This window comes from Tenebrio molitor, chromosome 7 (assembly GCF_963966145.1).
Source record: "Tenebrio molitor chromosome 7, icTenMoli1.1, whole genome shotgun sequence".
NCBI lineage: Eukaryota > Metazoa > Arthropoda > Insecta > Coleoptera > Tenebrionidae > Tenebrio > Tenebrio molitor.
The window spans coordinates 10,720,474-10,772,369 of NC_091052.1; the positions used below are offsets into that span (position 1 = coordinate 10,720,474).

The 51,896-nt window shown below is 38.3% G+C and overlaps 6 protein-coding genes and 1 long non-coding RNA gene across 9 annotated transcripts in view; 4 read left to right on the plus strand and 3 right to left on the minus strand.

The window, feature by feature from the left end:
- Positions 1 to 571: 571 nt before the first annotated feature.
- Positions 572 to 13,030, plus strand: bif (bifocal). The gene is made up of 4 exons (XM_069052528.1): positions 572 to 3,037; positions 7,125 to 7,307; positions 12,255 to 12,384; positions 12,438 to 13,030. Exons 1-4 carry the CDS (start codon positions 920 to 922, stop codon positions 12,614 to 12,616), a joined length of 2,610 nt encoding a protein of 869 aa, XP_068908629.1. The 5' UTR covers positions 572 to 919; the 3' UTR covers positions 12,617 to 13,030.
- Positions 13,024 to 14,728, minus strand: LOC138134343 (recQ-mediated genome instability protein 1-like). 2 transcript variants are annotated; one of them, XM_069052533.1, is made up of 4 exons: positions 14,459 to 14,728; positions 13,960 to 14,389; positions 13,238 to 13,908; positions 13,024 to 13,186 (listed from the first exon to the last, which is right to left on the minus strand). In XM_069052533.1, the coding sequence occupies exons 1-4, from the start codon at positions 14,639 to 14,641 to the stop codon at positions 13,088 to 13,090; spliced, it is 1,383 nt and encodes a 460-aa protein (XP_068908634.1). In that variant the 5' UTR covers positions 14,642 to 14,728; the 3' UTR covers positions 13,024 to 13,087. The 2 variants fall into 2 exon arrangements, with proteins under 2 accessions (XP_068908634.1, XP_068908633.1); XM_069052532.1 differs by having other exon boundaries at positions 13,960 to 14,728.
- Positions 14,729 to 14,767: 39 nt separating this feature from the next.
- LOC138134341 (polynucleotide 5'-hydroxyl-kinase NOL9) lies at positions 14,768 to 17,151 on the minus strand. Its single transcript, XM_069052529.1, has 3 exons — positions 15,695 to 17,151; positions 15,076 to 15,647; positions 14,768 to 15,019 (listed from the first exon to the last, which is right to left on the minus strand). The coding sequence occupies exons 1-3, from the start codon at positions 17,029 to 17,031 to the stop codon at positions 14,793 to 14,795; spliced, it is 2,136 nt and encodes a 711-aa protein (XP_068908630.1). The 5' UTR covers positions 17,032 to 17,151; the 3' UTR covers positions 14,768 to 14,792.
- Positions 17,152 to 17,334: 183 nt separating this feature from the next.
- Positions 17,335 to 19,228, plus strand: fzy (cell division cycle 20 protein fzy). Its single transcript, XM_069052530.1, has 2 exons — positions 17,335 to 18,219; positions 18,273 to 19,228. Exons 1-2 carry the CDS (start codon positions 17,511 to 17,513, stop codon positions 19,136 to 19,138), a joined length of 1,575 nt encoding a protein of 524 aa, XP_068908631.1. The 5' UTR covers positions 17,335 to 17,510; the 3' UTR covers positions 19,139 to 19,228.
- Positions 19,229 to 23,490: 4,262 nt separating this feature from the next.
- On the plus strand, positions 23,491 to 34,302 carry LOC138136117 (uncharacterized). Its single transcript, XR_011161170.1, has 2 exons — positions 23,491 to 23,676; positions 29,156 to 34,302. It is a non-coding gene; the product is annotated as an uncharacterized lncRNA (long non-coding RNA).
- Positions 34,303 to 37,906: 3,604 nt separating this feature from the next.
- On the plus strand, positions 37,907 to 39,465 carry LOC138136116 (uncharacterized). The gene is made up of 4 exons (XM_069055214.1): positions 37,907 to 38,260; positions 38,313 to 38,585; positions 38,635 to 39,035; positions 39,090 to 39,465. The coding sequence occupies exons 1-4, from the start codon at positions 37,971 to 37,973 to the stop codon at positions 39,323 to 39,325; spliced, it is 1,200 nt and encodes a 399-aa protein (XP_068911315.1). The 5' UTR covers positions 37,907 to 37,970; the 3' UTR covers positions 39,326 to 39,465.
- A 46-nt stretch (positions 39,466 to 39,511) lies between these two features.
- Positions 39,512 to 51,896, minus strand: part of sev (sevenless) — a 16,465-nt gene continuing 4,080 nt past the window's right edge. Inside the window, exons 2-21 of one of the 2 annotated variants that reach the window (XM_069055212.1) lie at positions 50,889 to 50,948; positions 48,307 to 48,366; positions 47,936 to 48,256; positions 47,642 to 47,887; positions 47,145 to 47,286; positions 46,670 to 47,093; positions 46,426 to 46,632; positions 45,563 to 46,376; positions 45,323 to 45,512; positions 44,958 to 45,275; positions 44,737 to 44,909; positions 44,292 to 44,684; positions 41,923 to 44,245; positions 41,699 to 41,870; positions 41,538 to 41,649; positions 41,295 to 41,489; positions 40,516 to 40,946; positions 40,314 to 40,468; positions 40,165 to 40,218; positions 39,512 to 40,089 (exon numbers count right to left, since the gene is read on the minus strand). In XM_069055212.1, the coding sequence (XP_068911313.1) occupies positions 39,788 to 40,089; positions 40,165 to 40,218; positions 40,314 to 40,468; positions 40,516 to 40,946; positions 41,295 to 41,489; positions 41,538 to 41,649; positions 41,699 to 41,870; positions 41,923 to 44,245; positions 44,292 to 44,684; positions 44,737 to 44,909; positions 44,958 to 45,275; positions 45,323 to 45,512; positions 45,563 to 46,376; positions 46,426 to 46,632; positions 46,670 to 47,093; positions 47,145 to 47,286; positions 47,642 to 47,887; positions 47,936 to 48,256; positions 48,307 to 48,366; positions 50,889 to 50,948 (7,092 nt within the window). In that variant the 3' untranslated portion in view covers positions 39,512 to 39,787. Of the gene's footprint in view, positions 40,090 to 40,164; positions 40,219 to 40,313; positions 40,469 to 40,515; positions 40,947 to 41,294; positions 41,490 to 41,537; positions 41,650 to 41,698; positions 41,871 to 41,922; positions 44,246 to 44,291; positions 44,685 to 44,736; positions 44,910 to 44,957; positions 45,276 to 45,322; positions 45,513 to 45,562; positions 46,377 to 46,425; positions 46,633 to 46,669; positions 47,094 to 47,144; positions 47,287 to 47,641; positions 47,888 to 47,935; positions 48,257 to 48,306; positions 48,367 to 50,888; positions 50,949 to 51,896 lie in introns of those variants that run through there. The other variant, XM_069055213.1, reaches the window with a different exon arrangement.

A 51,896-nucleotide genomic window follows, 5' to 3' on the forward strand; every position in this document is an offset into this window, starting at 1 on the left:
CAAAATAGTTCACACATACATAACAAAAATTGAAACATTAAAGTACCTAAATATATTTAATAGATTTAAGACAGGAAATTGGGATGAATTGATCATGACAGATTGAGATGATAATCAAATTTCACAATTACTAATTATTAGGAATGGTTCATAAACGCACGTTTTCAAGTTCTGACACTTGTAATTGTTCCAAAATTATTTTTATAGACAAAATCTTCAATTTTCTGAATTAACACTTTTAGCCATTTAAAAAAGTTGCATCAAAGTGGGCCGGTGCCACCTGGTTTGACAGGAATGCGTTAAATGTTAACCGTTGAAATTATAGGAATCTGTAGCATAAATATTTTATGGAGGTCAACGTTAGTAGATACCGATATTTATTAAAATATATGTATTTATTAAATACACGATGATTCATTTTTTCTGATGATATTAATATTTGATCAGTTGGAACATTACAATTTTAAATAAATGTATAAATAGAAGATTTCTTTGCATAGTAAGATAGATCGTGTTTTTTGGGTAGATGTCGCTGAGGCGGTAACATGCGCCGATTGACATTTTCATTACGTCATTTGATATTTATCACACACTTCTTTTTAGCATTTTTATATCTACCTAGCAGTGCGGTATTGTATAATAGAAAGTAGAATATATACTAAAGTGACAAGGTGTAGAGTCTAGTCGTGCGAAAACGCGTCGTAAACGTATCGTGTTCTGTGATAATTAGTGTAAATTCGTGTCAATTAGTGCCCCAACTGCCGGTCTGTGAACATGTCTTATGTGTAAAAATCTAGAAAAAAAAAGTGAAAACGATCGATTCGCGACACCTTCGCCTTGTGACCATATGCTGGCTAATTTAATTTATTAGCGCCGCGTGGTTGCTAGATAATGTCAGGTAGATAAGCATCCGAAAAAAATGTCCTCGTCCAATATCGATAACGACATTCCCCAATGGAAAAAGGATTTGATAGCGCGACTCCGCAGCCAAAACAAACGTACCGCGACCGCGGCTGAGAGGCAGCAGCAGCAGCAACAGCAGCTGTGCAGTCAACGGCCATCGGCACAACTGGTCCGTTCAGTGCAACAACCTAACCTCAGCGAAGCGGTCGCGTCTCGCGAGACATGTAACAACGCGTCCCCGAAAGCGAAAATGGTGCAAGAAAGGGCCTGGGATTGGGACGGCGAGCCCCGCCAAAACGGCTCCTGCGAATCCTCCGAAGAGGATCTCCATTACGGGCCGGGCATCGTCAACAAGCTCAAAGAGAGGTACCTGAGTCTGGCCCAACGCGAGAACACCAAGGTGCGCCCCTCGATCCTGCGGAAGGCCGCCTCTCTGGAGAACATTTTGGACGATGCTCCGAATAACGCTCCCGAGACGAACCGCTTGTTCCAAACGAGGCTGAACGGAAGCAACGACACCAAGAATGCGCCGAACCGGTATCGAAATAAACTGGGGTCCGAGCTGAAGAGAGCGCGCTCAGTCGAGGCCATCTCCAGCACTGCCGACAGAGAAATAGAGGAGACCAGGGCGAAGCGGGAATCTCTGCACGAGGAAATGCTTATCACGGAAGGAAGTGACAAACCCAAGTTTATTCCCGATAAAATGGTGGAAAACACGGAGAACAAGTCGTACAGTCAGAGAATAAACAGACCCAAACGAATCCAGCCAGTGATGAACGAGAAAGAGAAGCCTCCTGTGGACGTGGTCAAACAGGCCAAGATGATCTTCGAGAGGCGTCCGGAACAGAGGACCAGACCACCACAGCAGACCGGGGAAGTTGCCGCCAAAGTTGCCACCTACAAGAGTATAATTGTGCAAACTAAAGCCGCGAAGAAACCCTTAATCAAAGTGAAACCCACCCTCAGTGACAAACCCAAAACCAACGGATTAAGGTCCAAGAGTAAAGAAGTCGAAACGACACGTCCGAAATCGATCGAAAAGGCTTCTTCGTTGGAACTAGCACGTCCGAGATCGATCGAAAAGTCTTTGTCGGTCGAACTACCACGCCCGAGATCGATCGAAAAGGCCCCTTCGGTCGAACTACCACGCCCGAGATCGATCGAAAAGACTCCTTCGGTCGAACCACCACGCCCGAGATCGATCGAAAAGATTCCTTCGGTCGAACCACCACGCCCGAGATCGATCGAAAAGACTCCTTCGGTCGAACCATCCCGCCCGAGATCGTTCGAAAAGACGCCCTCCGTTGAACTACCAAGTCCCAAACTGGCCGAAAAGTTGCCCACTCTGGAAGTATCCACTGAGAAACCGCCCTCGTTTGACATTCCGCCTTCGAAATCTCCAGAATCTTTGCCCAGCCCCATCCCGGACATATCCAGGGTCGATTTCAAAACGAGCGACGAACCCGGATCGAAAAGTACTAGTCTGACGGAGACGCCGGATCTTATAATCACATCTAGTCCCCTGCAAGCGGTAAATTCGCCATCTTTCAGGATATCAGCCACCGAGAACTTCATCAAGGAGGAGATCCGGCTGTCGCTGAACGAACGAAGCCCCACGAAACAGCCAGATAGTAAAGAACCAAATTCCCAAAATGGCACCACCAATTCCATGACCTTCAACTTTGCCAAATCAAACAAGAGCCAAAATCAGCAGCTCCCGCCGAACAAGAACGTCTTGAATACTCAAACGCCTCCGACGCAACCGCTCAAATTGGAAATCAACGGCATCGGCAACGTCGAAGGGAAGAAGTCGCCGCAGAAATTGTCGCAAGACAACGAAATCAAGTCACCGACAAAAGCGAGTCAAATTTTGGGCATATCGAAACCGAGCCTGACGATTCTCGAAATCGAAAAGAATTTGATAAACGCGGCGAAAACTCTAGAACAGCCGAAAGGCAGTGTTACGATAAAGTGTGTCGAAGAAGTGACTAAGATTAAAGTGCCAAAAGTGAAAAAACCGCCACGCGAACTTGAAAATACATCGATCGTGTTCAAGTTTACTGATCGAAAGGATGTTCCCGATTATGTGCACAATGATGGAATAAAACGTGTAACGAAACTTGAAAAGCCCAAGGTAATTTGGTATTATTTAGGAGGTTTTTTGACCGGTTTTTATTCGATTATCATCGCATTTGTTTACTGTTGTACAAAATGTTATGAATAAGATGTTTAGCAAGATATAAGGAGAAAATCCTTCGAATCTTTTATTGTGGCAGTGTTTGGTTGTTACAGAAATGCAAATTTTGTTTTGACAAAATAATTTTGATTTAAAAAAAATCAAATCTTGATATTTTCTTGGTGCACCTTGCGAGGAATTTTTGTATTGATACATTACTCAGACATTACTTTTCCGAAAAATATTTGCAATACACACCTTTATTTAGATATTAGTTTCCGAGTTCACCGACAAAAATGACTAATTCTACGTCCCGGTAATAATCATAACAATTCAAACTTTTTGGAACTGTTTCCGTTCGAAACTCTAATTAAACACGAATGCCATTTTTGTCACGGTTCAGCTATTTTTTCATTGCGAAGTGTAACAAAACATGTACATGAAAATGTATCTTTTCACCGAAAGACATGTGACACTTGACGAAAAGTTTTCCCAGCTGTTAAAAAGCCATTAAGATTTGTGTCCCGTGTAACGTATTGTTCAGTTTTTTCCTCGACATTATCCGCACGATACTTTTCCTTTTTAATTGTGCAAGTTTCTTTGACTTTTTTTCCTAGAACAATTCTACAAGTCGAGTTGAATAAAGACCGCAATAAAATTAATTCAAGTCGTACAATTGGAAATCAAATGAAAACAAAACAAATCCCATGGCGTATTGCACAAACACCCATGGGAAATAAAAGTTCAAGATCAAGAGTACCACAGTGTTGGTTGAGTGTTTTGTAGAATCAATAATAGTATCGTATGCTAGATAACCACCCACTGATAATTTAGAATTTATCCAGCAAAATTTGAGTGGTTAAGGTCACAGGTACAATAAAAAAAAATCGATGTTCGAATAATCGATTCCTGGAGTATTGACTACGTAGTTACCAAATACGTAATAATCTTATCATTTGTCGACCATATTAGGTAAAAACAAAAACGTGACAAATCAATTATCTTTCAACAGTTTTAACGATGTCGAGTCAATTTTCAAAAACAATTTGGTTCTCGATATTATTCTCACTTGTTACTATACTATTCGCGGTTTACCTAAACCTACCATAATTGTACATGAATAATTAGAAAGTTAATGTTTTCCACTTCATTAAAATTATGTTTTCCACTTCATTTAACTAAATAAAGACCAATTCGAGGTCCCAAAATAATAGAAATATAATAGAAATAATAACACATTCCCAGAATTTGTATTAGTATTGACTCATAGAAAAACAAGGACTTAGACACTTTTTATTATTGGCAAACCGCACATTACTTTATCGGAGAATTTTTTGTGATCAATCATCTACTAAATGACTCCGTCGTGATAAAAATGTAACCATTATCTTTTTTCGAAAATTCACAAACTCGTGACCTTGTTTAATGGGACCAAATGCCTCCAACAAACGTACAGAATCGAACAATTTCAAGTTGAGTGTGCAAAGCAACAACTTTCATTTCTAAAATGCAGTATCTACGCTTGTCGTTTGCTTTTTGCCTGTGCAAGTGAAATCATTGATATCGCTTTAGATACGTTGTTAAATGCACCATGTCAACTGCATTAATCTCCTGTAGAAAACGCCCCGTAAAACGTTTCCAGATGCGTAATTCATGACGGAAGTGATAGTCTCACTTTGAAGTGATAAGAAATCGACATTTCCACACCACACTTTTTTTAAACAACCTGGGAAAAAAACAAATCCGACCTTGATGGAAAATTTGGAACCGAAACGAATTCGGACATAATGGTCGTTTAAATGGCGCGTAATTGCATTATTTTGTCCTGAATGCTTCGCCTTGAATAGAGGAAAAAGGATGTTTGTGTGTACGCACCATTACCGTGTACCCGTGTAATGTAAGAAATTGCGTTCTTGAAAAATTTCTAAGTGGAAATAGCGGCACAAATGATAAACTACTTTTTTTTTTTGTAAAGTGTAAACAGCAATGGCACGCTGAACTCGTGATGACGAGTTCGTGTTGAATTTAATTCGAGTTCATCTTGTGCTTGTGATAATTAGTTCCGTATGAAGATACCGCTAAGTCACATTTCTTCGCTAATGACAGAAACGGCAATCTCAGCGACCACTCTAAACACATCGACCATCCAAAAGTACAGTAAATGGAGAGCAATTAATGAAATTGTTACCAGAGAGAAATGGTACCTTCTGTAGTGGTCATTTTTATGAATAAAATGTCCGGTTTGATAGTCACGAGTGATGGAAACGCTACAGGTGGTAGCTCTTCTAGTAATTAATAACATTGTCTTCAGAGAGAAATGGTACTCTCCGTGTGTGCTTTTTACGAGTAAATCGTTTGGTTGGAGATAAAATCAGGAGTGATCAAAACGCCACAGGTGGTACCTCTTCCTCTTTGTCTCGACTCAAATCGAAGGTGAAAAAGTTCAGTGACTGCGTCAGTCTCCTCAGTCGTACTTTGGACTCCGAAGGAGGTCGAGAATGCGGTGGTAGCTCTTGTTTTAAGAAGAATCCCTTGACTCAGCCTGACTCGTGACTCCAGAAGTCACCGATCGAGAGGAAAAAATGCAGACGGATATCTCCGTGCACTTAATAAGGTTATCAGTCCGGTTTCACGACTTTTAAATTTCACGGCCGAATAAATCGAGAAAAGTACTTTCCTCACGAGTCGATTTGTAAACGGAATCATCACTCGGACCCGGTGTACGTGTTCGATTTATTAGCATGTAATTACGCTTGTGTAACATCCTGTATAATCTTTATGGCGTGTGCCTCAAAACAAAAACGGATTGTGTTACATTTTGACCCCGCATTCCACCATTCAGTTATGCGGATGTGTAATATCGATATTGTTTTTGTTGATACGTGCTACTACCACATCGTGCAAGAAGTAGGTTAATCGCGTAGTACAACTAGGCACTAGGGTACTAATCCCCGTCATTAACGATTATCGACGATGCAGGATGCTAAAAAAAATTGGCAAAAAAAAAAGAAAACTGAAAGCGATAGTGGGGAATTAAGAGATTTTTGGATTATAAACAAGATACACGTGGTGGAAAAATGTTGACAAGCTAAATAGTTACGTGTCATTGATTTTTTTTATCTCTTTAGTTATTGAAAGTGTAATTTGTTTATTTGGAAGATTGCCGCGTTAAGCGAATATTTATTTGGTACAACGCAGTGTCATGACAGTCATTATGGTACCCATTAAGAAAACAAAAGAGTTTAATTAAAAAAGTAATCAAGTTAAGCTGCTTCGTGAGTGGGATTATATCACACCACAGACAATTCACTGCAAGTAAATGTTGATAGCAACATTGCTGGCATTTCTTCATTAACACATACATTTTTTACTGTTAAGTAAATAGTTTATGTGGTAGACATCACAGCGGAAAGAATATGTAATTACTTGGACATTTTGTTATGCACCGCATTGGAATGCCGCAAATTTCCCATTGCCAATAATATTTAGTTTCTTTTAAATATTTTTTAGAATTGCAGCCAACTGTGATTTAAATAATTGATGAAACAAGAGTCCACAATTGGGAAAATGTTTCCAAAAATTTGCATAGATATTTCCAAATCAGAATTTGCTTTCACTATCTCCTCCGCCAAAAGTCTGACCTTTCGCAGTTTCTGTAACAATACGTTGTCATGGTAACATCGTTACGGTGGTGCCCCCATGAAATAGACCGCAGCATCCATTATTATTGGATAATAAAATTATTTGCATTTCTATTTTGGTCGTTAACTTTCTACTTTACCGAGATTCTGTTGAAATTCCGACCAACACCTCGTTGACAATGTAGACTTAATTCCGACACCCAACAAATGCAACTCGTTGAAATGGTAGACACGTGTGAACGTTCCTTGGCATCTGTTTGAGAGTCAAATGACAGCGGGATCGTGTTTATGACATATTGTGACAGTGACATTCCTGTCATTGTTGGCCGCCAGAGGGCATGCCGCTCACGTACTACGATCGCGAACATTTCCAAAAATAGAGAATGATTTTGATTTTTTTGCAGGTTGGCGAAGGAGGGATTATATTGCTTCCTGGGGCGTCGGTAGGCGAATCGTTCACGGACGACGACGACGAAATCTTGCGTTCGCTGGAGGGTCCGCCCAGTCCCTGTGATGTTACATTTATTAACGACAACATACTCATCGATGGAAAATCTAGTCTTAGTCAGAAAACGAAAAAAGCGAAGGTAAACCCATCTAATCTAGACTGGACAATGAAGGTGTCACGTTCATTGAAGCTTTTACAAAAATCGAGGACAACCCGAGCCATTGTTCCCTTTGTTTATCTTTCGCCACTTCTTTTCATTGTTGAAGAAAGAAAGCAACTCAAAGTTCGTTTTTTGCGATGATTTGATGATAAGTTTACTCGCCAAACAAGTTATTTTTAGAACTGAATAGATGAAATGGACGATAAAGCGTGTGCACAATTGTTTGCTTTATTGTTAATGTTTTTTTTTATCGATTAAGATGTTTCATAAACTCAAATCCGAGCAAGTAAAACAAGTAATCAGTCAAGGTGGTCGATTGTTATTAAGCAATGCAGATTTGGAATTCGCGAAATAGTATTTATGCAAGCCATTAATTTTTTTTTTTCTAGAAGAACTGGTACTTAATAGTGACCCAATTGGCATTGACATTTGTGAAATATCAGACTGATAAAAGATATTAATGCATTTATAATAGAATGGTGGTTTATAAATGTGCACTAATGACACTTGACAGATTTTTCTCTGTTGTGAGTCACCATTTTGCATTGAATGTAAATGAAAACGTCACAATACTTTATAAAAGCAAGTATTACAGGAAGTTTTACGTTTCTTGAAAAGGAGAAACGTGAAAATATTAATTTCCAAATTGCAAACGCATTTATCTGTGTTGGGTGCGGTCTTTCCGCATTTGTTTCTCAGAATTTGTACGTGAAAAAATACGAAACTTGTGGAGGAAGTTTATGTTGCGGCACAACTCGTTTGGGGTTGTTGAAGGTTTGAAATTACTGTCTGGGTAAAAATGTCGATGGTCTACCTGTCTGAAACACCTGCTCGGTTTCACGGTCGTGGCAGCCGTGGTCGTGCTTTATCCAGCGTTCGATTATGGAATGTTGCAAGTCTAAAACGGATTTCTACAAAAATAGAATTTTTACCTGTCATTTCTATATATAAATTAAAAATTTCATAACGAACCTGTAGTTAACCCTTAAAAATTCTATTTAACGTTACGAAGTCATGGGAGTTTTATTGAAACTGATTCAAGTTTCGACACAAATTCGGTTTTTACAAAATTGAGACACCTGATCGAATTTTAGCCAGAAAAACCAGTCGCCACATCCTTACAGCTAATTGCAGTGCAACGCAACGAGTTCCGTTTAATTCGCAATTAATTTGGGGCGAAATTTACGACGACATGTCAAGGTTTAGATTAAAAAACGCGTTATCATTTTCAGAAAAACTAGATTGGTTTTTTTTTTTTTGTTGTATTTTTTTGGACACGGTGTTGACCACAGAACTGTATTAATTATCAGTATCTGGGTTAAGTTTCAACTAGGCCAATTTTCGCCCTTAAGCCTTCACTTAAGTCAATTATGGGCTTTGTTTTTCACCTGAGCGAAAATCCTCAACGTAAGTGGGTCGACGCGATTCAGAAACAAATTGGTTAGCAGTCGATTGTCCAACTGGCGTCACTTAAATATTTAAACAATGGAAAGTGGAAGAAAATGTTTGTTGTTAAAAATGTCCAACCGAACGGAACGCGAACCGTATTTAATGATCGGGGTCGATAGTATCGTGGTTCTGGTTGAATTTTTATCACGGAGAAAAACTAGACAGACGCGTTGTCTCTTCGTAGAAAAAGCATAGTTAATTGTTCGAAAAAGGAACACGACGGCCATATAAGTAGTCGTTTTAACGGATTTGGCGGTGTAGTACCGCCCCCGACTCGAGGAGGCCTCAACAGTCTACTGATAATAATTAGTAGCGGCACAGTTGGCACACTTTCCAAAAGTAAAAATAATTGACTCGATACTTATCCGTACGTCAGTCGTATCTACTAATTTAAAAAATCGATCATTATTTTCTAAAATCGATACAATTAACGGACTTGTCCTTGTAACAGCGAATTCGAATTTTGAGAGGCAGATAGTATTAATTAGACTGAATTGGAAAAGTGTTTACGATCACGATTAATCTGCTGTTGCAATCAGTCCTCAAGCTCGAATGAAAAGTGATTTCTCCTACGCGGGACCCACGTCTGACGATTGTGTTCGAGCTTGTAATACATGTGTCCCATAGATCAAGTTCATTTACTGCTTCAAAATGTGACATTTAAAACATATTTTATGATCAGTGAATGCCCCATTGTTAGTGGAATTGTACGAAAGACAGCAATTTTATTTCGCTTACCTAATTGGGAAAACATTGAGATTTAGGGGCCACCAATATTTCGAAATTGCCCGCGAACGTTAAAACCAAAACAAATAATTGTCGCATTTAATTCCCAAATGCGTCAGTAACATAAGCTGAAACCACACAATTATTTTGCCAGATAAGATTGCGTCATTTCAATAATTGATAGAATGAAGAGTGCATTTGATCTGATAAAATTTTAGTCAGAGTTAAAAGTTAAAAATCGAGTGTATCGTCATCGATACTTCGTAAAATCATATTAACAAATCTTCTCTCGTCCATCTTGGTTGGAAGATTTGAATTTTGTCCTTTCTAGATCACGCACTTCTGCACAAGTTTACGACCTCGCTCACAGATGCGAATCCATTGGAAATATTTAACAGTATCTTTCCTAAGTTGTACGGTGAGATCAATAAAGAACCTGATCGCAGCCAGCCTGTGGAATTTTTTTCGCACGTCTTTGATTTGAAAAATATTTGACAAGTTGGACGAAGCAAACGTGCACAAAACAAGACCATCCCTCCGCTTTCTAGGTAGTTTCATGCCATTTTGGAAATATGATTCTCGAAGGAATCAAACTCGTGTCAAATGTTTTTCAAAGACGTGCGGAAAAAAATTGATCGGCTGCTGCGGTCAGGTTCTTTAATTGGCCTTTCCGCATTAAAACATAACGGGAGTTGTAGATTTTAGGTTGTACTGCGGCGCTCCGAAATTTCACACAACCTGGCAATTTCTCCGTTTTTGTGTTGAATTGTAAAGTGATTATTATGTTCGTTTTGTTGCAAAATAATGCAAGAATAAGGAACGTTGTTTTCTCTTCCTGAATTGAAAATGTGTACAATCATATGCCGAGAAACGAATGAGATTTGCGATTGTGTTCGGCTTCATTTCCGAATTCGTCATTTGTACTCGATTAATCTGTTTATGGACGTTGAAGTTATTTTCTGAACAGCGCGGTCTGTTTAAATACACCATGTGGGCCAATCTAGACGTGTTTATTGGAATAATCGGTGCAATCAACGGTTTCGTTATAAAACATGGAACTTATCTTTATTGCAACTGTTGGCGCTGTTAAATAAAAACGATCTGGAATGTGTACCGAATTTTTTAAGTAAATGTAACAATCGAAGATTTTTTTTTTGAGATGAATTGTTTGCGACATACTGCATTGATTTTTTTTGAAACGGCGGTTTTATCTATTCAATTAGTTGTTGAAATAAGTCGTGAGTTATCGAAAAGATGGGTATCTTAAATGTACAAAGAATAATTATTAAAACTACGAGCATTGTGTACTAGAGATATTTTCATTTTTGATGGCGGAAACAAAAGACTGAGAAATGTCACAAATTTTTATTGTCAGTGTCAAATTTCTCAAAGACGTTCGTCATTTCAACATAAATGCAGCAAATTGGCAATAAGAAAGTTATTCATCGTCGAATTAGAGACAAAATTTGTAATCCGTTTGATTATACGAGAATAACTTTTCCTTTTGAACCACTGACAAAAATTGGTTTCCTTGGAATTTATTTTTTCAATCAATTTAGCGAAAGTTTAAATTTACCTAGACATTCCTTTTTACGGCGTTTATGACAAATTTGACACTGACAATACATTTTTGTGACATTTCTCAGTCTTTTGTTTCCGCCACCAAATATGAAAATACCTCTACGTGATATTGAACGCAGTGCGCTAAATAAAATTTCTTTACTTATGTAATTACATACGTAAATTTAGAGCAGTGTAACGGTATAGCCCTACACTTTAAAAGGGAATGTATGACAATTAAATTTCTAACGTTACGTTACGTGATTTACTTAATTAACAGTGAGAAAAGAAGTGATAAAACAAATAAATAATTAGCAGGAAAATAACAGATAGATACGACAACAAATTGTCCCGAGCTATTCATGTCATTATTTAAATACGAGCTTGTTCAAATTCATTAATTTTACTGTGGAAGTTGTAAATTAGACGCATGCGTCTAAAATATTAAAACTAATTTACAAGCATTTAATTATCGAAAAAATAAAATGGCTTAGTTCTGCTTTAATCATCTTGAGACCGTAACCGTTACCACATACGATCTAATTTGTCGAAATAGCGTATATGTATTTATTTATTCATTGTTCCGTTGTATAACGTTATTTTTTTAATAAATAGTTTCGAGCAATAGTAGGTTACTGTACTAAATATTTCTCTCCACGTAAGGCATAAATTATCACTAGTTTATATAAAAGGCAGACGAATACATTATCGTTAGTAAGACATTCATTATTTATTACGAACGATTAATGAAATTAATTCTTGGTAGGAAATGAGACGGAGCTGACGTGCACGTAGGCGCACTTATTCATAGTAATAGTTACGCTTTTCTTTTCATCGCGGTACAATTCAGATTTTTTTTTCTTACTAATGATTGTTGTTTGAATACGACGTTGGCAAATTATTAAATCGGCAGCTACAGCTGGCGCTTATAAAATTGCAAAATTTGGGTAAACACATTAGATAAGTTGTTGACATTGCTCTTGATTAATTTGAGTCGGCTCACGGTAGTGTCTGATTGTTTAAAAACAGTTGAAGCCGCGTTTATCTAAAGTTATTTATGTGATAATAGAAGTAAAAGTTGATAGTGATGTAAATTTGTTGATTAAACATACTTTACGGTTTAAAGCTTGCATTGAGGTTTATTGTTGTTCCATTTTATCGGCGAGGTTTAAATGTTTTTTTCTTTTACAGTTGAAAATATCATTTGTTGATGAAGGGCCTGAAATATACGAGTACCCCTCAGAGTCTTCACTTTTGGTGGAAGACGTGTCGATCGCCCCTCCAGCCGCACAAATACGTAATTCAGTTCCTTCTCTCTCTGGTAAAGCGTTAAGAAATATTGGATGTGTCGTTTGTAAAATGTAATCTTGACAGGGTCGTCGTTGGCTAATTACACGCCGAAAAGTACAGAAGACTTCCAGCCGGGTGTGACTCGCAGCGTACAAAACCTGCCGACAAAAACAGAAAGTCCGGAAAGCAGCGAGCTCATACTTCAAGAAATCGAAAAGCCGATACTGTTCAGTGCCGGGGCCAATTCGGATATACTGTTTTAGGATAAGCGAAACGTCAACATTCCAATATTGGAACCAATTTTCACATTTTATAAATATTTAAATAAGTAATCATTTTGAACTGCTTTTACATTTTAAAATTAATTTTAGTTTAAGTTAATAACCTATCGTAAGGCATACACTGTGGTACTAGTATAATTTTTCATTCCAATTTGATTGGCGCCCAGTTGCAAATTTGATTCTGCATTTCGCAATTTTATTCCGGCGTGTAACACCAGTATAACTGTCAAGTGTAAATTTCTGTGATTGAAAATTTGCAGATTTTATTAATATTCATTGTCATTGTACATTATGTTGTGACTGCTTTTGAATTTTTGTTTTGTAAAATATTTAAAATTGTATTGTCAAGTGTATTACTGTTTTTTTTTTTTTCTAAAATAAATTCAGTATTGAGTATTTTATAACGCTTTATTGAAAAACGTGAAATATAAAAATATACAAATACAAGCTTAGTTACATGATTTTTATGACTACTGGAATTTTATTTTTTACTACTTGCACTGAGACTACATCATCAAGCTTAACCAGTTTGTCTTTGACCTTCTCAATCGCCTAAAAAAAAATTGTTAGACAATGATTACATAAACTAGATAAATTTATTACTTTCATCACTTTATCAGCAGCTGTTTCATCTTTGTTTAAAATGTCGCTCTTTAAACACATAATATCAGTTGGAGAATACCCAGCCAAATCTGATATTACATCACTGTGTAAACTCACTACTATATCCCCTGTAGAATCTTCTACTTTTATCACTAACTTGTAACCCTCATCACTAATTGTTAATTTTTCAATAACACATTTGAATTTTGCTTTAATTTTGAACACACCTTTACTAACGTTTTCCTTGATTTCTAAAAGTTTTGCAACTGTGATTGTATTTGGTTTCATACTTGACTTCCTGCCAACAATTTCTCTATCAACCTGATCTAAATGAGCATCTATATCTACATCATTAAAAATGTCATCATCTATATCACCACAACCAGGTAACTCTTCTTGTATTGAAGAATGAGCATGGTGTACTTGTGTAGAAGTGCTAGCCCCATCAATATTATTAAAGTCTCTAGTAAACAATTCTGTATTTTCAAGTAGATCTGGAGTTCTACTATCATTTAGTTCTTCTGGTGGTGAACCAAATTCAGCTTCCAACATGAAATCTATTTCTTTATCTATTAACATTTCTTCTTCTTCAGTTATCACACTGTTTGTGTTAACAATTCTGGCAACTGGTGGAGGCTGTGGATTTCTTATGGTTGCATTGGTCACATAGCCTTCAAGAAAAAAAAATTAATAAATCACTAACAACAAATTGTTGTGAAAACCTTCATCCTTATCCTCATGTTCCACTGTGATAAGTTTCTCTTCAATACCAACAGGGTGAACATTTTCTGGGAGATTTAAGGCTCTAGCCAGTATATTCTCTGCTGCATGAGTAACTAGCAACTCATCAACTTCACCTCCTAACACCTTCACATTTTGTTGTTCTAACATCAAACGCCCCCTTCTGATCACAACAGGCCCCATAATTCTAATTTTAGCCCCTGGTGCTATATTGAGATTCAAACTGGAGATTGGTTGATACTCCATACCTTGCACTTCTTGCATCCCATCAGTTAAAGTCAATAGCAACATCCTCTTTCCTGTACCCGCTACATCAGCGTCTTGTTGCGTACCCCGCGTCAGAGAATTACTATTTCTTATTTTTTGTAGTTGCCACAGCTTTGGCTTAGAAATGTCGACAACTTGCATCATCTGCAAGCAAAAATTACCGTTTAGAACGAAATGTTGCTTTGTTGACAATTCTGGGGGTAAAGTGCGCACTTCTATGTCTCGCAAATCGAGGAGCAACCATTGCTCATATACTTTTGACTGGAGCTCTTTCAAAGTGTAGTTGGGGTTCAAGACCTCGTTTTTGCACCAGTTTACGCAACTCTCGAGCCAAATATCAGAAAAATGCACTTGAATGGAATTGAAAAATGTTTTTATATTGAGAATCTCGCTCATTTTTATCGTGTAATTAGTTCCATTCCTTAAATTTAAAATTTTTTAGGTTAGGAACATGTTTTGTTTGAGTAATCGCTTACAGCGCCACCACAAAAAACTCTGGCGGAAATAAATGAAACAATAATACAAAAAGTACAAATATATTTTTCCTTTATTTTGCTGCTATTCGCGATCGCTTAGGTATTTGCCCAAATGACATTAGAACTCCTTCTATGACATAGGGCATCTGTCCGACCACGTCATCTGGGGTCATATACACTGAGGGTGGTAAAGTAGCACCACCTGCCACTAAATGAGAAACTTCTTCCAGAACCTCCACTTTTGCAGAAGTTAACAGTACCAATTGACCAGAAGCCACATCGACTCCTCTAACAATCCCTAAAATTTGATTTTGTAAAATTTATTTGCAAAAATAAAATATATTCTGAATTTACCCCAACCAAGACATTTGAAAATATTTAACAGCTCATCCTCCACAGTACATAACGCCACCAAACACGCATTTACGGCAGCTGGATGTATAAAATCTCCTCTCAAATCTGTGATATTTACGTGTTTTAAATTAATTTTATACAGTGGTGATTTAGTTTTAAAAAGTGAATTTGAATCTGTCATGTTACTAACATGAGACAAAATGCACATTTCCCTCAACTGTCTTGACTCAGCAGTCCAACCCTCATTTTGGTCACACATTGACTCAATTTGATGCAAATTGTAGTCAAGAGTTGAAGAAGTGGAGTGAAACAATTTGGCATTCTCTCTGACCACTTCTGCACTCAAAAGAAACTTGTAATTTTTTTTAGCATCTTGACTAGAAATTTGTAAAATGTCAGTAGGGTGTACACATGCAATCACAGCAGACAAAATATTAATTCCAATCCCATGAGTGTACCCCATGTAATTAATTAATGTTGGTGCTTCGGTACAAGTGGCATGGAGCAACTGCTTCACACTAGCTATGTACTTGTCTGGCTCATAGGCTATATTAATATTTGACAATATTGACCTAAAACAAATTAAAATAATTATTGGCGTAACAGTTTTTCTTATTACCTTTCTGATGCCTGCAAATGAGTGTAATTAGGACCAAACACAGGTTTCTCCACTTTTACAATTGAAATGCAGCCAGGTACAGTAAATTCTGATTGGCCAGGGTCTAGATCAACTATCCTAACTGCATTAAATCTCATCAAGAGTCTGTTAATTGCATAACGCAAAAAAGTAGTCTTTCCTACACCTTTCCCTCCACAAATCATCATTTTTGTTGATTTGGTTATACCATCAATTATGTAATCCCACTGTGGATTGATTTTAAGAAAATTCCAATTTCCCTCCTTTGGTTGGAAAACTACGCGCGGTAATTTGAAATTGTCGTCTTTAGGAAGAATCTGTTGTGTCATGTGTTTTTCAACAAACAAAATATTTGGGTCATGCAATTTTTTGCACATGATTATTGCACATTTTTTTGTCAACCTGATTTTGTTTGAAAGTTTTGAATCAAGCAAATAATTTCCAACAGGAATATCTGTTTCAGTGATGTTTTTTAAAAAAAGCAGTGAAGTGCCTCTCGGTGAATACATATTCATTTCTGGGCAATTCTTTGTGATTTTGTAGCCTAAAACCTCAATCTCACCTTGAAGCACTGAGATTTTGCATAAACCATTAAAATAAATGGTATTATCATTATCTAGAATGACAATAGTTCCTTCCTCTGTAAAATAAAATTGTGGATCTTGCCCAACTGATTTACTAGTAACAATGATGTTACCACTTTCTGACAAATCTTCAGTTTTATTCTTATTTTTCTTTATCTCATCATAAAGCTCTACTTCTTCCAATACTCTCTCAGTTGAAGAATCATTAGTTACTGATTTTATTTTACTTTTCTTAATTTTTAATTTTTTTTTCTGAAGTATCAAAGAACTGTCAATTCTTTCTTTATTGTATTTCATTCCTTTTGATTCATTTTTTAGAGGTGATATAATTTCTGTGTCATCTCCACAGTTCTCATCTATAAATTCATCAATTATGCTGCTATATGAGTAGGAGCAAGAATCGTTTTCATCACTGGAAATTTCAAAACTGTTTTCTGTTACAGTACTAGAAATATTATTAACTTCAAAATCAGACACCACAATCTCAGCACTTTCACTTTCTGACTTCGATGGTGTTAGTTTCAAAGGTTCAAAACGTTCGACACGAAAATCTGTTTCTCGATATGATTTAACACCACTAATATTCTTACTTTCGTCACTATCTGAATCAAAACTAGCTTCTTGAAAAATTCTACTCGTGGGAAGCTTTGAACGTTTCCACAATTTTTTCTCTTTAAGGCGTTTTTTGGCTTTTCTTTTTCGACTGACCTTGCTAGCAGAGCTATTATTCTCCATTATTTTTAAAAACTGAGCAATTAGCAGGAATGCGGAATAATATTGTTATTCTAACCTCAAATGTCCCACATGTTTTTGACAACGGCAACACGGCAACATTCAAGCTCACCAACCTGACAAGAAATTTTTTTCTGATCAACAATATCGACATTAAAATAATTCAATTTTTGTATTTACAAACTGGTTAAATTTAGATTGTTACAACAAAGAACCTAAATTTAGATTAACATTCTTTGATTATAGTCAATATTCGTCATCATTAATAATTTAAAATGATGAAACTAGATTGGTGACTTTTCCTTTCTCGGGTTGGCAGAACGCCAAGGGATTTTAAATTTGATTTGACTATTCGCGAAATGTAACGGCTTTTCCACAGTCTGTGATTTTTGTGTTTTTGTAGTCATTTTTTAGTGAGCGTTTTAGTTGCACGAGTTAACTAAATTTAGAATTGTCTGTTATATTATTTGACGTGATTTACTATGTCCCAGTTTAAGTTTGTGGCTGAAATGAATAATTTACTGACAGTTGAAGGCCCTTTAACCAAAGGGCCTCCCCCCCGATGGCAGCGAAAAGGTCAAGAAAATTATCAGTCGACGAGTAATTTAAGTCTGAATTCTTCCAAACAAAAGTCATTCTCGACATCTGTAACAAAAACACCACCGACAAAAGCAGGTGGGAGCGACATTGTGAGAAGCAAAAAAACTCCATCCAAAACGCCATCAGGCAAAAACAAATCCGGCGGTTCTACAACTCCGACCCCGAACAAGGGCGCCAAAACCCCGGTTGCGGATCGTTTCATCCCCGTCAGGAGCACGAGCAATTTCGATTTGGCCCACTACAAGCTAAATCAGGATGAAAACACTTCGAGCAGCCCCACACGCAAAGAATTGCAAAGAGTGATGTGTGAGAATTTACACGGGGGCGACATCGACTCTCAAAAGATACTCTCGTACAGGAACAAGCCACCCTCTGCCCCAGAGGGTTTCATGAATCCAATGCGTGTCATTTACACACAAACCAAAACGCCGGCGTCAGTGAAAAGTAACAGCAGGTACATTCCACACGCCCCGGATCGGATCCTCGACGCGCCCGATATCGTCGACGATTATTATCTGAATCTGATGGACTGGAATTCTGGTAACTTGTTAGCCGTCGCCCTAGGAGCGCATGTCTACTTATGGAACGCGGGTTAATAATTTTTAATTAATCACTATGATTTTTGATTAATTTTTAAAATTCAGGTACTGGCAACATTGAGGACCTCCTCGAACTGCAGGGCAACGACTACGTCTGTTCCTTGTCGTGGATCCAAGACGGCGACCATTTAGCGGTGGGCACCACCAACGGAACGGTGGAACTATGGGACTGCACCCGGGTCAAGCGTCTAAGAATCATGGACGGTCATTCCGCCCGCGTGGGGTCGCTCTCTTGGAACTCGTACGTCCTGACAAGCGGCTGTCGGAGTGGCCAAATCATCCACCACGACGTCCGCCAACGCGAACACGTGGTCACCACCCTTTCTGGACACACTCAAGAAGTCTGTGGCTTGAAATGGTCGCCGGACGGCAGATACTTGGCAAGCGGAGGCAATGACAACGTTCTCAATATCTGGCAGAGCGTGTCGGGAGGGCATCACTCCCAAAACCAACCCCTTCATGTTTTCACAGCGCATCAAGCTGCTGTGAAGGCGCTAGCGTGGTGTCCTTGGCAAAGTCACGTTCTAGCCAGTGGCGGGGGTACCGCCGACAGACACATCAGATTTTGGAATTGTAACGCAGGGTCTTGTATCAACTCTGTGGATACCAAGTCGCAAGTTTGCGCATTGTTGTGGAGTACCAATTACAAAGAGATTATTTCTGGTCACGGATTTGCTAATAATGAACTGATCATTTGGAAGTATCCCGCGATGACCAAAGTTGCTGAGCTGACTGGACACACTGCACGGGTTTTACATCTGGCGATGTCTCCAGATGGCACTACTGTACTTTCTGCAGGAGCAGATGAAACGTTAAGGCTGTGGAAATGTTTCGTTAAAAATCCGATCAAAACCAAGACTGGAGTACAAGCTCATGATAAGCCAAGTATTCTTAAACAGTGCATTAGATAAGTTTAGACTATTTATGTGTTCGTTCGTTTGATTTATTTAATGTTTTAATTCTGCATATGTATTGACTTTGATAATAAAGATTAATCAATAGTTATTTGTACAACTAGTTATGAAAGTCATACTTTTTTTTTTTTAATTTGTAGCTAATGGAAATGAGTGAAAAAAAGAAACTTTCATAACGTGCTGTACACGTTTTTTTTTTGCATATCGTAATTTGAGAAATTTGGCCTAAAAGAATTTATGAAAAATTAAAAAAAAAAGTAGGTATGCTTTGACAATCATCTCCAAGGAGATGGATTAAAATGATGCAAAAAAGTGCTACTTTCATTACTATTTTTCGTTTAAAAAAGTGCTACTTTCATTACAAATGCAAAAAAAATGTTTGACGTTTTTTTTTAAGCGAAACAACATAAACGTGAAGAGAAGCTCTTAACGGTATAATTTAGGTTTGCGCAATAAAAGACACATTTTTAATAGAAATATTTATTTCCGCATTGAGTTAATGCGAAAAAAAGATAATTGTGAACTACATACTGACGTAACATATACACTCACCGGCAAAAAAGCGGAACATAAGACCTATTTTGATGTATTTTGAACAGGAGGCGATGATAGCAAAAATAGCCTTGAGCATAAGCATAGGTTATTTTCGCATAAAAATATTCTTTTCTTAAATTTACCTGGTTAGATTCTATAGCTTTTGTAATTTTTTATTGTTGTTAAAGTCTAAGGGCTCCCACGCACTAGCAACTTTTGTTACAGGCAACTAAATGGTTTAGTCACCGAAAAGAACGAGCACCGCTCACTGGCAACTTAATAGTTGCTGGTACAGATCAGTTTTAACACAGGGATTTTGTAGAAAAAGCAACTAAATAATCGACGGGTCCGCAGCGCTACGTTAGAACAAACCTGATTCATTTACCGCCAACAGTTTCCTTGTAAAATAGGACAAGTTTTTAGTTGATTCGATTTAAAAATCGCCCGTGCGCGAGGTTACATTTAGTTAAATGTGTTCTATTTCTGTGACTAGATACTAAGGGCCCGATTTCAAGTCATAGTCGCAAATAGGTGGTGCAGCGCAAATGTGTAGCTATCTTTGTCCTACACATTAATTACCAATATGCGTCATCTTTCTCGCTTGCGACGTTACTATGACAACAACAAGTGCGACCGTCGCAAGTCAACTTGAAATCAGGCCCTAAGTAAGTAAGTAGTAAGTTGCGTCGCAAAAGTTGCTAGTACGCGGAACCTCTAATACTTCGTCCAGCGAGAGATTGGGAGATTTTAAATTATAGTTTGTTTTTTAATTAAAGAACCACGACGTGTTGATTTAGGTTTGCAAATATAAAATTTTACTAAAGTTAGGGAATTTAATGATATCTATTGACTATTCCAGTCAATGCCTGTGATTTTTAAATGTCTTTGAAAGTACGCAAACTCGCAATTAAAATTTGAACGTGTTATTAAAAAATGCCTCGCAAAGTAAGACATTTATTAAACTCTCAAATTAGTTGTTATTAACTTTATTAACATGCCACGCTACTAATATCTCTAATAACCTCAATTTTTATATGATGAGATTTTTCACCCTATGTCAAAAGTGTACAATGTTGTCAGCTCTATTTTGGGTGTAAATTGCGGCGTTGTGGTTCTTTGATTAAAAAATAGACAGACTTGTAACCCAACACTACAAAATGCACTAGGATACATTAATTAGAACATTATTTCAGGGCAAAAAAATGTTACTGCTTGAAGGTAAATAAATAAATAATTTACGCTAGGTAGTACTTTCTCTGCGTAGAATTTATGATGTTTTATGTCAACCAATCTCTCGCTGGACAAACTATATAAATACATATTGCCCGAGCATTAGCTTTCGTTGAAGTCGGTCGTAGCATTCGTTGTGCAGCTAATTCTATTGGGGCTCCTCTTACTACTGTTCGCAGAGCTGATAGAAGGTTTCAAGAGCCTGGTCAGTACACAAGAAGACCTGGATCTGGTCGAAAAAGAGCCGGTGCTTGTGGGTGTACTTCAATGGAACTAATTCACCAGGTACAGTTACGGCCACGGAATTTCGTCAGTTATTTTACTGTCAGTTCAAAAAAACTTGTGTAGCCTAAGCTTTATTGTCATTATGACTGACATTCAAAATTTTTGTGACAGAAATTCTGTCACGTACAATAAAAATCAAAATGGCACCAGTAAAATTTTTGACATCCATGTCAAAACTTCCATTGTGGGGTTAGAAATACGTATATAAAACCCGATTTACAGCTAATGTCAATTGAATGACAACGACTGACGAAATTCTGTGGCCGTGACTGTACGAACCCAACGCACAGCTTTACAGGGAAGGGTCGACCAAGCTGAAAAGCACATTTTCCTAGAACGTTCCAAGAAGTCCAAAAAGTGTTCAGTTTCTTGAGACCAAGCTACTTGATAAATCGTCTGCCCGAAGAACCACCGATGTACCTAATTCGTTACGACTTACGCAATGTTACCTAGTTACTTATTATTATCATTATCATTATTTTGTCAATAAGTTTTATTTGTTAAACCAAGCACGTGGCTTTCGTTTCTTCGGCACTGGTGACCTGCACAATTGCCACAGACCCTTAAACTATTTCGTCAAATAAATGTGCAGTAACCGGGTGTTATGGAAGTACACGTAGTAAATTTAATCACCAATAGAACTCTTTCAAATATTTTTCTAACACCTAATTTAACACTTCGCCCATACGATAATCATCAATTAAAACGAAAGAGTGAGTGAAAATGTTTTTGTGGGATACCTAAAAACTTTATAGTTTTTTTTTGAAGAAAGAACGATCGCTGTTGTAATACTAACAGTTTTTACTATTTTTCATTTGAGTATTTTATCGAGTATTTTTTTTTCGTGCTTCATTATTAATGGATATGTAAACACATGAACGGATATGCATTTTAGGGTTTAGATTATATTGAAAATTTTGTGGGAAAATTGATAAGTAAAAAATATGTTTATTTTAACGAATCTCATTGGTGGTTAAATTTATTCTTCCGTAACACCCGGTATACTACACCGGAACACTAATTAGTCAACAACAAATTTATTCCCATCATACCTATTTTGATGTATTTTGACCAGGAGGCGATGATAGCAAACATAACCTTGAGCATTAGCATAGGCTATTTTATTAGCAATTTCGCATTAATTGTAATTTTTTATTGTTGTTAACGTCGAATTTAAGTGCAGAACGTAAAAAAATGCCTCTAACTGGTGTAAATATTGCCAGAGCAGTAGCTTTGGTTGAAGACTGTTGATGTTTCCATTATGCAGCTAATGCTATTGAGGCTCCTCTTTCTAGTGGTCACAGAGCTACAAGAAGACCTGAATCTGGTCGAAAAAGAGCAACCACACACCGGGACGATAGATTTTTAAATAATAATGGTGTTCCGCTTTTTCTGCCGGTGAGTGTATACAGCCTGTAACCAAAATACAGGGAAATATTTAAACACGTAAGTACTGAATACTCCCGCATCAATGGAAAAATATGCGTTTTTTGAAAAACGTAAGGATAGAAGGATACGTGAACAAATGGTATGGAAATTTAGACAATAAATTGTGGACGCGCCACTGTCTTGGTTTTATAGTCGAAATCGTAAAAGCAATAGTAAAGAAAAAGCGAACTCTCGCTTTTTACACGCTTCATACAATCATGTATGACAAAAAGGATCCTTTTATTGGAGGTTGGGTCCATCCAAGAACGGAAGATCGTGGCAGCGGATGGTTGAACCAAAAGTACCGCCAAGGCCAAGATCTCCGGATTTAAATCCTTCTGAACTTGTGATTTTTTTATGGGGGCAACTGGTCTATAGCCAGTCGATAAATTCGGTAGAAGAACTAACTGGACGTGTCGTGGGAGCTATATTGCTCAAATTCGGGAAGATCGTAAACTTTTTTAAAGGGTCCGTGCTTCAAGAGGGCGGAGGACACAGGACACAGACCTGTATCACGCATCAAGGACATTTTCAGCATTTACTGTGAATAAGGTACGCTGAAAGTAAATGTGTTTTGTCCGTTTTTCCGACACAATTCAGGGTCAGTGTCAAATTTCTTGCGTGGTAATCGTTTTCGTTGTGGCTATTTTTACTATTTCACTTTCATTAGCGTCGACGACGGGCCGGAATGAGGTGAATTTTGAATTTTTGAATTCGCAATTTCAGCCAGTGCAAATTGTCTTCAAATGTGTAGAATTAGAATACATTATTCACTCATTATTCCCATTTCCCGGGCCCGGGAAGTGAATTAGTTTGATTCGCCACAGCACGGCGTCACGCTCTGCGGTGACACGACAGGCTCATTCGAGTCAGTTCGGAGGAGCCGAGTTAGAGTTTAGCCCAGCGATCGAGAAACAATCAGCTGTGCGAGTGTGTGTCACTACCAAATTATTGTTGTGTTTTTATTGCGTTCCTTGAGTTGTTAAGTTTAAGCGACCTCAGTGCAGAGCTGCAGGAGTAGCCATATAAATAAAAACGATAAAGACACGACAAACATTGTAAGTTCACAGATGGATGTTGTATTTAGTAATTCGCAATTATATGGCTTCAACAAATTATCTATTGAAAGAAAAATGTGAAGCGGAACATGGACAAATTTTCATAATACGGGGTTATTATAAATGTTTTTAACATCTAGTTGGTGTAGCAGCGCACCTAAAGCATAGTGCACAGCCACCTATGGTGTTAGAAACATTTATAATAACCCTGTATAGGGTTATTATAAGATAAGACTCGCCGCACATTACAGACTTTTGATCGGCCGACACTTTTTCTTAAATAAAGAATAAAATATTTAAGGGTCCTCATCTCGAAATCGTAGCCCTATACTAAAGCAATGTAAACGCAAATTACTCCTAAAAACTTCAAATTTGAAGTTGAAAAGTTGCTCGACGGTTCTATCGATTTCTTTTGACATAATCAATTGCAGAGAAATCTTGATTTTTCGATTAAGGCAATAAATTGGTCGTTACGATTAAACAATTGTAATTTTAAAATTACTCCTAGCGGTCTCATTTTTAACTTGTTTGAGTTCTAAAGTAGCTCATTGTAATCATGAATGTATAATCTAATGCAGAGAAATCTTAGTTTTTCTTGAAATCGGTTAAATTCTGACTTACGAGGCAAAATAAAAAATGAAACTCATTGCACGAAAGTGTGATGATGGCAACCAACAATATCAGCAGCCCATGATTTACAGCACCAATTAGTTGAGCTGGGACTAGGACCAAGGGGCCGGCCGACTTCTCTCTGCCCCGAGCTGATTTCCATTTTACTACCTGATGGTATTACTTCGAATACAAGTTATACTTTTAGCCAAATACCTCTTTATTCTTTGTTATTTATTCTTTTCCACACCACCACAGAGGTAGAATAAAAGGCGCGTTTTTTTAACGTGGTTTCCCCGATAGGTATACCTAATCCACAATGCTGTAAAAAAAATGTTGAACTTTATACACGACGATAAAATTTAATTATCGTCTGTCAAAAAATATACCGGGTGTATTATGAAAAATCTTTGGTGTTGTAACTTCCTTATTTTTCAAACGATTTTGATAAATGATGTGTCCAACAAAATCGTTTTAAATGGGCTACAATTTGAATTGTGTTCCAATATTTGTTCTTGAGTTCTGTTTTTGACAGATGATAGTCAACTTTTTTTTCCAAATTGCACTATTAACTTTTTTTTGCTCAGTTTTATAGAGATTTTTATTTTGAATATGAAAATCTAAACAACCATGCTCATGCATAGAAACAAAAAGAAGAAAATAAAATTTTTTGTAAATTCTAATTTTTTTTATTAAAAACAAATTTTTGATTTTTGATTTTAATGTTTGTGTATTCAGAAGATAAACATCTATCAGAATAAAAATAAAAAAATATACCGTGCAACTTAAAAAAACAAAGTTAGCTGCGGTCTGTCAAAGAATATAGGTAATGTCAAAAAAAAATCATACCATGTCGGGCTATAGTGTTTCTAAAGCGATTTTGTTTGACGTATCATTTATTAAAATCGGATAAAAAATAAGGTTATAGCACCAAAGATTTTTCATAATACACCCGGTATAAAATATAAAATACTAAAAATTACAGAGGTTTTAGGGCCAGTAACAGAACACGTGATCAGATTCAACCAATCGAAGTCTCGGTTTCATGGGTTAATTGCGCATTAAAATTTAATTCGAATTAAATATTTAATTCTTTTTCTATAAACTGGCCTTTAATTTAATTAATGCTGAATACGCGTAATTTAGTAATAGTTGCATGTTATTAATCATTGCTATTATAGGTCTTTTTTAATATGCATCTAACAGGCCTATTTTTGGTACGCCTGGAATCAATTATTATTTCAGGTAACAAAGCGCCCAGATAAAAAATTTCTAATTGTTGTACCATATATTTGCTCCAAAGTCATCATCTTTTTAGACTATCCCATTCTTCAAATCTTTTTGTGTAGACGACAAAATAACACTGTTTCCGCTTTGTAATATGTAACTGGCCTTCCACTTGATACATATAAAGATGATTGTGTAGATTTCAATATATGTAATTCTTTTATCACTCTCGCCTGCATATTCAGTGGGATCGATTGTACAATAGCCAATCTTTTTCGCTTTGACAGCTTCTTCAATTGTTTGATCACTTGCTGGAAACGGATATTTTACTACGATTTTTTAAACATAAAAAACTAAAAATATCAAGCTTTTCAACGGTATAGGGTTTGTATGGTCGAATGTAAAAATCTAGGGTGCTATCCTAAAATCACTAAATTGAGAGCAAATTTTCCGCTAAAGACAAGCTTGTTAAAAAAGCTTTCGACCAATGCAATAATAAATACGGGGTGCCATTTGAAAAAAATGAGTTTTTGACATTTTTAGTTTGTAATGTTTAAAACTGCTGTTGAGTAACACTCAACAGATGTGGCAAACATTCAGGAATCAAATAGCGATTCAGGAATCAAATAGCGTCAATCATTTTAATTTATGTGCAATGATTTGGAAGGTACAAATTTTCAAACGGACCCCTGCAATAGGGCAAAATGTATAGAGGCAAAATGATTAAAAAATCAAAGTGTTCTGAAGAGGCCTTACTAGTAGTATCGATATTGTTGAGATATCGATATTCGCATTTCACCGATACGATATTTACATACATCGATTTAATTTTTTTCGTTATAATCGGTGAGAATCGATACTTTTTAACGATACTTTATGCGATATTTTTTTCCGCATTTGTCAGCAAAGTGAATTCTTTCACACAGAGAAAGGCCACATATTTTATTTGCTTTTGTTTTTTATGGCAGACGCAATGTCAGCTTTTTTAATCCACTTCGATTATTTTATGATTATTCTCGCGGTTTTCTTTTTCTTTTAATTTTATAGAAACATATTTTTTGTGATTATTATCAAATTACAGTAGAGTCTCGATATAGTGAACTAATTAATGAACGGCTTTGTCACTTCATCGGGGTTGTTCACTATTCAGAGGTTAGGTAAAAATACTCAACATTGTGTTTATTACATTAAAACAATTTAATATTTCAAGCTATAAAGTATGTACAGTAATTATAGAATAAAAGGTTATTTTTAGTTTAGCAGAAAACCGTCACTTTTACGAAAATTATAACAAACACTCTCTTCAGAATCTTTGCTGAAGCTGAACTGTGGATACTGTGAAATTAACACTTAAGTACGCATGATGTCATTACACAATGTGCGAGTCCCTTAGAATTTTTGCTGAATTCTGAATTGTGGATATTATGAAATAAATACTCAATGCAATCATGATGTCATTGCATTACGCATTGGGTGAAGTCCCTGTGTACGTTTTATGCAATTCACTCTAGCGAGGCACAATTTGTTCACTATTTAGAGGTTAATGTTAATATTTTTGTGTTCATTGCAGTGGATAGTTCACTATATGGTATGTTCACTATATCGAGACTCTACTGTATGTATTTGTAACTGTTGTTACGCGATTGAATAAACATTAATTTTCACTTTTTTCATTAATTACTTTTTTTTTTTTAGAAACACCGATGTTTAAAAAAATCGATATTTTCTGGTCGGTATATTTAGCACATCGATGTTTTAAATTCGATGTATCGATTGATGACATTATCGATGTTTCAAAAATTTTGCGCATCCCTATTGTAGTCGGCCGACAGATCGACCGAAAAATATGTAGTTGGATGGGCTTCTCGATTCCTAAAGTTGGCCAACTATCGACCAAAACTTTAGTCTGTAGTGTGTGGCGGTCGTAAATGTTTCGATAACATCGTAGTTGGCGTAGAAAACCACATAAACTTTGGATGTGCCGCAGCCTCGAAACATGAGACAGACTAGTATCGCAGATAGGTGACGGTACTGGCGGTATTATAATTTGTACCGCCAGAAATCTGTCAACTCAACTGTCATGTAGGAATGTAGGTATTCAGGGTGAAATTGAAATGCATCATAATATGTAAACCATAATATCTTCAATAAGTGACTAAACCTAAAATGTGGTTAAACATTTTAAATTCAAAGTCCAATTTAATAAAATTCCATCCCGAACGAGACGGTTCTAAATCCTCTAATAAATCTAAATATGAATAGCCGTAAAAACGTTTTAAAAACAAAAGTGACACAACCTAACTATGAATGAAATAACCCAAAAACACTTTAAATACACAGAGCCGCAAAAACGTGTAAGATAACTAAGGGTGAAAACCAAGAGAAAGGAAAAGCAAAGCAAAAACCATAAGAATTGTTCAAAATGTCGGCTGTGATTTCTAATACACGGCTGGGCCCTTCGATGTAGATTGTCCCGAACCTGAATATGGGTGTTGTGGATATTAAAAACTCCGTTACGTTTAAAACCCGCTTCATCGGTAAACAAATCTGTTCGCAAAAAATCAGGTTGATCAGTTGATCAGTTTTGAATGGCCGACTGACAAAACTGTTGCCAGAGAATGTAATCGTTTGGTTGCAATGTTTGCACCCGACGAACATCATAGGGGTGCAACCTTTGCTGAGTGCGACATACCACAAACTGAGAAAACTAAAATTCACGAGCAACTGCCGTGTATTTGTTGACGGGTTTTCTTCCACAGTCTCTAAAATTTGGGGGTTCGAAGTCTAACATCCGTGGCGTACGCTCTTGGCACCTGTCGGTCGAAAAATACCATTTTCCCGTAAACGCTGTATGTACAGCTATAAAAATGTTTGCGAATGCGGAACAGGACGCGCCGAAAACGTTTCGCGATATAAAGCTTGTGCCTTTAAGGCAACACCATCGGCACATCTAAAATTAATCGCCCAGTCAACTACGATGTTAGAAACATTTATAATAACCCTGTAGTTGCTATTTTTTATGAATAGCAATTATACAGGTGTCCCAAAAGTATCGCATTTCCTTAAAGAAAGGTGCGTCATCTAGAAGTGTCAGGAATGTTGAAAATTATTTAAGAAATCAATGTCTTATTTTTGAAGAAACAGGACTCTAAAGACTCCACAATCAAGGTCAAAATTTAGAACTAAATCGAACTTAGTTCACAACAAAAAATTTATATTGTACAACTTTTCGCTTTGAAGAGTTCGAGAGTAAAAAAAATGAAAGAAGTATTCTCAATGCGGGTTTCAAATCATTAATTAAATCTTCGAGATACAAATGATTGAAAATTTGGTCAAAATTGCTAGTATATATGCTACTGAGTTAAAGGTGATTAATAAATTATCCTGGTAGTTTAGCAAAAATAATAATCAAAGGTAAAAGGTGCCCGTCAGTCACAAACGTGACATCATTTCCCCAGAAACATTTACAAAGCGGTGTGCTTACACCTACGACTTTATTGTGGAGTTGATGTTAACAATGGTTGCTAATGAAGAATTTGGAGTAATTTCCATCGTTTTGATTTCACCCCCAAAAGTAATTTACGCAGAATTATTTTGTGTCAAAAAGTATAAAGTATAAATATTTGGCTATTGCCTTTTTCAGATTGCAAAATTGACGATGGATCAAAATTACCAGATCGATGGTGATTTGAAACGCATTAGCTAATGCCTGCTTGAAGAGACCCCGTAAAAAAGCGAGAAGAAAAAAGCAATAGAATTTAGTCTCACAGAATGAACCTAATGAACAAAATAATCAACAAATTCATCAAAATAAAATAGAACGGCAGAGAAAACGACTTTCCAGTATAACTAGTATTAAAACTTTTGAACATACGATTCATGATACACAAATTCCCGGGCCATCAAACGGTAATCCAGCACTTGTAATTAAGAATCGAAGAAAAACGATTCATAATTCACAGATCTCCGGAACATCCACAGATATGAACATTCCTATTGTAATAAACGATTATTCAATAAAAAAAGAACCTGATGAAGAAAGTAGTCAACAAATTCAAGAAAATAAATTAGAACAACAGAGAAAATTAGGAAGGGAGCACTCTAAAGAATGTCGTGGTAGAAAACGACTTTCTAGCATAAAAACTTTTGAACATGCGATTCATGATACGCAAATTCCCGGGCCATCCAACGGTAATCCACCACACGGAATTAAGAAAGAACCTGATGAAGAAAGTAGTCAACAAATTCAACAAAATAAATTAGAACGGCAGAGAAAATTAGCGAGGGAGCGCTCTAAAAAGTATCGTGATAGAAAACGACTTTCTAGTATAACTAGTATAAAAACTTTTGAACATGCCATTCATGATAAGCAAATGCCCGGGCCATCAAACGGTGATTCACCACTCGTAATTAAGAATCGGAGAATAACGATACATAACTCACAGATCCCCCGAACATCCACAGATATGAACATTCCTATTGTAATAAATGATTATTCAGGAAAGAGTGTACCTAATGAACAAAGTAATCGACAAATTCAACAAAATAAATTAGAACGGCAGAGAAAATTAGCGGCAGAGCGCTGCAAAAAATATCGTGATAGAAAACGGCTTTCTCGTATAACAAGTGTAAAAACTGTTGAACATGCGATTCATGATACTCAAATTCCCGGGCCATCAAACGCAAATCCACCACTCGTAATTAAGAAAGAACCTGATGAAGAAAGTAGTCATAACTCACAGATCCCCGGAACATCCGCAGATATGAACATCCCTATTGGAATAAATGATTATTCAGTAAAGAAAGAACCTGATGAAGAAAGTAGTGAACAAATTCAATCTAGTGTAATTAGTATAATAACTGTTGAACATGCGATTCATGATACGCAAATTCCCGGGCCATCAAACAACAATCCACCACTCGTAATTAAGAAAGAACCTGATGAAGAAAGTAGCCATAAATCACAGATCTCCGGAACATCCACAGATATGAACATCCCTATTGTCGATTATTCAGTAAAGAAAGAACCTGATGAAGAACAAAATAAGGTAGAACGGCAGAGAAAATTAGCGAGGGAGCGCTCTAAAAAATATCGTGATAGAAAACGACTTTCTAAACAAAGTAATCAACAAATTCAGCAAAATAAATTAGAACGGCGTAGAAAATTAGCGAGGGAGCGCTCTCAAAAATATCGTGATGGAAAACGACTTTCTAAACAAAGTAATCAACAAACTCAACAAAATAAATTAGAACGGCGTAGAAAATTAGCGAAAGAGCGCTCTCAAAAATATCGTGATAGAAAACGACTTTCTAATATAACTAGTATAAAAACTTTTGAACATGCGATTTGTGATACGCAAGTTCCCGGACCATCAAACGGTAATCCACCACTCGTAATTAAGAAAGAACCTGATGAAAGTAGTCATAACTCACAGATTCCCGGAACATCCAGAGATATGAACATCCCTATTGCAATAAACGATTATTCAGGAAATGTCCATGATTCTAAGAATAATTGTGCAGGACCTTCACGGGAAGGAAATCTTGTAATACAAGCAAACCAGGAAAACTATTTATTCCCACCAGACGAAGAAAACCGACAAATAATCATCGATGACAATTTAGCACCATTAGAGGATCAAGCACATGCTTCCTCCATTCCCAACTCACAATCCTACAAATCATCAACGACTTACAGTTCTTATACGAGACACAGTAGTGCCCATATAGAATTTCATAAACAGTTTACGCATAATAGTTTCGGACACGCTTGCAAAATTTGTGATAGATTATGGTTCAAGAACGATTTGAAAAATTTAAATGATGAAAATATCAAGTTCGTAATGACATTTCTCCCAAACATCGACAAACAGTCCATTGCAGTTTGTTTAACCTGTCGAACTAGTATCCAGAAAAAATCGATTCCTCAAATGGCTGTATACAACGGTTTTGAATATCCTATAATTCCAAATAATTTACTAAATTATCCATTGGATTTAGTGTCTGAAAGACTTATTTCTCCCAGAATTCCTTTTATGCAAATAAGGAGACTTCGAAATGTCCATGGTCAATACGGAATTTATGGACAAATTATTAATGTTCCCGTAGAAGTCAACACGATGGTCAATTCCTTGCCGAGAAATATCAATGATGATCATTGCATCTATGTACACATCAAACGGAAAAAAATCCACAAATCAAGTTTGTTACATCGTTTGGTTAATAAAAGAACTGTTAAAGAATGGCTGCATTATTTGGTTAATACTCCACTTTATAGAACATATGATATTACAATAGATGAACAACTCTTCAATAATTTATATGGGGATGGAGTTGATGCTGAAAATCATACCGAAAATGATAGCGATAAACGTGATGAAAATTATAGGAACGAACTTACTGAGGATATACCTATTGAAGAGAGTTTATTAGCTCAGCAACAAACAGTAATGTGTAATGATGACCTGTTTTTAAGAATAGCTCCAGGAGAAAATAACGTACCCATAAGTTTATTATTTGATGAACACGCTGAAGAATTATCATTTCCTTCAATTTATTTAGGCCAATTCCGTCAGTTTCGGGAAGGAGTGACAGTTACTCCGTTCATGATGGTAACCAGTGAATTGAGGCGATCCGATAGACGAGGAGTAACGCCTCATCATTTATTATACATGGCAATGAAAATCATGAGAATAAGAGTAAAGGATTCTGTCAAAGTTACTTCTAAGCATGTAGGAAAACATTCAAATTTTACTAAACAGCAATTAGAATCCAAGGACTATATTCATAATTGCATCGAAGGTAATCTTGCTTTTTTGCGTTCAATACCTAATTCTACTTGGTATTGGTCTGAAAGAAAAAAAGATTTATTTGCCATGATCAGGCAATTAGGTAAACCGACTGTATTTTTCACAATAAGTGCTAACGAAATCGGGTGGCCCGATTTACTACAACTATTGTACAAATTAAATAAACACGATTGTATCACGAAAGAGGCAGTTGCAAAATTACACTTTATGGTAAAAAGTACTCTCATCACCGAAGACTCTGTTACTTGCGCTATATATTTTAACAAATTAGTCAATGTCATAATGAATATTCTTCAATCAAAGAAATGTAGTCCTTTTCGTAAGTTCAGAGTTCTTCACTATTTTAAGCGCATTGAATTTCACCATCAGGGCAGTCCTCAGGCGCACATTTTAGCTTGGCTTGATAATGCTCCGAAAGATGCTCTTAATGAAGATTATGATAAAGCCATTGAACTCATAGATGCCTTAACATCGGTTTCAGCATCGGAAGCATCGGGAAATATTAAACTTCAAACACATAAGCATACTTTCACCTGCTATAAAAAAATTACTTCAAATAAAGCACAAAAATGCAGATTTGAAGCTCCGTTTATGCCATCCAAAAAAACTATGATTTTAAATCGAATGAAAGATACAGAGGAAGGATTTGTCAATTATCGGAAACGCTATACACAAATAAGAGCACGATTGGAAAATGAAGATTTTGTGGACATGGACGATTTTTACAGCTGTAACCATATAAATTCGGATGAAGAATATTGCAATATTATCAGAGCAGGAATAACTAGAGCAAAAGTTTTCGTAAAACGAGAACCGTTCGAAAAATGGCATAATCCCTTCAATCCATTCATACTTAATATTGTTAAATCCAATACCGACTTTCAATTCATCACAGAAGAGTATTCATGTGCAGCTTATGTAGTAGAATACGTTAATAAAACAAATAAAGGAGTAAGTCACTTACAAAGAAAAATAATCGAAACAATGAATGAACATCCGGAATTTGATATCGTTGAGATAACTAAAAACATCAGTGCGAATATACTAAATCATACAGAGATAACAAGTCAAGAAGCTGCTTGGTATTTACTACGAGAGACTATCTCAAAAACTTCGGTAGGCATCGTATATATTCCAACAGTAAGGCCAATTGAACGTCAGCGAATAAGAAAAACTATAGAAGAGTTAAGTAAAGTAGAGGATGATTGTAGTGATGTTTGGAAAGAGAACTGGTTTGATAAGTACGAGAAAAGACCAGAATACTTAGAGGATATTACTTTAGCGCAATTCGTGTCTAAATACATGAAAAATAGAAACGGAGAATTCATTGAAAGGAAAGAGCCGAGGATCATTCGGTATCGAAACTACGATATGGCCAGTGATTTTAATGAATATAAGCGAGAAATGGTGACACTACACTTACCATTCCGAAGTGAAGAAGAGGAAATATTAGCGGACATGAAATTCATTTCCATTTACGATGATAATGAGGATATAATCCTGCAAAGGAGGAAGGAATTCGAGTCAAATATAGACATTGATAGAATTATTCAAATTTGTAGACAATTATGCCAGGAGGAAACTCCTTTAGATGAGAATGAAACATGAGATCTTGCCAACAACAGAGGTCCGGAACCAAACCCATTTGAACAATTGTATAATAATCCAAATTCAGAAATAAATAGAGATCTTCGATTAGCTACTCTAAAGTTAAGTTCCAAAATCCCATGCTCTGAGTTTAGATACTTCACTTCGTTCCAAAATAAAGAGTACTGAACTCTACAGAATACTGTCCTGACTGTCCATTACTATGGCAAATCTGTACACTCCGTTTCATTATCGCACATTTTATTTGTTAAAAAATTGAGCAAATGTCAATTTTGTGTGACTTTTGTGAACTAAAATTTACCTAATAAAATCCCAATCGTTCAGCGCACTAATTAATATGTATTTTGCCGAAATAAACGACAATATTATGGAAGTTGGTTTTTATTTATTTTTTCACTACTAGTCTGAGAAGGCGTTATTATTTACTCTCGAACCGAACCCAGAAGTAGAATTTCTCCCAAGGTTAATAGTCCCTTATAGCCTTCGCGCCTTACATCCCTCGGCGAGCCTCGGGATCTAATCTTGGCGCTCTGGCTATAATCATGGACTTCTCCACCTTGGTGTGTAATATACTACATATTATCCACAATCACATTGTTAAACGACGACTTTTCCTCTTATGAACAGTATTAACTAGCATTTTATTCACTAGTGGAATAAATTACTAGATAAGTGAAAATGGAAGATTAATAATTAATACAAGTCGTTTGAAATTAATGAAATTTATTGAATAATTACTTATTTCTTTTGTGAAATTTCGTTGTAGTCTAGCATAGAACACTTGCTCCACATTGATGAAGCTGTGTACTTTTTCTTGATATTCAAAAAATATGAGAGCATGACTTCCTCATTGATTACTTGGCGTTGTTCTCTCCGCTTGTTGAATTCAGCAAATTCTTTTTCGTAATGTTCTTTAGACTTTTCTGGTAATAAACGCTGAGTTGCTTCGTGGGCTTCTTCAAAGATTTCTTGAGGACTAGACTTAACTTCTTCCATTTTCGACACTTTTTCGAGTAAAACGAAAATATAAACAACAAATAACCTTAGCAACCAGCACCTCACGTTCTGAGTTTCACCGAGTTTCAGAAGGGACATTCTTTGTGATATTTTAAATAATAATTTGGCCTTGTGATAGTGGATATTAATATTGCATTTGCATTCGTCATTCCTGTTTTAGTCGCATTTTATCCATTTCAGAATATTAAACGGTCGTGCGTTCACACTCGCGTTTAAACATTCTTGCATGGATAAAATGCTATCTAAAACACTTATATGTACAATAAATAACTATTTTTATTATCATAATGTTGCTTGTTTTATTAAATGATTGAATGTGAATAAAAATAACACAGGTCTATACTGATTTCGTTGTTTGCATAAAATTGACAGTTTTTGAACAATTTCGACCCCCTGATTACGAAAATGATTTTGGTTTTGCGCTATCACGTCCAGTTTTTTCACAATTCGTTTTTTCTTAAAATTGGAATGTTCACCTAGAAATCCTAGAATAAATGAATTAATTCAAAATTTAGATACTGTAATATTGTATGAATGTTGTTGAAAGGAATGCCTGGAAGGCATTTAAGAACGTCATAGAAAAATTTGCTTGGAAATCACAAAGATGAAGACTACAAAAATATTGTAAGAATTATGTTGGAAAATTTTCACATCTTGGGATGTAATATGAGTTTTTCCTAAAAATCTTGGTGCTATTAGCGAGGAATAAGGGGAACGTTTTCACTAACATATAAAAGAAATGGACAGGTGATATCAAGGAATATGGAGCGTATCAATGATGGCAGAGTTTTGCTGGATGTTACAGCACTTTGTACTATGGCGGACAATAAATTTAGGCCGGCCTGTCATTGGGTTGACATCAAAATGTGAAGCTGGCATTATGTTCAACTAACCCCATTTTCGATTTTTGTCGTTCTTGTCATCGTAACAGCAATAATCAAAATTAAAATTGGGAAAAGAAGCGTGCACCAGAGAGAAGTGCTACTACAGATCAGTTATGCTAGTGGGTCATGATCTGTAAGTTACGAAAAGGGCGAAGGAAACGCCAAACAGCTTGAAAAACTTCAATTTGACAAACTGACACATCAGTCATAATGACAATAAATGGTCGCTTGCATTGACTTTTTTTGAATTGTCAGAAATTTGCCGGCCTAAATTTATTGTCCGCCATAGTACTATGGCGGACAAAAAATTTTGAACGATCAAATTTTGGCATATCAAAAAATGTCAATGTAAGCTGCCCTTTACTGTAATTATGACGTTTATAAATTAAATCGAAAAATTGACGGTTTGAAGTAAACGTCTATCAAGTTTATAAGTTTATTTAGTGATACAATGGCAGCTGTATCTGAATTTACTAAAGCCAAAATAGTAACCCTTCACCAGAGGGGTATGTCGTATGGGCAAATTTCGACGAATTTAGGGTTATCGAAGGGCACTATCCATTCCATTATGCGGAAGTGGGAACACACTGGGACGGTGGTTCGGCGTCCAGGTTCTGGAAGAAGGCGGGTGTCTTCCGTGGAACAGAACGAGGCACCCCCGAACTATCACCGAAATCTGTGCCTGTCCATGAGGAATAGATTGCTCTTGGTTGTACAACAAAATGGAGGAATGATCAAATATTGACTTATTCAGTTTTAGTTGTAAAGTTTTTTTTTAAATTTTAAACTTTTAATTTTAAGTTTAATAAATAAATGTTATAATTTGTTAGTATTGTGGATTGATCTGTACTTTGAATTTTTTGATATTTGCGTACCAAAATACAACCTGTTGGGTAGTTCTGTCTTGACGTAAATAGAACTAAATTTGGTTTCATCTATGATGAAGACATTCCTGATTTTGTGTTGATGCTAAACTTCTAAGAACTAGATAGGTACGTATCTAAATTCTAGACCACTCGATAGCCTAGGGGCTGCAGCGACTTTCGCAATTTCGACGGCAAAGACGAAACGATTAAGATTCATCCACGTTCACCATTCGTGAGCCGACATAGGCACACCAAAATGTTTGTGTTAATCTATGATTGACTAATCTGTCACTGGTGACATGACAAGAAAGGCAAACATAAAAAATGAGGTTAGTCAACCATAAAGCCAGTTTTACATTTATATGTCAAAGGAATAACAAGTCGTTCAAAATTTTTTGTCCGCCATAGTACCAAAAAAAAACATACAGCAGACAATTAATTAAAAGAAGTTTCCTCACAAAGCGTCAAAAATGCCATTCTCATAAGGTATAAAAAATTTGGTTTGATTTTAAACCAAGAATTATTATAAACATGTTATTTTCCTAAATAAATTGCTTAATTATTTTTTTGTTAATCAAGGTTACAATATTATACAAAATCAGTTATCAAAATCAAAACAACGATTGAAAAGTTTTGTTTTGTAGGCCTGTGTAATTTATTCATTCTTTCATAATGTACTAATAAACTTAATTCCATTTCAATGTAGTTGTTTTATTAGATATTAATAAGTACTCTAATTAATTTCCCCATATGATCCAATGTATAAACTCAAAAAGTTGCCCACAGTCTCGTGGTACTAGTTAAACCCTCTTTGTTAAACTTGTTATTCATCCATATGCTCCTTCTCACTCTTATGGTTGCAATCGCTTCATCGCATTGACGGCGCGGCGCATCCAGTATAAATTTAAATTGTAAGATTATTGGTTTCATCCGTCACGGTGTCACCACAAATGACCCAAAAGAAAATACAACAAAAATTGGAACTACAATAGACGGAGTTTTTTTAGATATTAAATAGATTTGAATCCAAAGTAGATATTTATGTCGTATTTTAGCTATCATAAGCCCATTGTTTCTTTTGTAGATTGTGAAAATTAAAATAAATGATTCATTACGAACGTCATAAATAGAAGTTTTCACTTTTATCGTGCGGTCTTAAGCACGCACTCTTTTTTTTTAATTCTGTTTACAAACAGTGGCATACAGGTTTCTGTATAAGTTTACGTTACCTAACCTCAACGTTCGTTTTCGTTGGTTTGTGGAACATTAGTAAAATGGGTTCCAAAAAAAAGAAGCAAGTATCCGAGAGTTCAAGTTCTTCGTCGGAATCGGGCAGTGATAGTTCGGATTCATCACCAGAGAAACACTCAAAGCGTAAAAGTAAGAAACAAGCAGATTCCAGTTCAGAAGCAGAAAACAGCAAAGCGTCGCCAAAGAAGACCAAATCTAAATCAAAAACCAAGAAACGGGAGAGTTCGCCATTGGAAAACGACGCCGGTGAGGGTCGAAAAAGAAAAATCGAGAAAAAAGTTGTTGCTGATGATAATGAGACTGCCAAACATGGGTAGACTATTTTGTGTAGATTGAGGTAACTGCTAATGTTGTGTTAAATTTAGGAAACGTAGACGTAGTCAGTCACCTGAAACTAAGGATAGAAAAAATAGAGAAGATAAGAGGGTGAGAGAAGATCGGAGTAGACATGATGACAGGAGAAATCGACAAAATGACTACAACCGCTCCCATGACGACAGGTTTAGGAATAGGCGACCAGACTACAGAAATAATCAAAATAGGCGAGACGACAGAGGTCGTGATTACAGAAATCGGAGGGACGACGGTAGAAACTATTCAAATCGAGACAGAGACCGGGACAGAGACAGAAACAACAGGTAAATGTGAAAATATGCAATAATGATTTGGTGTAATCTGTGATTTCAGTCACCAACGACGACGCAGTAATTCGTTCGACCACGGAAACGCCAAGTGGGGCAAAGAGGATGGAGAAAACAAAAAAGCTGACAAGAAAGACACAAAAGAAAAAGAAAAACCGAATTTCGCCCTATCAGGCAAGCTCACTGAAGAAACCAACACCTACCGCGGCGTCGTCATCAAATACAGCGAGCCCCCGGAAGCCCGCAAACCGAAACGTCGGTGGCGTCTGTACCCGTTCAAAGGCGAAAAAGCCTTACAAACGCTGTACATTCACAGAGAAAGCGCGTATCTCATTGGGCGCGACCGCAAAGTGGTTGATTTGCCGGTAGACCACCCGTCATGCTCAAAGCAACATGCGGCGCTCCAGTATCGTCTAGTTCCGTTCACGCGAGATGATGGCACCGCTGGTGAGTTAGTCGGTGACGTGACGTATTCGCGATCGTTAATTGTTTTGTTTGCAGGGAAGCGCGTCAGGCCGTACCTGATCGATTTGAACTCGGCGAACGGGACGTACATCAACAACAAGAAGATCGAATCGAGCAAATACGTCGAGTTGTTGGAAAAGGATGTCATTAAATTCGGTTACAGCTCGAGGGAGTATGTGCTGTTGCACGAGAACAGCAAAGATGAGGCTCAAGATGACGACGTCAAGCAGGAGGACGAGGTGGTGGTGGTGGTGAAGAATGAGGACAATTAGATGGACTTGTTATTATCTGTAATTATTTTTTTATTGTAAATAAGTTACATTCAATATAACGCTGCACATAAGCCTATATTGAGTAAACATTTTAGCCATCTTCGTAGATTTTTTTGTGAATTAAAGGTTTGTAAATGAAACTTGGAACTGTCTTTGAATCTTTTTTTTTATTAAAAGTCATCACAATTTCGTAACATTATTGTGTACTCAAAATTGCTAATTACATATTTACATGTGGAGTAAATTCTTAATTACTATAAAAACAGTACAATAGTCTTGGTGTTCATAACAGTTCAATAAAAATTCAAATATCTTAAAATACTGTTGTCAGGCACTTGATTATTCTACATTTACAATTTGAAATACTGCTAATTGAGCCTTTTATTTACATCAACAAACGCAAAATTGGAACATAAATAATTCTAAAACAATAAATATATTATATACACTCTAAGGTACAACTTATTGTTCAGTACAGTTTTGTTTGTTGACCGATCCGTTCAACTTAACCTTCAATGACTTATCTAGTTCTGGCACATTTTTACTCCCATTACACTGGGCTCTGCTTTCGTTGGGTATGGACACAATAGAGGAACTACGTCTGATATTCTCCACTGGTAACATCTGATTAGGTATTTCGTAACCGTCGTTGGGCGGAGGCGTCTCAGGTTCGTACAACAACTCGAGATATTTCGGTATGGAAGACGACGCTTCCGTTGGCAAAAACGGAGTTTTTTCCTTGTTGGCCTCGTCTTCTACATCACCTGTTCAATCAGTTTGTTAAATCCCAGCTACGCGGATCAGAAATCATGATAGTTAAGCTCATGCAATGCAATTACCTGAATTGTAATTTTCATCGCGAAAATATGCTTCGTTGGATATACCTTCAAAATCTGTAAAGCATGGCATTCAATTTTTATTAGTAAAATCATGCAAATGACGAGTTATGTGCGTGCATCACTGTAGCGTGACCTGATCGACGACTTACATTCTTGTACTGTGCTAATGTATTGGCCTTCGTGAGCCCCAGTCGAGGGACTTCGCAGATTTTGCAAGTGCAAATTTTCCAACACGTCCAGACAATATTTGAACGTGGGTCGCTTGTCTCCCTCGAATTCCCAACACTTCAGCATGAGATTGTGTCTGGAAAATGTCGATTAAAACGGAAAAACTGTCACCAGCAGACTTACAAAGTTTCAGGACAATCTGTAGGTTTTCCCAGTCTTCCGCCCCTTCTTACGTAATGTAACACTTCCAGATTGTTCCGGGCGGGGTAGGGTTGTTGTCCCAACGTCATTATTTCCCATAATAACACTCCAAAAGCCCACACGTCCGACTGGCTTGTAAAAACTCCATCCACTAGAGATTCGGGAGCCATCCAACGCACCGGCAAAAGTCCTTCACCTTCCTTCCTGTAGTAGTCGTTCTTGTAAATGTCTCTAGCTAAGCCGAAATCGCCGATTTTGACAATGCGACTGTCGGATTCTTTGGACGAAACTAAACAGTTGCGACATGCCAAGTCTCGATGAACGAAGTGCATTTCTTCCAAGTAGCGACAACCTTTCGAAACGTCCACGCACATTTTCAAGAGCTCGATGAGGGTGAGTGAGGGGGTGTCGCTCTGCGAACAACAATATTTGCCTCAACTGTGTCGCTTGTACAATACGATCCACAAAAAAAAGATAAGAAGTGATTATTGAAAACAGAAGCTCCGAAAACGTGAGGCGTTGGTTTGATAATACCAAGAGCCACGATGAAGACAGGTTGCGTCGTTTCCATTTCAAAAATAAAATTGTGTTTTGTATATGTTTTCGTATTCGCGTGAAAACCATTTTTTAAAATAAGATTGACGTAAGTGTCACAAGTGACAACTGAAAGTGACAGTTTATCAAGTTACGTCGCACGCTTTCGGAAATTTTGTTTTTCATGGCCGCCTCTCATGTCTTTTTTGTTGTATCAAAAAACTTACGCTGGGATTTCGTGATGATCGCAAATAGGTTAGTAAATCGCCCCCTTGCATCAACTCCATGATGATGAAGTGTGGATCGTTGTCTAAGCAAACTCCGAGAAGTTGCAAGATGTGTTCGTGTTTGAAGTTGCTCATGAGTTGGGCTTCTTGCAAGAATTCGGTCTTCTCCTGATCCGACGCCCCCTTACGCAGAGTCTGTCGAGTCTTTGGTCAGTAGAAGAAGTATAAAATTGAATCGCTCACCTTGATTGCCACTTTGGTCTCGCCAGTTGTGTTAGAAATTCCTTTGGCTTTGCCTTCGAAGACTTCGCCGAAAGCACCGCTCCCCAAGAATTTCATCAAAGTGATTTGATCTCTGCAGTGCAACATGTAAGAAAAAAATGATTTGGTGACTCTGCACTTACCTCCTGATGTGTGGTAACAACGTGACTTCATCAGAAGTGGGCTGAGTAGAAACGTAAAGCACATTAGTGTTGTGTATTCCTCGACGCGGCAACTCTCTAAGCGTGGCCAGCTCAACATCAGGACCTCGAGGAATCGAGACCATCTGGACCTTCTTCGGCTTCCTATATTTCCCTATCGAGACACAAAAATCACGTCTACGTCAATACAGACATCGAAAACTTACGACAAACGATGCACAACAGTATGAGCAAAAACACAGACAACGGTATGAAAGTCACAATTGCGATCAGCGTCATAGGACTCTGTTTCTCGGCCATTCTTGCAGCTTCATTCAAGTCGAACGCCGTGCTAGGTTCGCTGGGATCGCTCCATCCGTACGCATTCAAAGCAGACACGCGAAACTCGTATTTGTATTTTTCGCTCAACCCGTCTATAATCCAGGAGGTTTCGGTGCCGTTGTAGAATGGTTGCCACTCTCTTTCTTCTTCTTCAACAGACGGAGCTGTGTAGAAAAACGCCGTTCTGTTGGTGCTTCTTTTGGTGCGGTAGTTTGGCAGCTCTAGTCCTTCAAGTTTGTACAGTTCGATAGCGGCGCCGTTGTCTTTCGATGCCTCCCACCACACTTTGTAAATGTTGGGCTTGACGTACTGTATCTTGGGGGTGCCAGGAGGTGACGGTTTGTCTCCGAGAGTTTCGTAGATAAATCGCGAGTCTTGCGGCCAAACGTACTCCTCAGAGTAGTTTTTGTAGAAGAGGACCAACCTAAACTTGTACTGTGTCTTCGGTTTGAGATTTTCTTTCACTATGATAACACTTTCACCGGTGCGGTTGTCCACAGTGACGTTCTCCCATTCGTGCGATGTAATAGGCGAGAACTGCACGCTATAAAGACCAATGTGATTGTGAGCCTCCCAGGCCAACACCAAAACGTACGCAGTTTTGTTCACCAGAACCAAATCACTAGGTTCTGGATAAGTGTTAATTTGCACCTTCTCGCTATCACTAGATGTCTCGTTGTTTTCGCTGTAAGCTCTCACCCAAATCGTGTAAGTCTCATTCGGGGAGAGCTTGTTGAGAACGGTTGTCAAAAACTGAGTAGAATTAGACTGTTGCTGTTCAACATTCGGTTGTTCTTTTTGTCTGACTCCAGACAGTGTCCGTTCAGTTTGCCAATAGATTTCGTAGTGCACCGTCGCACCATTTAACTCTTGAGGCGGAGACCAAGAAACTTTAGCCATAGAGGGGTTGAGGACGATCGCTGTGACATTTTGAGGTTGAGACGGAGCCCCCACGGCCGTTTGAAACACGACAGAATGTCCAATCACAATTTGTTCGTCGTCGGTGTAATAATTACTCAACGCGACCGACACCACGTAATTTGTAAAAGGTTTCAGTCCCTCGATGGTGAATTCTTTTTCGAAAGTGATCGACACGTTACGTTGGGAGTCATAAGAACTGTCGTCATCGACCTGTTGAGTGTAATAAATTCGATATTCGATTGTTGCCATGGAGGTGTCGCCACACATTTCGTTGATCTTGTGGTCGGGCATCGTAAGAGTGAGCGAAGTGGACGTTTTGCTCTTGAGTTCCACTCTAATATTCGTGTGCTGTCTGGGACTCAAACACTCTTTGGGGGGGAAGGGTTGCATGTGAGGCCCAAAAATTAGAATGTCCTGGACGTCAACTTCTTTAGTGACTATGTTAGTCTCGTTTCTTTTCAAAGCGTACAACAGACCTGGAGGACTAGTCCAGTAGAGAGTCCCAAAATCCGACTTGATTCTTTCAAGCGGGTGAATCACGCTAGTATTGTTTGCGATAATGTTGCAAAAGCATCCATCTTTGTCCGACGATACAACATTTTGAGTGACAGAATCGATAAAGATAAGAAGCGGTTTAGTCTTAGTTGAATGGTCCAAAGTATACGTTTTCTCAATATTAACATCGATGGGACAGTTACAAAACTCTTCTAAAGAACGTTTGTTATGTTTGCTGCTGCTAAAAAACGATCGTCTCCCAGTTCCGTCTGTGTTGCAAACCATCAACTTCGCCTCTTCGACCCAGTACAGCTTCTTAGTGTAGGGAGAAACTTCAATCTTGTTGATGACCGAATCCGTGGAAAAAATCTTTCGCGTCTTGACCATCCCCTTATCGATGTAGTTGAGGTCGAGTTTGAAAACATTCGAACCGACATCGTAATCGTCATTTTGGGCGTAGTACAGACTCCTTTCCAACCAATCAACGGTCAGACTGGTCGCGCCCCTTTTCAAATCAACAATCTTAGTTTTGTTCAAACTGATCATGTTGTACACCATCAGATCTTGCAACTGATCGATCCAAAACAATTTCGACTCTTTGATCGAATATCCAATTTCGATAGGAGTGTTGATACCGTGCAAAAGCAACTCGTTCTGGTTCGAATCTATGTCTTGGATGAAAATCGAATCTTCCGAGGCTATGAGAAGACGAGGCAAAGGCGATTCGTTGCTGGTGTTCACCAAAAGGGTGTCGGACAAGTCTCCGTCGCCGATCTCACTGTAGGCTTGGACCTGCAACCGCAAAATGATCAAACGAAAACTCAAATCATTTACTTACGTTGAAGTAATAAATCTGGCCCGCGTCCAAATTTTTCAGATCGATTTGGTAGTTCTCAGCCGGTTTGTCCATGCTTTCGCAGACATTTCTTCTGTTCTCTAGATCGTCAAAGTACCAGCAGTGCACTTTGTACCCTTGTACGACGCCGTTGGGAAACATTGGTGGATCCCAGCGCACCGTTACAGTGACATTACTGTCGTTGCCAACATTGTGTTGGTGGGTCACGTAGGCCCTCAAGTTTCTTGGAATCGAGGGAGTGGACGCTGGGGAGTACACTTTAGCGCGTATTTGAGGGGAAGTCCCCCAATAAGTGAACGCACGAATCGCCACATGTAACTTAGTAAATGGCGCCACTTGTTGCCAGTATTTGATTGACGTTTGATCGGTTATTATCTGCAACGGAGACGAATTAAACTGGAATCGAGTCTGCGGTGAAACAACTTACGGAAGAATCGTTCCGTGAAAGACTGTCGATGCTGATCTCGTAGAAAACTTTTCCGTAGTTGACATGCTTGACAGGATCCCAAGTCACGTTGAACGAATTCAAAGAACCGACGACTCTGACCGAAGTTTTGTCGACCGTTTCGGGAATCACTGTGATTGTGTGCGTGGGGGCGTCTGAAATCGACAGTCAGTTGTTTCATCTGTCAAAACGTACCAACATACCGGGCAAAACATGCAACGACGAATCCACAACGTACACCAACGTCAAACCGGACATGCTCTTGCTGCTGACAGTCGCGATATTCTTCCCTTGTAAATCGCTGATGGCGGCGTTCTTGTCGTCTTGGAGCCACAAGAGTCGCTTGTGGAAGTAGCAAAGCGGTCCCTGCATGTTGGGTTTTTGCAAACTGGAAATTTTCTCAGGTGTTATCTTCTTGTTGGAGTAGCCCGCCATCGGGGCTCGGAACAAATTTGAACCTTCGGAACCGCGCACTATCCAGTAAACGTACTTGTTGTTGATGTCAAGTGTCAAACCCATGACTGAAATTACTTGGGGTAAAATCGAGGGGGACAAAGCGAAGGGGTACCTTGTCGGCCGGAAAACAACTGGACTGGATGGTACTCAAACGCGTTCTCTCCATTTAGGTGGGCGCATCTCACGGCAAAGCCCGTGGACCAGTACAAAAAAGCCTTCACCGAGTCGATGTTCAGTTCTTTGGCGAGGGTCAATATCGGGAGAGGTTCCTGTTGGGTACCGTTCAAGTTCCCGCGGATAATCTAGAACCACAAGTGAGAACAAACCTAGCGAGACCTAGAAGTGAGCGTACCATTTGTCTCTTCGGATTCGACCAGTAGAGCTTCATCCCAATCCAGTCAACTGCGATACTCCCCACTGAATCTATATCGATCAGTTGTCCCTGATTGTGCGTCTTGGTGTTGTACCAATAGACGTGCGAGTCGTTGGTCACCAGATAAATCTGCTCTTTGTACCAAGTCATGTCGATAAAATAAAAATTCTTCATTCGGCTCTTGTGGATCAGAGTCTCGACGTTCTCTCCGGCGGCATCTGACTTCAACAGACCTTTAGCAGCCGACCAATAGATCGCCGGATGTTCCGACCTGCTCAGAGTGTTCCCGCGAAACTCTGACGACCACGGTCCTTTCCCCGAATCGGTGTAAGCCGCGGCTTTGATCACATACTCAGTGTTCTCTCTCAAACCGGAAATTTTGTACGACGTGGTGTTCGTAGTTTTGTGCGAGATGAACCGTTGAGAACCCACCTCTTTGATCGCGATTTCGTACGACCAGTTCTGCCAAGCTCCTTTACCCTGGATCCCCAAGAGATGCGGAGCTTGCCAAGTGGTTTTCGCTATGTTTTTACCAAAAATCGCTTGCACGTTGGTCGGAGGATTGACAGGACTGGGAATGGGTTGCGAACTTTGCAGATTGACCAACAACTTCTTGTACGAGCGCGCGTGCAAATCTGGGATCGAATTGTGGAAGTAGTCGTTGTTGTGGTCCTCTTCGTAGAAGATGCTGTCACCGTTGGTCCAGTAGAACTTCTTGTTGGCTGTTGCCAAAGAAATCACTTTTTGCAACTTGGAGTTGATAATATTCGGGCGTACATTTATTATTTCCTTCCTGAAACGAAACAGTAGCTCTTTGGTTTTTGTCGTGTGGCAAGATTTACCCGTCAAGGGACACAGTATTGATCGTGTTTTGTTTCTCGTTCGACACGAACAACCTGAAGTTGGTGTGGTCGACGGTGAAAGCGCCCATGTTTGGGTCCTGAAGGATCAGAACCGGCTGCACTTCGTGTTTGATACCGTTGCTTATGTCCGAAATGTCCAATCGATACAATCCAGCTCCGGGCTCGTGAATCGCCCAAAACAGATATCTATGAACAATTAGCAACTGCGTCTTGTGTGACTTACCCATTGTAAGGATCCACTTCGATGCTGTATGGCTTGGTTCTCAAACCTGCCACCGCAATCGTGAGACCTCGACCATCAAGGTCGCATCTGGCAATCTGCCACATCCTGTCGTTCACCTCTCCCAAAATATAGAGCTGATTGTTCAACCAATCAATGGACAGATCTAGAGGCATGAAATCTTGGAACGGAGGCAAAAGATACGTGATTTTGTTTTGATTGTTCCTCGAGAGAGGCATTTTCATGACGGAACCGTGCGAGTCAGAAATGAAGATGAGTCTTTTGCTAATATGAATCGCGATTCCTCTTATGACTGTCGTGTTGGTACAATTGTACAAAAACACAGGTTCGTCAGCTATGTCGGTGCCTTGTTCTATGACCCCGTGTTCTGTTCCAAGGATCAAAACTGGTTGTTGGGTGTCTTTGGCTGTTCAAAATTCGAATTAGTAACAAACTGGACCAGTTTTGGTGGCATTACCCAAAGACTCTGACGGCGTAGAGACCGTGACTTTAGCCGAGGGTCCAGAACCAATGCCATTTCTCATTTTGATCGAGATGGTGTAGTTGTGCGAAGGTCTCAAGTTTCTGAACATGTAGAAGGTGTTCTCGGCGGGGATGTCCTGTTTATTTACGTTCATTTGAAATGTTCGTTTTGTCCAGTAGTTCAGTCAAATCGTGCGATTTCGATTTGATTGGACTGATGGAAGTGAAGAAAAAAAGCGTGTTTAAGCGGGAGACCCGAGGAGGACATGCCTGTTAGTGTGACGAGTGGAATATTAAAAACACAGATGGAAGAAGGAGAAATTCTGTAGTCAGCGATTATTTTTATCTGTATTGGTTGCTAGTTTGGCAATAAAATTATCACAGCTCGTATAGACATATTAATTGATAAAGTTTCGCATAGAAAGCAAATCTGAGGGTAAAGGTGAAGGGCAGAAGAAAATCAAAGTAAGAGGTGGTGAAGTTTGGGCACACCTTAACTTCCGGTGGGACCTCTGCGTCTGGATGATTGTCTGTAATTTGGAGCACATAGGAGAGGAGGGGGCCGTGCGGGAATGGGCCAGGTTCCCAGCTCACACTAATACGTGTGGAATCAATGGGAGCCACTCGTACACTACTTGGAGGAGAAACTGGTATTCCTGAAGGAAGCGTACTTATGACAACACTCGGGTTCGACACTATCAGATTCTCTTGGTGTCCCAGAATCAAAACGATGCGAAACTGAAACTGACCGTTAGTCACCACTCAAAACTCCCCCAAATCTAGTACCCTGTATTTGGTATAGGGCTGCAAATTCTCGATCAGAACCACCGTGTCGTCTTGGTTCCAGGTGGCATTCCTGCAGAAGTGCCAAGTCGCCGTCAACTCCTCGTACTTCCACTGGACGTGGTAAGTGAGGCCGACTCTCTTGGCTTCAGGAAAGTTCCACTCGAGCTTGAGCGAGGTGGCGTTCAGCGAGTCCGCCACCAGAGCGGGGGCGGGTGGAGTGAGCAGTTTTGATTTCAACTGGGAGAAATACTTGGTCATGGCGTCGTTGCACCCCATCACGCAGTAGAGCGCTTTGGGGGTGAGGCGGTCCATCGGACCGTTCTAAAAATCAAATCGTGACTGGGGGTTTGGGGGTGGCGCCAGACACTTACGCAGACTTGCTGGCATGACGAGTTCAAAGCGCGCCTCCACAGCTTGCACCCCTTGTTGCACTGCAAAACAATCTTGTTAAATCTCACGTTCGGGGGAAAGTCCGGATGACCGGATACGTTTAAAGTATTGATGTCAGTGCGAACAATTGGGGTCTATAGGCGTGTGACACTTTTTAATATTTATTTCGGAGCGGATGCACTAATTAGTTTGTGTATGTATCAAAATAAAATTGCACAAAGTGACCGCTTCCCACGACGCCAGCGGCCAACGGCGGAACCAAATTGAAAAATACAAAAACAACACCAGATCAGTTAAGTTGCGACGTGACTTTTGTCAACAGGGAAAAATAAATATTATAGTTTTAGACGATTTTATAAGCAAATCCGCCCTGTTGGAAGAAACAGAAGCCAGATCTGATAATTACAGTGTTTGTTTAGTGTTGCTACCCCTATATATTTGACACTTAACAGTCCATAAAGCCGACCATGTGGTTATTGAGCACAAACGAACTAATTCACCCTTAACAAGCCTACTTATCTCCATGTAAAATTAAGTCGTTAAGGAATTATGACAGCCGACACTTGGAACAACACAAAAACATAAACATTTTTCTCGTTTCAATAAAAATAGTTTCGCGAGATACTCAGACGAGGTTATTGTTTATTCAGTAATCTCTTAATTGCTTAATAGAATGATTATGAATCGTTTACATATTGGCTTAATCAAATTTAATTGTACCGAATTTGGAGTAATTAATTTTGGAAAGTGGTCTAGACTTTTGGCAGTCGTTACTTTCTACCGGTGGCTGTTTTGTAGCGTCTGGCGCCGTTTCACTTACCCTATCAAAGGGCTGAGTGATCAGCCATGAGCTACTTTAAACAGGAGCACTTTGTAAACAAGAAAGAATGCTGTTTACATTTATGAGACTAGGTGTTTGACGACATGAAAAAACTACAAAAAGACTTATAAATTATTGCCAGTTTAATCGGGCCGAGTGGGAAGTTTTCAGATAATAATAATAATAAAAATGGTGCCGGCAGTAATTGAAACGTTATAACAATGATTAAGTTTTAATTCGAAGGGCGCTGAGCGAATCCAACAACCTGCTTGATGCTGATGACACTGATTATTGACTTAATGAGGAAGTGGGGAATTAGGTAACCCGTCTACTTTAGACTCTTTAGAGACTGTCATTGTTGCCTGGCATCGCCGTCTGAACGCATTTCTGTCTCCAGCAGAAAAACTGTCGTCGGGGGGTGACTCCCCGCACCCCCCAGGCTGCACCAATTTTGGTAAAATAATCTCAACATTTCGAAAAAACAGTCGAGACTGGTTGTAAGGTTGAAGCGCTCTTTTATTGTTCAACCGGTCCACACTTATTGATACGTCGTATCTGGCGAGTTTTTGATAAGTGGTGAAGAATTTCCGATTCGCTCCACATAAACCACGTAATCTCTGTTGTCATTCCATAATTATTTTTACATCCCGCGCGTTTTCGCATTGTTTATTTATGCGGAGTCCATTTCGACGGCGTTATCGCCGTAAATAGCGATCGCATTTCTGATGGAATCCACTAACGAAAATAAAAACGAAATATTAATGGCGACTTTAGGAGCCACCATTATCAACGGAGGCGCTGTAGGTCATTTAAGGTCGCTCTTCGTCTGACCCGCAAACTTAAAAACGTCAATCTTCCACGATACAAACATTACATTTAAATTGATTAAGTAGACGCGTGCTCAAAAATTGGACCCTTACGTGCCACTGTTTGCCCAAAGACAACCAAAACAACTAATAAATACTTCCAACTGATTGATTTATGCAATCGACTACGAATCGCGCCGAGTTTTGTTTGTCAACACGCCGAAGAGGAGGCCTCGCGGCGGATCAAGCGGCGGAAGCGGAAAAATCCGGAGCGATTCGTGGGGGCGCTGGAGCAGGCCCGCGACAGATTTTCACAAAACGATTAATAATGGAAACGATGTGACATAAGTATTTGAAAATAGTCGCGGAGCAAGTAGGCGTTAAGCGTGTCTCGTTCACTTAAGACTGGTTAGATTGAATTATGGACTACAATGGCCGCGAAGTGTCCTCGGCCAATGTGTTTACGGCCATTCATGCCGCATCACAATTAACCATTATTGACCTTTCCACTTTATTTCATTAAAACTCTGTCTTTTTTCTAGATTCCAATACTTTGGTTCGCATCTGCTTGCAGGATTGAGATCCAACCGTCGCGTTTTTGCAACTCCCATCGTCAATTCGCTAACTGGGTCATTCTTGTTGCAAACGACACAACAAAGGGAAACTGAAAACTACAATTTCCGACGCGCTGGAATGCGATTTCTGGAACAGGACGGATTCAGATCTGGCAATTAAGAGATGCAGGTACACGTAATGTGGGTGACGGTGGACAATTACGAAGCGGAACCGGATCTGTGGTGGTTGATCTCATTGAAAACTTCATCGCAGTTCGCACACGGTACGGCTTCCTTTGACCGGTCCGTCGTGATTAATATTTTGGGTTGAAAGAGACGAGGAAGTACTCGATACGCTTCAAAGAAAAACCGTTGAGACTTACCTGGTTGATATTACATCCGTAATCACAAGCGTAGTCATAATGGCCTGCATCCGTTCGATTCTGAAACAGAAAAAGTCGGTGAGACGTGCGTCAGGAAGTGGATGCCAAAGTTTCAAAAATTGACAGGAAGGGCCGAAGAGATTGATATTACAGTAATCTGTACCTTGAATAAATGGTGAATAAATGCCTTTTTCCGGAAATAGTCTTGGAAACAACATTTTCCTGCTTATTTACGCGCAGGAAAATTGAATTTTCCGGACTAGTACTGTAAAGACTTTATAAGACGCAAAATAAATGTTTTCGATGCTTTTTACTTCGTAACTATAGTTACCAACAAAATTGACAAACTTGATTTTTGTGGAATTTGTAAAAAAAATTTCTAAAAGTTGTAAATTTCGTCTTTTTTAAGATTTCCGGGAAAATTTAATACAAAACACGTCAGTAAAATCTCTTACTTGACTCGGAGCTTTAAAATACTCGGCACAAAGTGCCTCGTATGTCAATTTAACTCCTCTTCAGTAATGTGAGATTTTGCTGACTTTTATGTAAATAACTATTATTGTTTTCAACTGTCATAAATTCTCATTTTTCTCCTTTGTAAACTGCCTCTTAACTGCCCTAAAGCAAAATGAGCAGATAACGAACCGTTGCCCTAGACAACACATTCAACGTTACATTTCTGACAGGTCTTGAAAAATTTGTCGAAACTGTCAAAAGCAAATGAAAAACAATTTTTAAAAGATTTGGAAGCTTTAGGGACGTCGTTTCAAACAATAAAATTTTGTATGCAACTCGTTTCTGGGTAAATTGGGCTTTTCTAATTGCCCTCGAGGCCTTAAAACCCTCGCTACGCTCGTGTTTTAATCGGGCAATTAGAAAAGCCCAATTTACACAGAAACTCGTTGCATAATAGTATATTAAAAGACAAGTTTCATAAGACCAGTCTTGAAGCACGAATTCAAGATTAAAAAACGAGTAGCGTAGCCACGAGTTATTTTAAAGAATGAG

Excerpts from the sequence above, each read along its gene's own strand:
- bif (XM_069052528.1), top strand. The coding sequence starts at position 920 with ATGTCCTCGTCCAATATCGATAACGACATTCCCCAATGGAAAAAGGAT. Across the intron at positions 3,038-7,124 it reads CGAAACTTGAAAAGCCCAAG|GTTGGCGAAGGAGGGATTAT; the intron begins GTAATTTGGTAT and ends ATTTTTTTGCAG. Across the intron at positions 12,385-12,437 it reads TTCAGTTCCTTCTCTCTCTG|GGTCGTCGTTGGCTAATTAC; the intron begins GTAAAGCGTTAA and ends TAATCTTGACAG.
- LOC138134343 (XM_069052532.1), bottom strand. The coding sequence starts at position 14,641 with ATGAGCGAGATTCTCAATATAAAAACATTTTTCAATTCCATTCAAGTG. Across the intron at positions 13,909-13,959 it reads ACATGAGGATAAGGATGAAG|GCTATGTGACCAATGCAACC; the intron begins GTTTTCACAACA and ends TTTTTCTTGAAG. Across the intron at positions 13,187-13,237 it reads CTGCTGATAAAGTGATGAAA|GCGATTGAGAAGGTCAAAGA; the intron begins GTAATAAATTTA and ends ATTTTTTTTTAG.
- LOC138134341 (XM_069052529.1), bottom strand. The coding sequence starts at position 17,031 with ATGGAGAATAATAGCTCTGCTAGCAAGGTCAGTCGAAAAAGAAAAGCC. Across the intron at positions 15,648-15,694 it reads CATTTGCAGGCATCAGAAAG|GTCAATATTGTCAAATATTA; the intron begins GTAATAAGAAAA and ends AATTTGTTTTAG. Across the intron at positions 15,020-15,075 it reads TTTCAAATGTCTTGGTTGGG|GGATTGTTAGAGGAGTCGAT; the intron begins GTAAATTCAGAA and ends ATCAAATTTTAG.
- fzy (XM_069052530.1), top strand. The coding sequence starts at position 17,511 with ATGTCCCAGTTTAAGTTTGTGGCTGAAATGAATAATTTACTGACAGTT. Across the intron at positions 18,220-18,272 it reads TGTCTACTTATGGAACGCGG|GTACTGGCAACATTGAGGAC; the intron begins GTTAATAATTTT and ends TTTAAAATTCAG.
- LOC138136116 (XM_069055214.1), top strand. The coding sequence starts at position 37,971 with ATGGGTTCCAAAAAAAAGAAGCAAGTATCCGAGAGTTCAAGTTCTTCG. Across the intron at positions 38,586-38,634 it reads GACAGAGACAGAAACAACAG|TCACCAACGACGACGCAGTA; the intron begins GTAAATGTGAAA and ends CTGTGATTTCAG. Across the intron at positions 39,036-39,089 it reads GCGAGATGATGGCACCGCTG|GGAAGCGCGTCAGGCCGTAC; the intron begins GTGAGTTAGTCG and ends TTTTGTTTGCAG.